At 34.6% G+C, this 53546-nt stretch overlaps 4 protein-coding genes across 56 annotated transcripts; 2 read left to right on the top strand and 2 right to left on the bottom strand.

Moving 5' to 3' along the window:
* Positions 1 to 3756: 3756 nt before the first annotated feature.
* On the top strand, positions 3757 to 12945 carry G-TMT (gamma-tocopherol methyltransferase). The gene is made up of 6 exons (XM_088860810.1): positions 3757 to 4215; positions 4655 to 4824; positions 7209 to 7313; positions 11155 to 11358; positions 11498 to 11600; positions 12539 to 12945. Exons 1-6 carry the CDS (start codon positions 3915 to 3917, stop codon positions 12640 to 12642), a joined length of 987 nt encoding a protein of 328 aa, XP_088716936.1. The 5' UTR covers positions 3757 to 3914; the 3' UTR covers positions 12643 to 12945.
* Positions 12946 to 15878: 2933 nt separating this feature from the next.
* LOC18443980 (uncharacterized) lies at positions 15879 to 24236 on the bottom strand. 3 transcript variants are annotated; one of them, XM_020673244.2, is made up of 5 exons: positions 24083 to 24236; positions 20359 to 20493; positions 18064 to 18283; positions 17872 to 17979; positions 15879 to 16959 (listed from the first exon to the last, which is right to left on the bottom strand). In XM_020673244.2, the coding sequence occupies exons 3-5, from the start codon at positions 18266 to 18268 to the stop codon at positions 16199 to 16201; spliced, it is 1074 nt and encodes a 357-aa protein (XP_020528903.2). In that variant the 5' UTR covers positions 18269 to 18283; positions 20359 to 20493; positions 24083 to 24236; the 3' UTR covers positions 15879 to 16198. The 3 variants fall into 3 exon arrangements, with proteins under 3 accessions (XP_020528903.2, XP_011626977.2, XP_020528904.2); XM_011628675.3 differs by lacking the exon at positions 20359 to 20493; XM_020673245.2 differs by lacking the exons at positions 20359 to 20493; positions 24083 to 24236 and adding an exon at positions 18474 to 18692.
* A 3752-nt stretch (positions 24237 to 27988) lies between these two features.
* LOC18443981 (LOW PSII ACCUMULATION protein (DUF1995)) lies at positions 27989 to 43378 on the bottom strand. 50 transcript variants are annotated; one of them, XR_016051209.1, is made up of 14 exons: positions 43317 to 43378; positions 41904 to 42089; positions 41147 to 41194; positions 41006 to 41045; positions 40817 to 40917; positions 31908 to 32100; positions 31677 to 31775; positions 31317 to 31434; positions 30531 to 30667; positions 30270 to 30328; positions 29462 to 29585; positions 29195 to 29300; positions 29015 to 29079; positions 27989 to 28342 (listed from the first exon to the last, which is right to left on the bottom strand). XR_016051209.1 is itself a non-coding variant. In XM_088860805.1 (10 exons), the coding sequence occupies exons 3-9, from the start codon at positions 41174 to 41176 to the stop codon at positions 30547 to 30549; spliced, it is 702 nt and encodes a 233-aa protein (XP_088716931.1). In that variant the 5' UTR covers positions 41177 to 41194; positions 41904 to 42089; positions 43187 to 43378; the 3' UTR covers positions 28901 to 29585; positions 30531 to 30546. The 50 variants fall into 50 exon arrangements, 10 of the variants coding, with proteins under 10 accessions (XP_088716931.1, XP_088716933.1, XP_088716928.1 ...); XR_002282565.2 differs by lacking the exon at positions 29462 to 29585 and having other exon boundaries at positions 29208 to 29328; XR_016051207.1 differs by lacking the exon at positions 29462 to 29585.
* A 2998-nt stretch (positions 43379 to 46376) lies between these two features.
* On the top strand, positions 46377 to 52184 carry TL29 (ascorbate peroxidase 4). 2 transcript variants are annotated; one of them, XR_966990.3, is made up of 11 exons: positions 46377 to 46580; positions 47024 to 47125; positions 48638 to 48722; positions 48882 to 48916; positions 49297 to 49362; positions 49756 to 49796; positions 49959 to 50089; positions 50887 to 50993; positions 51469 to 51606; positions 51713 to 51816; positions 51945 to 52184. XR_966990.3 is itself a non-coding variant. In XM_011628677.3 (11 exons), exons 1-11 carry the CDS (start codon positions 46458 to 46460, stop codon positions 52053 to 52055), a joined length of 1074 nt encoding a protein of 357 aa, XP_011626979.2. In that variant the 5' UTR covers positions 46377 to 46457; the 3' UTR covers positions 52056 to 52184. The 2 variants fall into 2 exon arrangements, 1 of the variants encoding a protein (XP_011626979.2); XM_011628677.3 differs by having other exon boundaries at positions 51682 to 51816.
* Positions 52185 to 53546: the final 1362 nt, after the last annotated feature.

Genomic DNA, 53546 nt, shown 5'->3' with positions numbered 1-53546 from the left:
TTTAAAGAAAAAAATATCCAAATTGACCATTTACTTTTAAAAACAAGAAGATCACAATAGTTTGTGTCCATTAGATTTCAAATCGGTTGCTTGTGAGTTTGTCATTGACTATATATTCAAAGTTTTTTAAAAAAGAAAAAAGTCATATATAGCTTAGGCTCTAAACAATCGAATCAGAGCCCACCTAAAAAATTTCACTAGAATAAGTGTTTTGATGCCTAAATATCCTCAAAATTGATCATCTCGATATCAACATGTTCATAAACATGAGAAAAAATAGATTTCAAGTTTTGGAAATAATGCATCTTATAACATATTTTTGGACTGTCAATTTTTAAGATGTTAAAGTTCTCATAGATTTGCTCGATCTATACTACTTTTGAATATTTAAAATTTATAATTAAGGATGAAAAAATATTTTAATGCTATCACAAAGATTTTCAATATTGAAACCACATTTCTCGACGCTATTTGAAGGTGTGCTTTACTTTAATTGTTTAGAGCCTCGGCTCTATAAAAACCGCACCCTTTAAAAAATACCTATCAAAAGATACATCTTCATCATCATCTAAGCTTTATCCCAATTATTTGCTGTTGGTTATATGAATCATATTTATCTATTATTCTCTTTAGGATTCACGATAAGATGTGCCAAAGTTTTATGCTTTTCTTTTCTTTAGGATTCGCGATAAGATGTGCCAAAGTTTTATGCTAACTGCCTATGTAATGCAACCTACCACTTTTACTTAGACTCGAGACGGGTTAAGAAAAAGTTTAAGGTCATCACCCTTATTAAACCCATAAGCAACAAATATTAAAGCCCTAAAAACATGTTGATCGGTACTACAACTAGAATGCTCAACCAATTAGTTGCTCCATGGATACTCAACCATGGTCAATCTTTAGCCTCACCTTCTTAAGTATATAAACAAAGTAGCTTTGGCATACAATGTCTTGAACACTTACAATGATAAATAGTTTCATATGCTTTGAAGCAATGGTTTAAAAAACGGATCGGTGACCCAGATCGGGTTTCCAAAAAACCGATCTGGATCGGCGAATCGGCGATCCGGATCGGGAATCGGGTGAATCGGTCAGAATAAAGCTTAAAAAAAATCTGAAAAATTTATTAAAATTCATTATAAATATTGTTTTTTAAGAATTCAATAAGAAATGAGGGTACTCCATTAAGAATTTTCATTTTTGAATGAATATGCGAATATTGATATGTTTTTTCCTTGCATGAACCGTCATTCAGCATTTAATTTATATCACACAAAAGGATAAACATATAATTATCATGGAATAAGTATATCAACATACATGGACTACAATAAAGCATAAAATTAGTAACATATGATCTAAAAATAAAATGATAGACGACGTTATTGTTCTTCTTGGTCACGTTGGTGCCATTGATTGAATTCGTTTAACAATTCATTGATTCGATCTAAAAACGAATCATCGATATTAGCAGGCGTCTGACTATTCCCAAATCCCTGAGTGTTAGTGTTTTGTTGTGTTCCCAATCTAAAATCCCCGAAGATTGTCCATCCTTCATGCTCACATGCACTGTCGTGCTCATCCTTACACTGTTGCTGTTGGGACTCAATATGTGAATAATATGGCTGGGATAGGGTGGCCTCAGAATCATCATCTCTCTCATTTTCTCTTTGAATAATATGGATTAAAAAAAAAAAACAACAAATTTTCAAAAAAATCGATCATGGATTAAAAAAAAAAATCACAAATTTTCAAAAAATTCTATCATGGATTACAAAAAAAAATTCGATCATGGATTAAAAAAAAAAAATCACAAATTTTCAAAAAATTCAATCATGGATTACAAAAAATTTGATCATGGATTACATAAAATTCGATCATGGATTACATAAAATTCGATCATGGATTACAAAAAAAAACAAATAATTCAATCGTGGATTACAAAAAAAGAAAAAAACAATTCGATCATGGATTACAAAAAATTCAATCATGGATTACAAAAAACTCTATCATGGGTTACAAGAAAAGCAAAAAAAAAAAATTTCGATCATGGATTACAAAAAAAACAAACAAACATTGCGATCATGGATTACAAAAAAAAAACAAACATTTCGATCATTTATTACAAAACATTCGATCATGGATTACAAAAAATTCTATCATGGGTTACAAAAAAAAAAAAAAAAACACAAAATTCGATCATGGATTACAAAAAATTCTATCATGGGTTACAAAAAAAAAAAAAAAAACACAAAATTCGATCATGGATTACAAGAAAAAAAAACAAACATTTCGATCATGGATTACAAAAAATTCGATTATAGATTACAAAAAATTCTATCATGGGTTACAAAAAAAAAAAAAACAAAAAATTCGATCATGGATTACAAAAAAAAAAAACTATTCGATCATGGATTACAAAAAAGTCGATCAAGTATTACAAAAAATCTATCATGGATTACAAAAAAAAAAAAAAAAAAAAAAAAAAAAAAAAAAAAAAAAAAAAAAAAAAAAAAATCCGTATGGACTTGTAGATGCACTGTACGGACTCGCCGATCCCGTACAGTGAATCAGCGAGTCACTGTACAGAATCGTCTGGTTCTAGAGAGAACCGGACGATTCCCGTTTTTTTCGCCTATTCGATCCGTCCATGACGATTCCCGAGTTGAACCGGGCGAGTCCGGTTCGACTCGACGTTTTTTAAACACTGCTTTGAAGTATAGTGATACATAGAGGAGCATACCATAAGCAATAATACAAACTCTTTGAACTTTTTTAGCTCTTAGAAGGTAATAAAGACAGCATGTTTTACTCTTCATCATGCTACTCAGACCACTAACAAATTAGAGAAAGGTATTAAATTGAAATGCGTACCATCGCATAAACCACAAACTTAAGTTTCTCTATGTTTTCTTATATTTTTATAATTTTAAAAAGTTATTTAAAATTTATTGACTGCAGTAGAGATGAAAAGCCTGTATTGAGACCGATTCGTCAATGCATAGTGCATTACACCCCTCACCACATCGATCCCGCATTACCGGACACTAAACAAACTACGAATTAATTATAAACAGAACATCAGAGTTCTAATGAACTGCCTGATGCTTGGTACATGATGAACAGTCTGTCTGATGCAAGGTATACAAACGCCCTTTCACTTCCATGTTAAATGACTTTACAAATGGGCAAAATTTTTAAGATTTCAACTCTTATGGATATTTTTGATAAAGAGTAATGATCCTATGTATATTTTGATAAAGAGAATATCCAGATTTCTCTAAAAATGAAGTCCTCATGCTCCATTGTTTTTGTCTCGAGATAGAGATCGGTGGGGTGGATTGCCCAAGCACCGATTCTAATATGGATAGCCAATTCTGTCAATCAGATTGGGCATAAAAAGAAAGAAAAAAAAATTCATATATTTTTTGATAGTTTAAGATATTTCAAATTAAAAAACATAGGTGTAAAAAATAAGTTTTATCCATTTCACATGTAAATGACGTGTATAAAGCCAACCTGGCAATTCAATTCAAGAATTGAACTGTTGGCCAATGATTCCCAATCTAGATGAGCGATTTTTCACGTATCAAAAACAAGATGAGTGATTTTTTAAAAAGTAGTGTAGGTATTAGAGGGAGAGAAAAAGAGTTTATGTGGGGTAGAGAGAGAGAGACACAGCATTTATCTCCCCTCCCGGGTAGAAAGAAATTATATCACAACGAGGAAAACCAAATAATGGATCCCTAAAAATGTGAAGGTCATAACGGACATTTGCCATGCAACGGAGGTCCAAAAAGTAACAAGGACACAACCGCTATTTACTTGAAAGCTAGGGTCATTTCCATCTCTGCGACACCATAAAAACCCACTCTTCTCTCCCTTCTTCTCTCGACCCCTCCAACACCGCCATGTTTACTCTCTCCTCTTCCCCATTGGCCCCTGTAACACGAACCACGCATCCGTTGCAGACACGTGTGAACCAGCAACGATATGTGCCGATAGCACGAGCGATGAGCGTCAGGAGCGAGCCGAGTCTGAAGAAGGGGATAGCCGAGTTGTACGACGAGTCATCACTCGTGTGGGAGGATTTATGGGGGGATCATATGCACCATGGCTTCTACGACGCACGTGCCGACGTCTCATTCGCCGAGCACCGGCTCGCTCAAATTAGGATGATAGAGGCGGCTCTCGCTTTTGCTGGGATAACAGGTAAATATAAAAAAAAAAAAAAAAAAATAAAAAAAAAAAACTTATTTTCCATTTTTTTTTTTTGAGAGGGGCAAGAGCTCCATTTTCTTATTGTTTTTCTGGATGTTATTCAAGGATTTATTTAACGATGATTGCGAGAGTAAGAATGAGAGCTTACATCTCCCATCCATTGATTTGGAGTGCAGGCCATCTGTGCCGTTGATTGCTCGGTCTTCTTATCTTTAGCTCTCCTCTTCTTGAACTCAAATTTTGGCTCAAAGCATGATGTGTATTTCGTTATGTATAAATGTGTAATGCGGGGTTTTGGGCACTTTTATGTTTTAATGTGAGATTAAAGTGGTTTAATGTGGGTTTTTGGGCACTTTTAAGTTTTAATGTGAGATTAAAGTTGGATAGCAGTTGCTGCTAGTTATTTGTTTGTTGGCATTTGCGAGTACAGATGATGAGTCAAAGTGGCCCAGGAATGTTGTAGATGTTGGGTGTGGGATTGGGGGCAGTTCAAGATATTTGGCAAAAAAATTGGGGGCGAAATGTGAAGGCATCACTCTTAGCCCAATTCAGTCTAAGAGGGCTAATGACCTTGCCCTTGCTGAAGGCCTGGCAGACAAGGTATGGGACCAATCAAATTCACTTCAAACCCTTTTTGGGTTATAAACAATTTGATGTTTCAACCCATTTATAGGAAGATTTAAGTAAGGAAAAGGTTTTTATAAGGTCGCATCCTTAAAAATGTGGAATTAAAGATGCACCTCAAAAATTCAGCGAGAAAGGTTGATTTAATGTTGGAAAACACCTTAATTGATCATCGAGAAGTAAATATGAAAAACAAAAAGATTTTAAGTCTTAAAAATAGTTCATCTTGCAACACATTATCTAAACCTTCCATTTTCGAGATTTCTATTTGTTTATAAATCTACTTAGATTTTAATATTTTTAGAGTTTAAAATTTTGTAATTACATATAAAAGTAGATTCTTAGATAATCTTAAAAAAAATTTAGACCAAAATTACATGATACGATAATATTTGGAGGTGTGTTTTAACTGGATTGTTTAAGGTCGTGATTTTATAGAAACCACACCGTTTAAGTAAAAAACATATAAAAATAAATTAAAAAAATAATTACAGTTAAAAAGATTTAAAAAGTTTACAATGTGAAGTCGAATCTGAGATAAACAATGAGAACATGATAACATTGAGATCCGTTTACACTGTATTCTTTTTGTACTTCCATCTCTCTTCCTACCAAAAAAAAAAAAAAAAACATTGAGATCCGTTTACACTGTACTCTTTTTGTACTTCCATCTCTCTTTCCACCAAAAAAAAAAAAAAACTCTTTCCACCAAAAAAAAAAAAAAAAAAAGAGTTTGGGAGGAGAGATTGTCGTGGAAAAAGTTTCGAAAAAATTGCTAAACCCCTTAATATGTACTTTATACTCACTTTCCTAGCAACTCTTCTTAAAAAGTGATGTTTTCTAACTACTACCCCTGTATAAAAAGTTGATTTTTTTTTTTTATGAAAATACTGTCTCCTCACATAACTAATCATCTTAGAATCCCAATAAAAGAAAATGCGGACCGCGTTTGTACTTTGTACAGCGTCGGATTGCTCAACCCGATGTATTTTAAAACGTCGGATTGCTTAGTTCGGCATACTTCAAAACACCGGACATCTTCCTACAAGATGTCGGACCGTCATATCAAAATGCCGGACTGCCTTTTCAAAATGCTAGACCATAAACCGCCCATCTCAGCACAAAAAAAAAAAAAAAAAAAAAAAAAAAAAAAAAAAAAAATCATCGGACCACCTGTTCAAAATACCAGACCGTCCTCTCCAACGAAAATAATGAGAGAAAGGTATTTTTGTCAAAAAAAAACAAGAAAAAAAAAAAAAAAAGCCTTTGGATAGTGTGTAAAGTAGGTGAAATGTTCCTCTTCGGGGGTTTATCAATTTTCCCAAAAGTTTATATAGAGCCCACACTCTAAACAATCAAATTAACGCCCACATCAAAAATTTCATTAGAAGAAGTTGTTTTGATTATCAAATATTTTCAAATTGATCATCTCGACATCATGGTATATGCACATAAGAAAAAAATAGATTTCAAGTTTTGGAAATAGTGCATCTTGTAGCACGTTTTTTGGATGGTTAGTTTTCAACATTTTCAAGTTGTCGTAGATATGTTTGATCTACACTATTTTTGAAACTTTAAATTTTATAATTAAATATAAAAATATATTTTAAAGCTATCAAAAAGATTTGGAATATTGAAATTACTTTTCTCCACACTATTTGAAGATAGGTTCTAATTTAGTTGTGTTTAGAGCCTCAGCCCTATACAAACTACACCCTTCATTTATTTCTAGTAGTTTCCAAGAAAGAGTCTTTTTGTAGTAAGTGCATGTCTACTGCTGATTGGGCTAAGGACAAGCTTTCTATTCTTCGGGATAAAATTTATGGTTCCCTCATTAAAAGTCCATTCAGAATAGACTGGTTGGGATGATCCCAATGTCATGTTTCTTACACTATTTAATTTTAAATTTTTATGCACTATTTTAATGTTTTTTATAACGGTCTGGCACCGACGTTCAGTCATCTCTTAAAATTGCACCGATAAAAAATATAAAATAAATATTTTCAATAAAAAAAATGATCAAATTGCTTTTGGTAATTTGATTATTTTATTTTATCAAAAATACATTTTTAATATTTTTTATGTGTAAAATAATTATAATTTATTAAAAAAATAAAAAATAAAACAGTCTAAAGCGTGCGTTAGATCTAGATGAAACGCGATTCACTTGATCAATTGGACTGCTGGATAGAGGGAAGAGCATAGAAACTTTTCCTATTTGGTAATAGTAAAGAGAGAAAGAGAGAGTCTGAAGGCAAATTGACGCTGTTGAATTTAATGTTCATGACATGGGCTTCTTGTTTCTTATCTTTAAATGACACTGCGTTTTGGACTCTTTTGTGAACCTCAATAATTGACAGGCCACATTTCACGTTGCTGACGCATTGCAACAACCTTTTGCCGATGGCCAATTCAACTTGGTTTGGTCTATGGAGAGTGGTGAGCACATGCCTGATAAGAAAAAGGTCATTTCCTTAACACTATTCTTTCATTTTCTTATTCTTTCTTTATTGTCCCTTTCTGTGATTTGTCCCTTTCTGCGATTTGCAGTACCACAGTTGTGTTTTTTATTTTGGTTTTGGCTTCTGTTCTTTATTTGTGAATGACCAAATTCATTGAATCTGTTTCCTGCATTAAAATTTGAATGCTTTTGCATTTCTTTTCGAGCAGTTTCACTGGCATTTGAAGTAAGTTTGAGATCAAAATCCAAGGTCTTAATTCAAACTATGGTGGATAAATTTTGTTTAATGTTTTGGGTTACTATCATGGCCACTTCTTTGTTGATCAATGGTTGCGCACCTCTTTGTACGCCAATGATTGCTGACCTATTTATTGTCAAATAGAAAATTCCATCTTTGTTTCTAGCCATTGGATGTCCCCATTCAAGTTTGATTCGAGTTTCTATAGAGGAGAAATCGGTGTAGGGTTTTTGTCTCTCACCTTTAGAGTGTAAACCAAAGAGAGATGCAATGCTTCACAGGGTTAGGTTGTATCCTGGTGGTATCCTTGCCAAAGCCCCATTGCACATTGAGAAATAAGTTGGGAATTCAATGCCTTGAATACATCAAGAGATCTCGTACCCTCCTAGTTCAAATCAAGCAAGGTCTGTGTTAGGTTTTTGCTTGTTCAGCTTTAGAGTTTGTTTCGATCAAAGAGTTAATGTTTTTCTACCTTGTTGGAATTCTCGCCGCAGTAACGCAGTTGACTATGTTCTAGCTGCTTTTGACATGAGAGTTTCATGCTATGTGAGCTTTATGCTCAGTCTTATTGCTTCATGAAACCATACTGCAGCCAGCTGTTTTTCCTGTGGTTGAAAACGTAAACTGAGCATTTATTGTGCTTAAATGGTCATGCTATAGTTCGCTATTAACATTATCATTATCATTGGAGCCTTATCCCAACTATTTGGGGATGGCATAACGTAGACTGAGGATTCATGGAAAGTTGTGTAGATGCTGACTACCTACCTAACATAACTCTACTCCTTTACCCGGGCTTGAGACTGACTGGGGCCAGCCAAGCTGGAGTTCTACAGTTCACTTTTAACGCTGCAGTTAAACACTTGAAATGATGTTTTCACTGCAGTTAACAATTCATTCTGTAGCTGGCATTTTCACCATAGTTAAAACAATTTATCTAAGTTTCACTGCGATTAACACTTCTAACTAGAAAGATAAGTTTTTTTTTTACTGTAATTGATAGCTAAACTAAGATCTCACTACATTGAACTTCTTTCAACACAGTTAACAGTCCCTACTATGGTTAAGTAAAATTCCCACCATGTTAATGATTTTTTGCACAACTAAATATGTCCATTACGGTAATTTAAGAGCTCAAACGCTCTTCCTTTGATCTGTTGGTGCTCAGTTCCATTGATTCTGTTATGCAACCCTTTATTATGAAGCTAAAAATCCCAAATCTGAATTTTGAGGACCCCAAAAACGACATTTTCTACCATAGTGTATCTCAATTAACAACCTTGTTATTTCTTTTCATTTCACATGTCCATTTGAGATATTATTTGGCAAGAAACCACCGTCCAAATTATAATTTCATAATTATTTCCACTCTACTTTAGAGGAATAACGTTGTACTAAAATAGCATGATTCTTCCGTAGTGGAGAAGGTTTTATCATTGGCATAATGCAAGGCCGTCTCCCATGAAAAATGAATACGATTCTTCACATGAATGTAACAAACAAAACCCCGGATCGTTCTTCTTCATTTTTGAATACTTGAGTGGTAGGAATCAAACTTGAAATGTAGTATTGCAACAATCGATAACTGACCAAGCAAACCCAAGCTTGAATACTCAAAACTCAGGATCTCATGTCCTCTGCAAGATAGGACTCTGTTTTGAACCAAGCTCATCTAGGAGGTGCTTGCTAAACAATGCTATATGCCAACATATTGTCCTTAAGCAGGCACCTCAAACTTGTTTTGAGAAATTTAGTAATTTCCTGGGGGTTTGAGCTAAAGGATGCTGCAGTGAATTTGAGGACTACTTTTGGGATAGAGATTAACAGATGAAGATGGCCATGCATCTCAAATAGGTATTGATTAGCACCACTTTGCGAGCAAATTTATAAAACTGCAAATACCCGTAGCACTAACAAATTGTAGCTTGAGGATCTTGTAAATACATACAAGCACCTAACAACCTTGTAAGTTCGTGGGTTTTCTCATGGGTGTGCTACATGAATTGGTTGGTTTGTGTTCTAGATGCCCACGATGCCTATTGGGTTCATGTTCTATATGGTAAATGGTCCTATATTGACTCATTGTGTTCCACTAAGAGTCTCAACTCTTATTATGGCCTATGGAGAGAGGAAAAAGCCTTGTTAGCATTGGAAACAAGAGAGTGTTGAGACATGAGCACCTACAAAGAATCACGAGACAAATGAGGCTTACCAATTGGAGATATATTCTCTTTTTAGGTAGTTTAGTGGAAATGAGGGCCTTACCTGTGGTAGGAATAGAATTCAAGATTTCATGTTGTGGCGACCCACCACGCTGACCACCTAGTCTTGAGCCCATTTTAGGAGATATATTTTATGATGTGATAAACAAGGTTCAAAATACCGGAGCTGCAGAGGTCCTAGTCCATATAGCATAGTAGTGGCCAATATATCGGAGTCCAAAACAGAAAAATAAATTGATAACTAATTTTTACATATAACAGTTTAACAGTCAATACTTGAAAATATTTATATATAACAGACTTCTGATAGATATAATGGTGTTTTTTTCTTCACTAATATATCTAAGAAATAATGAGCTTATAACATATATGACACATTCTTGTTTGAAGAAAAAAAAATATAAGGGCGTGTATCACAATCTTTATTCAAATTTCAAGAAAGGAAAATATCGGCCATCTTGTTTGTATATAATGTTGCTATTAACCTCAAATGCTGATGTTTACCACAATGTTGAAAAAGGCGGAGGCAACTGCCTAGGCGGGCACCTAGATACCTGGGCAGGCTTAAGGAAAAGGGGTTGGGGTGGGGGCCATGTATTGTTTTGTGAAAATGTATATATGTGTTAAGTGTGTGTGCGTGCATACCCGCATATGTGTGTGTGTGAGGTCTCACATGAAATTCTTGAAGATCATCCTCTTTTTTCTTTTGGATTTATATTTGTGAGAGAGAGATCTCAAAAACTTGGAGGATATGGAGAGAGAGAGAAAGAGAGAGATTGTGAGAGAGAGGGACCGCGCGTCGAACACTTGAAGGTCATCTTTTTCTTTTTCTTCTTCTTACATGTAAAGAGGGAGCATATGGATCCCATGTGTATCTGTGTGTGTGTGTGAGAGAGAGAGGCCGTGCATTGAACACTTAGAGTCCATCTTCTTCTTCTTCTTCTCATATACAAAGAGAGCTGGGGATAGTAGTAAGTTTTAGTCAAGCTAGGATCACTGTCTTGTATGCTCAACTTGGGGAAAAAGCTCTAGTATATAAGAGTTGCATTATGGTGGTGGTGGTTTTTTTGTTGGGGGGATGGGGTGAAGAGAGACTGCTTAAATACCCATATAGAAGATAAAATTGTTTATTTAGAGAGTCCCCTATAATGTGTGAGAGTTTTGTGCTTTACTACCTCTTTGAAGTTTATTGAATTGATTTTTTTTCCTTCCAGTATCTTCATTATTTCTTTCTATTCTTGTTACCAATTTCTTAAAAAGGTTAAAGTGGTCTTTGAGTGCTCTTAAAAAATACTTGAGAGAGAGAGAGAGCAATTTGATGCATTTGCTTGTACAAGGCTTCATAGAGAGTGAAAACCTTCTCTTCATTTGGTTTCAATTTACAGTTTGTGAGTGAGTTGGTTAGAGTGGCGGCCCCTGGAGCCACCATTATCATTGTGACTTGGTGTCACAGGGATCTGTCTCCTTATGAAGAGTCGTTGCGTCCTGAAGAGATATATCTCTTGAATCGAATATGCGATGCTTATTACCTTCCTGCCTGGTGTTCAATGGCTGATTACGTCAACTTGGCCCAGTCCTTTTCTCTCCAGGTACATACATACGCCATGCTACTCACTCAAATATATAAGGTTGCATAGGCGTATTTGCCCTGCTACTTTCTTTTCTCAGTAGAAAAACCAAATTTATACCTCTCTTTCTCTCTCTCTCTCTCTCACTCTCTCGTTGCAGGATATCAAAGCAGCCGACTGGTCCGAGAATGTGGCCCCATTCTGGCCAGCAGTTATACGCTCCGCCTTGACTTTTAAAGGCCTCATGTCGCTCTTTAAAGCTGGTAAGATTCTCATTTCTAAATTCTTCTTGTTTCCCTAGGAATCATTTCTTCAACTAGTTTGTAACGTGTTGCATGTGGTACTTTACATACTGTTGTCGGTAGTATTTTTTTTGGTAAAGTCAGTGGGGAGAAGGCCCCCTACCCGATTTTTCATTAATAATAATAATAAAAATACGGCTCAAAAAGTTACAACCATAAAATGGGATATTTGTGCCATATTATGAAGCAGTGCAAGATAAATAAAATCTGGTGGTCTTGATCGCCAAACTTGTATGTTGTCAATAGTTAATTTTTCATTTATATATGAACTGGTTTATCCTCAACAGTGGTCTTTTAAACAATGGGAAAGTATTTTGTAGGGCGATGGTTTTATAGAACTGCATCACAAATCTACCCAAAAAATACAGTTCCAATGGTAGATAACGTGCAAACCTATCCTCAGCCTCAAACAATCTTGGATATGGGAAAAGTAATGAATCCCAAGTCCTCAAAACAGTCTTTTGTATTCTGAACTGTTTATTTCAAGTGTAAGGCACCATGGCCAAAGCCCTACAAAATCTACACCCAGTAATAATGAAATTGCACTATGATTTTATTATTTATTAATGAGATTGTATACAATGAGACCATTTATTTTTTGTATAAAGAGTTAATAATTATTTACAACCTTCTGATGTAAAATCTGATAGTTTGGGTGTGTCACAAAGTTTGAGATTTTTTTTTTTTAACTTTGAGTTTGGTAAATGACATAAATGTATCTACCCAATTTTAGTCAAATTAATTTTTACCATCTTATATCAAAGATAAATAGTTTCATCGTATACTTTCTTTTTATTCATTATATAATATGAGTATGAATCATGAATCAAGAAATTTGTCACTTGTACTTAATCCCCCCTTCTTTTTTTTTTCTTTCTTTTTTCTTATTTTGCAAATAGGATGGAAAACCTTTAAAGGGGCCCTTGCCATGCCTTTGATGGTAGAGGGGTACAACAAGAAGCTAATCAAATTCGGCATTATCACATGTCGAAAACCCGAGTGAACAACCAACAACAGCTCACCACGTGTCCAATAAGATGTCCAATAAGATTGGAAAAGACGCATCTAACTCTGGGTTTCCGCTTTCGCTTCAAGCTGTACTACAATAAACCGTACGCAATTGATTATGGGAATTCCCATTTTTTATTTTTTTTTATTAAAAATATTTGCACTTTTTCCATTCAAATTGAATTAATATAGAGCACGTGGAGAGCAGATGGGGCAATTGCTATAGGACACGGTTTTGGTGAGTCCGCTAGCTCACCTAATTTTTACTATAATAACACTTTTTACTGTATTAAATCAAGGCAGGCTTTTTATGTTTTTTCTAAGGCATAGAAGTTTTATTTCTATCCAAGTGTCTATTTTGAATGGAGAGTTAAGATCGTCCCAATCACAATGACATATCTGTACTCTATTTTATTTTTAATTTTTTTTTATAAATTATTTTGATGTCAAATTTTGGACGTCCATTATTCTATTAAACTTGCACGAGCAAAAAATATATATATAAAAAATTTCAATAAAATAAATAACCAAAATACCCTTAAAAGATTCAAAGGGTATTTTGGTTATTATATTTTATCAAAAAATTAAGTTTAATATTTTTTATTGGTGCCCCCAATCGGAAGATGACACATACTAAATTTCATATTCATACAATTTATATATAAAAAAAACTAAAAATAAAAGAGTTTGAGACGTTGAATTTAAGATCAAATGATGAGTGGCTCTCTTGATCAAAATTGGATGGCTGGATGGTAAGGGGAAGATAGAACTTGTATCTTGTAGAGGAAGCATATAAGCCTTTTCCATAATGAGAAGGGAAACCTCGAATTTTATTCTAAGTCTAATACTCTAGTATATAGAGATCTAAAATTACTAAAAAAATCTACATGTAAAAAGTAAAAAGTAAAAAGTAAAAAGTAAAAAGTAATTTCTCTATCGATTATTAGCTACATTTATCTAATTATTCATGTTATCCAATAAAAAGGAAAAAACATAGTGATCCCTTTGTTTTTTTAAAGGTGCGGTTTGTATAGAGTTCAAGTTCTAAACAATCAAATTGAACTTACCTTTAAATAATGTCGAGAAATGTGGTTTCAATATTGGAAATCTTTGTGATAGCCTTAAAATATATTTTTATTTTTATTTATAAAGTTTAAAGCTTAAAAAATACTGTAAATCGGCAGATTTATGGAAACTTGAAAATCTTGAAAATTGACTAAAAAAATGCGTTACAAAATACCCTATTTCCAAAATTTGAAATCAATTTTTTTCTCATGTCCATGCATCTTGATGTCGAGATGACAAATTGGAGGATATTTGGGCATCAAAACAACCTCTTCTAGTGAAATTTTTGATGTAGGCTTTAATTTGATTGTTTAGAGCCTTGACTTTATATAAACTTTTCCCTTTTTTAAAATAAAAGGTCAATGTTATAAATTATTCAAGCTCAACAATATACTTCTTCATCTTGAATCACATAAAAAATAAATTTATTAATTCAATAAATAAAAGTACTATTAGGTTAAATGCAAAATGACAAATAAATGCAGTACCTAAATCTTGGTGAAAATAATTCGGTGAAATCAAATTAAGAAAAAATCATAAAGAAACTATGGAGAGAGAGAGAGGAATTTTAAAAGCGGAAAATGATATTTTAAATAAAAAAGATGAGACATTTTGAGAGAGGGATGCAGTTTGTGTGGAAGAGGAAGAGAGAAATAGGTGGGAGAGAAAGTGAGAGGAGAGGGAAAAAAAAGAAAAGAAAATAAGTTTACGAAGGAAGAGTTAAAAAAGAGATGATTTGTAAGATCTTTTAAACGCAGGAGGTTAGATTTAAGGGGTAAGAGAGATTTTAGCGATGGGAGAAAAGATGGTGTAGTGATAGCAGTAGTTTTGGGACGTCCAAATTTTAAAAACTGCTCTCCATAAACCCGCACATTTTTTTTATCTAGTGTATCTTTTTAGTAGCTTGGAATCATGTTAAGCGACACACCTTTTCAAAAGATGTCTCTATGTCCATCTCTCTTTAACTTATCAAAAATCTCTCCATTCTTTCCTATTTTATTTGAAGTAAAAAGATACGGTAGAGACTTTTTTAAAATCTCTGGAGATGAGGAAAGATGATATATAAATATAAAAATTTCCTCACATACTTTTCTCTTCCTAAAATCTTAATATCTTTCTTAAAATCCTAAAAAACATTCCTCCCTTAAATTTATTTTCTAAATTCCTACTCGTACGTGCTTTTTTTGTTCTCTATAAAGGTTACATATCTCCCCCTGATTTTTAAAGAGAGAGAAAAACAAGGTATTTATGAAAAGGGGATTTTTAAGGAGAGAGAAGCAACATATTTAGGAAAAGGGATGAGAGAGTTACTAGGAGTTTGAAATTCTAGGAGATACTTAAGAGATAATCATGAGATAATTTAATAATTAAAAATAGGCAAAATGGACAACACATAAAACGTGTAAAAAAAAATAGAGGGTAAGCTCATCTCGCTTAATATATAATGGATATATATATATATATATATATATATACAAAAAAAAGTTTATATAAAGGCAAAGCCCTCAATAATCAAATTAAAGAGCACCTCATAATTCATTAGAAGTGAATTATGAGGTGGTTTTGATGCTTAAATCATTCATCTTGAGCTCAAAATTATGAACATGAGAAAAAATGTACTTCCAAGTTCATCTTGAGCTCAAGATTATGAACATGAGAAAAAATGTACTTCCAAGTACCTTGTAATACATTTTTTGAACCATCAAGTGTTTGATCTACATCATTTTTTAGGCTTTAATTTTATAATTAGAGACAAATTTTATAATTTTATAATACTAAACATCTTTTTCTTTTTTGATATGTTAAAAGTACTTAAAACATCTTTCTATATATATATATCTATGAAAAAACCTAAAAAACGCCTAGGTTAAATGCTTCAGTGTTTCACATCTGTCATGGAATTGCTATGTCCATGGCAGTTTATTAAACGGACTTGCAACGGACGGCGTTGTCTGTTGCAGTTCCGTGTGAATTTTTGAAATTTTTGAACTGCCACGGACATGCTAAGTCTGTGGTAGTCAAAAAATGCATACCGACCGATTATTTCGGACAGCGAATGGCCTTGTGTAGATGCTTCATATATATATATATATATATATATATATATATATATATATATATATATATATATATATATATAGAGAGAGAGAGAGAGAGAGAGAGAGATTTTATATAATTAAGCGGATTCCTCGCAATCAAATCTGATTCTAAGAACTGCACCACTTACAACTTTCAGCAGCACAAGATATCTAGATCATACCAAGAAAGCCACAAAGTAATTGAAGAAAATATTCAGAACAAAAACAGGAAGAGCCAGGGCCTTCGTAGAAAATGCACACCTGACCATGGGCCTTCCTAGAGATGGAACAGCAGAAGAGAACTCGAAACCTCACTTTTGTGTGTATATCCTGAGAGAGAGAGGAACCCCTAATCTAAAGACCAAAGCAAAGGGAAAAGGAGAAAATTTAAAACCGCGACACACCATATCACAATATATTTGGAATCTGAGAAGCGACCCTCAACTGCAACTCCTTTACCTTGGTAGCCAGCTCCATCTTCTGCTCCCTATAACTCTCCAACAAGAAATCTTTCCCATCAATCATCTCCCTCAATTCCCCAGCCTCTCTCTTTAAAATTTCAACCTTCTCTCCCTCATCCCCCCACCCTAAATCCACCAAATCCTTCTCCTCCTCCTTCCCTCCAACAAACCCATTTTGAACCCCTCCTCCGCATTGGATTCTGGCAACATCGCCTGATTCTGGCCACACCATTCCAGCACTCCCACAACTGTCAGGTGATCCTCTATTTGCACAATGATCAGCTATAACTTTTCTAAGCTTTTGTATCTCTCTCTCCGCTCTAAAAAGCTCACGATTCGAAGATTCAAGTTGAAGTTGAATATGGGCTACTAAAGCTAAGCGTTCTTCAAGGGCCTTGTTTTGGTCAGAGATTTGAGCGTGCATTTCGAGTATCATATCATCTCGTCTCTTGAGTTGGAGCCTAAGCCTATGGATAACATCTCGTCTTCCAAAGGGGTCGGAGGAGCCAGACTCTGACACGCAAGGGGAACCAGAGCTGTTGGAGTGCTGGAAGGGGAGGCCAACTTCTCGATGGTTGGGGTCGATCGAGGCAGCAGTGGGATCATGGACTGTTACTAGGGGACCAAGGGATGGGTCCACATCTTTTAGGACAGAGGGCACAGAGGTTTGGGATGGGTTTTTTGTGTCGGTTGTGCCATTTGGATTACCTGAAAGGGTTGATGGATGTCAGACACGGATTCTCTCTCTCTGTCTCTCTCTCTCTCTATATATATATATATCAAACACACACACACACTGACACACAGTGACGTCCAAATATTTGTCTTTGCATAGCACATTGAATGCTTTTGAGCAATTCCCTAGTCTAAAAGCTGCATCACTTCAACAAGCTTTTGGGAGAGGAAATATCGCTATTTAGGCTTAGACATGCTCCAACAACAAACTTTGCCATAGACCACCATCATTTCTTGGTAAGGATGCTGTACTTTAGGTAAATCAGATTGAAGGCTTTCTTAATCTCTCGAAAAGTTTCTTTAGACACACGAGAAATAAATCATCTCTACCTATCACAGCTCCAAAACCTGCCCTTTCCTAGATTAGTAAGAGATTCCCTTAATTAGATTGAAGCCACCAAGTGAAGTTGGTATTAATCCTGATCTAGCACAACCAAAATTACAGATTCTGCACTTCCTATTTCTTATATATAGAATATATCAGGTACTTGTAAACTCTCAATTACTGGAGAAAGATATCCTCAAAGAAATAAAAAACAGCAAGAAAAATTCAAGCAATCTTTCTCTGGTCCCTTCACTTATTATTTTTTTCGGAAAGTTTAACTACTTATAAATGAAGCTCTCTACTATCACAAATAAAAAAAAAAAGCAAGTAAACACAACTGACATAAAATCTAGAAGAGTCATATGAACAATCCAATAGCCAATTGCAACAATTTGGCATCCCTCATTTTTGTGAGATTTTGTACTTGTGTGTTTGTGTCTGTGCATGCACATGCTAATGATATTTTTCTTACTCATCAAACAAAAGCTGTCATAAACACAGAAAAAGTGAGAAGACAACATGGTGTAAAAATGAAAGTATAAGATTAGTAACCGACAAACCTGAGAGACAATGGCAGCAGCTGTCATCATCCTGTCTAAAAGAATATAAATTGGAATGCAAAGGGCAGACAACTGACCGCTTTTTGACAGCAGGCTTCCCATGTTCTCCTAAATGGCAACAACTTTTGAGTATCAAATTTTCAATGAGCTGCTCAAAAGGTGGTAAAAAACAGATAAATCAATATCCCATACCTTTGGACTTGTTACTTGTATCAGTTGTTTGCTTTGGTTCAAGGGCCAGCTTTAACTTGTGTCCAAGTTTAATTGATAGGCTGCCTAACAAAGCGCCACCAGCAATGAGAACCCAATTTGGCCCCATACATGGGCCATGCATTTGGTTCTGTGTTCTTGATATTCTACCATCAGGCTTAGTTCTCATTTTAGTTCCACTTTCCATACATTGAAGCACAATCTGCAGTGAAAGAAAAAGAAATGATGAGGAACTATAAATGCATAATGCACAGCATTAAACCAAATGCAAGCAAAGAAAGTTGATGAAAATAAATAACAATGTGCACAATGTCCATAAGAAGCTGGTGCTTTCTGATAGCTCCCGCATATCTAGATCTCTTTCTTATTAAAGTTGACACCATCCATACTACCTTCTCACGGACAAACAACTGATAAGTGCTTTGCTAGAGATTCTTATGCCCCCTAAATGATCAAAAAGAGAGGAAGAAATGGGAAAAATATCGTGACGGTAGCTGGAATGCCTGCATAAATCGGTACTTGACGAATTCTGGGATGACCATTTTACCCCCACTTTATGTAAAATGCTGGACATGGCAAAAAAACAAAAAAATAAAATGACCAAAGGTAAACTAGTCCTTTTTATGTTTAAAATTTCTCTACCATCTTCTCTCTCTCAATAAAAAAACACAAAAAAAAGGTCTATGAAGAAGAGAAATGGAAGGACGAGAGCGGATTTAATGACCAATGGAGCCCAACCTTTTGAAATTCAAGCAACAAATTTGTGACAAATCTCTTTCTTATTAAAGTTGACACCATCCTTACTACCTTCTCATGGACAAACAACTGATAAATGCTTTGCTAGAGATTCTTATGCCCCCTATATGATCAAAAAGAGAGGAAGAAACGGGAAAAATATCGTGACGTTAGCTGGAATGCCTGCATAAATCGGCACTTGACGAACTCTGGGATGACTATTTTGCCCCCACTTTATGTAAAATGCTGGACAAGGCAAAAAAACAAAAAAATAAAATGACCAAAGGTAAGGTAGTCCTTTTTATGTTTCAAATTTCTCTACCACCTTCTCTCTCTCTCTCTCTCTCAAACAAAAAAAAACAAAAAAAAAAAGGTCTATGAAGAAGAGAAAATGGAAGGAAGAGAGAGGGATTTAATGACCAATGAAGCCCAACCTTTTGAAATTCAAGCAACAAATTTCTGATAAATAGCTAAATGACTGATGGCTACGTACTCTAATATATTCCTGTAACAAAATATTCTGCATCCTCTTTTTTTCAGAAAAAAATAAAAAATAAATAAATCTTCCTGCTCCTAATGAAATAGATATAAATATTTGCGATTCTTGATTTTAATGATGGTAGTAACACTTGTTCTATGCTCCAGTCATAGGATAAAGGAACCTTGACTTCCATTATTAGTTTATTTTACAGTTGTTTCACTTATCTGCAGCAATATATTATGAAAGAGATGAAAACACAAAAGGAGAGATCGACTTGTATAGCATAAAAATCCCTAATATGAGCCCCAAAACACCCTATGCATCTCCCTGTGAGGCCAACGTAACTTAGATGTCCACGTTTCTCACAAAAGTCTCCACCCCCCTCCAGAGAAAAGAAAAAAAAAAAAAATAAATCCTTGAACGATTTACTATGTGTTTATTTGGCCTGCAGTTTTCTTTCTCTTTGAACAGAAAAAAGCCCCACCGCCCATGATCTAAACTCTTCTTTTTTCGTCTTTTTTTTTTTAATAGCTACCCATGGTGTAATGCATCCTCACAAAGCATAAGGGCTCTCTTTTCACCACACCAATATCTTCTATTTCTACATTAGTCTCTTCTTAAAGTGCAATAACAATAAGGATTCAATCCAAAATCTCCTTCAAGAGAGATTTAGACACCTAAGATCATCACAATTGTAACATGGGATAATAGGTTATACATCACTAATCAGAGACACAAAGATAAAAGATTAAACACATACATCATAATGAGCCTATGTAAATGATCATTTTATTGATACGGAGCTGAATAGTTTTGAAATTGCAACAGGGTAAGATGCTAATGATGCAAAAATTATTTTACGTAAGAGTAAACCATCAAAGACTCAAAACCTTGAATTTGAATTCACTGATAGTGCAAATCTAGGATAATATATTTTCCAACTGATTGCCCAACTGAGTTAAAGGGATCGGACAATTAATAGCATACTAAGAAAGTAATAAATAGTAAGACTGCTTAAACTATAGAAATAGGAAGTAACAGAACGAATATCATAAGCTCACTTTTAAAAAAGAAGCTCTTTGAGTCCGACCACATTAAAATACATGAAGCTTCTTGCTTTTTGCCAAGAAGTCTAGACAACTTGAACTACTATTAAGAAGATGATACATTAGCGCCTAGCAAGAAAACCAAGCTACCTGCCAATAGGAACACTTGTCACATTTATGTAAAGGTCCACCATTACAAAGTCAAAAGCGTATCTAATTTGGCTAGTTCACAATCTAAAGCAGAAAACAGGAGCAGAATAAATACAGCCAGCAAGTTGGTCTTCATATAGATACTGGGCCATCATGTTCAAGATGCTGCACGAACTTGTACAGTTTTTGTTTGAGGTCACCCCAAACCAAGTCGTACAAATTTGGTACATTTGATTATACAAAAATTGATCACATAAATACAAAAAGTTATTAATTGAAAAGAAAAAGAAAACCATAGGCTAAGATGCTTAATGGTTTAAATTGGTGACATCTTCAAACTTTGCCTGGGGATTTTAGAAGGTTTTTCTCAGATTTGACTCATAAATACAAAAAGTTATTAATTGAAAAGAAAAAGAAAACCATAGGCTAAGATGCTTAATGGTTTAAATTGGTGACATCTTCAAACTTTGCCTGGGGATTTTAGAAGGTTTTTCTCATATTTGACTCATATGATGTAAATCCAAAGAATTTGAAATCACATCTAGTAAGCAAAAGGCAACACATCACCCTTCTCTATGCGTAATAACATCGAATCACCGATGCAACACATGCACCTGAACAAGGAAGATCGTGTTTTTAATGGAATAAGATCTTGTTTTCATGGACTTTCTCATGCACATGATGTGGATTGGAGGATGTAAAATATCCACATTAACATGGATTATCTTTTTTTTCATGAAATTTCTCATGCATATCTCCTTCAGACACACATGACTCATTTGTACACTATCAGTTTCCATCTCACATGCAGACTGCATTTGTACATTCACTAACTGCCAAAATATATCAGCTAGCCTTATTTTATTTTCTATAATCTCTACTTACTTTTTGTACCTCTCAATGCAGGAAATACCCACTTTGATCAGGAATTCTTTAGTAAGTGTTCAAACTAAATCTTCTTGGCTTTACTCATACACAACTGTTTTTGCATCTAATTCAGAAATCAGAAATTTCAATCAATTTGACCGAATGTCATTTTAGCAGGGCACCTTCACCAAATGAGGCCACGTAGATTATTAGGATAGAAACAAGTCTGTAGTACAACAGTTAACACTTTCAAACAAAAAAAATGAAAGTCTGTAGTACAAGTCAGAAGATGGAAGCGCCTATGTATATATTAATTCTACCCTCATCACGGGGCTTTCTTGTATAAAATCCACGTTCAAAAAAAATGAAAGTCTGTAGTACAAGTCAGAAGATGGAAGCGCCTATGTATATATTAATTCTACCCTCATCACGGGGCTTTCTTGTATAAAATCCACGTTTATCAGTTTATGGTTCCGTATTTCCATATTTCATATTATGCTAGGAGCTACCATGTCACTAAAGGAACAAATACGTGTGGGAATCAGCATGGCATTTGACCCCCATTATGTATTTCACTAAGCTGAAACAGAATTTAATCTGCCTGCCCTCAAAACTCACATTGATTGGCACATTTATGCAATGTGGACAGCTGAGCTTGAACTCAGAATGCAAGTAAAAACATATATATTTTGATCCTGATCACTAATCCATGTTCCGAGTCCAATAGGCTTTAACACGGAAATTAGACTTTTCATGAAGTCATGGTTAATTAAATGCTACAAATTTAGGATATAATGGCCATTTTTATCAGGTAGGGCCTTGCCTGCTCCAATATATATGTGATTTGTGGCTGAGTACCCTATAAAATCAAAATCACGCGATAATGATCAACTATTGACGATTTTGAGGGTTACAATGGCCGCTATTTATTGGAATGATGGACAATATTTCACTTTCTTGAAATTTGAAAAAAGAGGGCATAAACTCATCATTTCTTGTACATATTAATGAACAAAATATGGAGCCACCATTTATGTTATAAAGTCCATTATAGTGAATATTTCTCAAATATTTCCGGTTAAATTCTGTATTTAAAAAATCAAATATTATTTCTTGTCCAATTTAAATGCATTATATCAGCCATATAGTGGGCCTCAGCCACCCAAAACTTACAAAGCAATACAAAAAATCACTAACACAAGAGAGAAGGTTCATAGAAATTAAAATCTAAACTAACAAATTAGAGAACATACGTCAAAATCAAAATATTCTAGTCATACTTTGGAGGGAATGCTTGCACATGTGACACTATTCTAATGGTTTGAACAAAATATTTGCTTGATTTTGGGAGGGCTATAATGAGAAGCAAATTTAGAACAACTCAATAACTTAAAAAACAAATTAGAATATGTAAATTGCAAAGGTTGCATTTTTAGTGCAAGTCATTTTTAGGTTTCTTCAAAAGTATAAAGCATCAATTAAAGAGAAAAGGAAGATGGCATAGACTACGAAGTATAACCCAAGCTAATCCACAAAAACATGCAATAAAAAAAATAAAATACATAAAATGCAATCCATTATACAAAAGACAATCCCCACATACATGTGCAAGGAAGGTATGCCCTCCTAAGAAGTTTACTAAGCACTTAAAATCAAAGCACACCAAATATCCAGTGCATGGTTGTACCAATATCTAAGTTAGATACCCATTGTAAAAGGAAAGTCAGACACTATGCTCAATTACGAGAACAATGCACCAAAAACGATCGGATAAAATAATTAGTCAAAGTTCCTAATACAAAGCTACTCAGAAATAAATCCACCAAAACAATGAAAGAACACATAAACAAAACAAGATGGCATTTCCTAGAATTGATTTAGAATATTTATGTAAAGGAAAAAATGGCAAGCCATAAAAGCTAGAGAAAAAAAATTACTGATGGCTTGAAAAATAAAAACAAAACTTCTTTACAAAATCAAATTTTAAAAAACTCATACAAAAAAATCACAAAAAAAATCCTCTTAAACAGGTTCTATAGAAGTTAACCCTAGAACATATCTCACTGTCCTCCAAAAACATATCCTAGAAACCTAGATGCACTAGTTCTAGTATAAAATGTTACCTGGAGTTCTAAAACACAATAACCCTAACAAAAATGCATATGGAAGCGTAGAAAAATAGGAAAAACTTCAGTAGATATATTTATGGTTGAGGAATGACAAAAAAATCAACTAAAATTAGAAAGCCATCAGGCATTTACAAAAAGACAATTAAAATGGCTGGTACTCATATAGTCCACAGGAGGAAAAACTGGCACGCGAGAAAAAAAAAAAAATCATGTTCCAAATAAAATTGAAACAAACAAAACAAATAGCATGTAGTGATGTAACCAGTTTAACTTTCAATACCCATGTAAACAACAATTCGAGCGTGTTAGAAATGATCAACAAAAGAAAAAGATCAGAAAACATACATAACTCCTTACAAACCTCTATAAAAGGGAGGAACTAAGAAAACCACAAAGCACTTCGACAATCACAAAAAAAAATGCAATAATCGCAAATAAATCCGAATATGTATAAGAATTTGCTTATGAAACCCACAACAATTCCTAAAAATAATCACAAATCATAACAGAGGAACAGTCAATATTCAAACACAGCCCAACAAAAAAAAGAAGAAGAGGAAATTCAGAAAAATATGTGGGAAAGAATGTCTCACCTCATGAATCCATCTGCAACATGTGAAAATTTTCTCGCATGGATTAAAGGGAGAAAAGCTGGTCAATAACAAAGGAAGAGAGGGAGAAAAGTGTAATCCAAGCAGCTGATATTAGTTGCTGTGTTGTCTAGTGAGTGTAATGAGAAATGAATGTATTTTCATGTAGTTATATTTATGGAGTTTTAGGGTGCGGGGCTTTCGAAACGACCGCCACGTTGTCAGCGTGGGCGTTGGGAGTTTATGCCCTAGAATTTGGATCTCTCGGTTCTCTCCATAGAAAATAATGATTTTCTCTCTCTAAAAATAATTGATTTTGTTGCAGTATGAAAAAATAATGATTTTCTTGCTTTAGAAATAATGATTTTTGTTGCAGTATGGAAAAAAAAGGATGAGGTTTTTATAAGCCTAAGCTTTATGAAAACAAAATAAAGCCTCACCTCAATCTTCATCCATAGAGCATTTTTGGTATTGGAAATATCCGTGATGACGATAAAATTAATTTTCAACATTAGCGAAAAAATTTGAAACTCGTTAAAGATAAAATTTTCAACATTGATGATAAAATTAATTTTCGACATTGATGATAATATTTGAAACTCAATTTCAACATTGATGATAAAATTAATTTTAAGCATTACGGATTTGCAAAGATTTGTTTTCGTTTTAGAATGAAATGGATGGTTTAGATAGTTTGTTATAATATACATTATTTTTAAAATTTAAAATTCTACTTTATTTGCACAATCATAACTTTCAACGGTGATCGATTTAAAGGTTTTTCAACCTTTAAATTGCAATTTTTGATGAGTTCGAGGTGAGGGTTTAAATTGTAATTTTTATGAGTTGCGAGGTGAGGGTTTACTTATTTTGATAGGGCTGCCGCCCTATCAAACAATTTTCAATGAAAAAATAATAATATAACGGAATAACAAAGGTATGAACCAAATGTGCCCTAAAACTATCTACAAAAGACATCATGCCTACGGCAGAACCCTTGGTGTCCCGTGCGCGCACGCTTTTTACTTAAAAGGCTGTCTCCCTCTTCTTCTTCTCCTTCTTTTCTTTCTTTCTTTTTCTTTTTTTATTTTTTTTCTGTAATTTTATAATTGTAATGGAGCTCATGCGTCCTTAAATAGATTAATCTATCTAATAGATTAAATAGATTAAGAAAAGTATATCTCTTTTATTTGATAATTTAAAAAAAAGGAAAAAGTTCATAAAGAGACGAGGCTTTAAGCAATCAAATTAGGGCCTACCTCAAAAATTTTATTAGAAGAGGTTGTTTTGATGCCCAAATATCCTCAAATAGATCATCTTGGCAAGATGCATGGACATGAAAAGAAAATGAATTTCAAATTTTGTATAGATAAGCTCTAAACAATCAAATTGGAGCCTACCTTCAAATAGTATCGAGAAATGTGGTTTCAATACTGAAAATCATTGTGATAGCATTAAAATATATTTTCATATTTATTTATAAAGTTCAATGCTTCAAAAATAGTGTAGATTGACAGTTCTATGAAAATCTTAAAAATTGATAGTCCAAAAAATACATTACAAAATATGCTATTTTCATAACTTGAAATCCATTTTTTTCTCATGTCCATGCATCTTGATGTTGAGATGATCTATTTATGGATATTTAGGCATCAAAACAACCTCTTCTAATGAAATTATTTGAGATAAGCTTTAATTTAATTGTTTAGAGCCTCGGCTCTATATAAACTTTTTCCTTAATAAAAAAAAAAAAAAAGGCTCTCTCTCTCTGACTTTAACAGACGTCAGGTTATTTACAATTTACAAGTTGATCTCCGAGGATTATTGCCAGTTGCATCTCTCTGTAAACCCCCTACAGGTATTCCCGTAGTTAAAAATCTCTCTCTCTCTAAATCAAAAATAACTTTTTTTTTGTAGTTAAAAATCTCTCTCTAAATCAAAAATAACTTTTTTGTTGATAGTTCAGTGGTAGGAATCAAACTTGAGATATACCAGATGTCAACCTCCAACTTATTCCTATATAAGTCTTTTTTTGCAATTCATTATCTCGTGCATGCGCTTTTTAATGGCATTTATTTTGCAAGTCATTATCTCATGCATGCACTTTTTAAAGGCATTTAAGTACATGTAAGTTTTTTATGTTTTTCCTACAGCATAAAACTTATATATTTCCTCTTATCCAACCGTCCATTCGGAATTGAAGGTTAATATTGCCCTAATCATAATGTCATGTCTCTACACTATTTTATTTTTTATTTTTTATTTTTTTCTATAAACTATTTTGACACAAAATTTTGTAAGTCCAATCCTCTATTAAACTTGTACTAGAAAAATATATCTTAAAGCTTCAATAGGTATTTTGGTCATTACATTTTATCAAAAAATCATTTTTAATATTTTTATAAGTGCGTCCCAATGAGAATATGACACATTAAATTTCATATTCATACAATTTGCATAAAAAAAAACTAAAAATAAAATACTTTGAGACATCAGATCTAAAATCAAACGATCTCTTGATCAAAATTGAACAGCTTGATGGTAGGGGGGAAGCATTGATATTATGTGCCGTAGAGAAGTATAAAAACCTTTTCCTTTAAGTACATCTCACTCTCTCTCTGAGTCGCACAGTACGGTTTGAAAATAAAAAATTCATGCACATCCCTGCCTCTCGTTGAGACGAGTATGTTCCAAAGAAGATAAAAATGCATTAGGCGTTCTCCCTTAGTTCCTTGAAAGGAAAGGTGTGCTTTGTTTTGTATAGACTCGATACGCACTTTCCACATGCGGCGAGCCTTAGCCTGCCCACGTTCTCTTTCCTAAAAAGAAAGAAAAAAAAGAGGATGTTTGCGCAAAGGAGTTCAAGCCTTCTTTCACCCAAAAAGAGGACATGGGTTCGATCCTGGGAAGACCGGTTGAGAAATTTATCAAAATGTACCTAAGATATGAATTATTTAAAATTTACTTAATTTTTATTTAATTTGAAAAAACTAACAAAATATACATGACATTGAAATCTTCTCTTTCAGTCTCTCCATCTCTCCAAGTGCAAGTAGCTATGTAATACTCTAATACCATGCGCAATAATAGCCATAGGTTTTTTTTCCTTCCAAATGAAGAGAAATTAAGGGATCACAAAGAATGTTTGATGTGTGTGGCAGATCTCAACCTTGTATTGCAATGATTCGTTAAAAAGAAAAAATTTCAAAAAAAAATAAAAATAATGTTTGATGTGAAAATGCCCATGTGAATCTCACAAGCAGTTCTTGCTTGTTATTTAAATTTCTATGTAGCTCATGATTCTTAATTTGCATTAACTATTAATTAGTGTAACCTTCAATTAGTTGAAAAAAAGCTCTGACTATGATGACGACAACTGGATATCAACATTTTTTTCGAATGCTTACTAGATATCACCATTGAGATCGTGGAACTTTACTTTGCCCTGAAAGGAAGGATAGACTGAAAGGAAGGATGGACTGATTTGTAAAGACCATCACAATCCCCATCTCTTAACCACGACCTATTTGTAAAGACCATCACATGTGAATACTAATATAATCCTTTTTTGAGAGTCAATTATTTTATTATTATTTGCAAGCTTGTTTCAACAGAGATAAATATGGGATTGTATACAATGACAAATATAGGATTGTATATAATGAGACCATTTACCTTTGATATAAGGATGTCACAATTACTTATAACCATCCGATATAAAATCTATAACTTGGGTGTAAAGTTCAAGAAAATTTCTTTTGAACTTTGAGCTTGGTCAATGAAATAAATGCAGCCACCCAATTTCATATCCAATGGTCAAGATTAATTGTGATCAACTTGTATCAAAGATAAATGATTTTATTATATACATTCCCGATAAATATTACTCCAGTTGCTTTGAGAAAAGAGTACCAAAATGCCAATGCTTTAAGAGTACGCCCCTATGAGCACCAAAAGAATCATATAACGGAAAGTATACCATACACCACTGGCCTATGGGTTGGATACACAACATGGAATCTACCATCTATTTGTGATGATGAATGGTGGAGATTAATCATAGTTCCAAAGGCAGATATTCGTCATGTGCAGTTGAACTCCACCGACCTGATTGTCATGGGAAATCAAAGTTGTGTCATACATACACCATACACCACTGGAGCATAGTAGACTCTGCCATCTGCCTCTTGCGGTTCAGGTTTGATAGGCTCACACATTGAGAAGTGGAGAGCCCAAAACTCCGACCAAGTGAAAGGAATGTGACTGGTGAATAGTTATTCATCGAATTAGAAAAAGCGAATTATCTCCCAAAGGCCCATCTTTCAACTAAATTGACTATCTATTCCCTCTTTTATTCTTCTTTTTCTTTTTCTTTTTCTTTTTCTTTTTCTTTTTCTTTTTCTCTTTTTCATTCCTCTCCCTCTCTCTCTCTTTTGTTCCATACAAACACCTATAACATCTGCATGTGCCACCAAGGGCTTTCCTGCTTGGAATATTAGCAGTTTAGTGGTTGGAGCTCAAAAAGAAAGAAAGGGCAGGAAGGCTATTAACTTGATCCGTATTATATGTATATCTTTCTCATTGAGAGAGAAGAAAATAGGTGGGTCTAGTTGTCTCATGACTGGTGAGGAAATATCAGACCTGAGCTTTATCACATTTATCTCATTTAATGACAGTGTCCACTTATAGTCTAGATCCCCGTACATAAGATTTATTTAGGAGTTTCATCCTTAGATGTTCTCCTCCGCACAAATACATTACAGAGAGAGAGAGAGAGAGAGAGAGAGAGAGAGAGAGAGAGAGAGAGAGAGAGAGTGAATAGAAATAATGAGTACAATTCTGCATTTGGAAATATGTAAGCATTACATGATTAGTATTGAGACTAAAAAGAACATATCTATACAGTTATGTTACAGCTAAAGAAGAGCAAGTTACCTCATGGCATCACGTACAAGATAAATTAACAATCTAGAATCCATATTCCAGAGGGGCCAAGGATCCTGGCACAAAAAAGTCATAATAAATTGAAGTACACTATTTGAAGTTGCGTCTTCTTTCAAGAATATACAATGGTACGAATTCATTTGACAAGTAAATTAATAGTGGAATCCATACATTGAACACACACCATCTGAATAGATGGCCATGACTGAGGTTGTTTGTGAAAAGCTGAAACATACTCCCTCCATAATCTCCACTTCTAAATATTGTAAAAAAGGAACTAAAGAAAAACCATACGAATAAGAACTCTGAAAGAAAAACAATTTGAATAACTGAGAGATGGCTGGTCTCGATATACTAAATGCAAAGGCAATAATACAATGAAAAAAATAACAAACCAAAAATTTATCTGAAGAGTCAAGATAAGAGTAAAAAACGTACAAAAGCGTGTGCATGCACACACAAAGATTCTCTACCAATGAAGAGATTCTAGGTTTTCTCTTCAGCGATCATGAGCTCAGTCTCCATATGCTGGAAGTAATTGTTAACGTGAAGATACGAACCACTACATTCCAGCATGAAGAAGTGTCTCAATCACCAGAAATCATAAATGCTGTAACCATGATTTTTTAAGCAAACTCTATGTTTCTAAAGGAAAACGTTTTGATAGGGCTGCAGCCCTATCAAAATAAGTAAAGCCTCACTTCAAAACTCACCAAAAATTGTAGGTCCGTTCTCGGAAAACCTTCAACTTAATCATCTTGGCCTTGACCATTATGATTGTGAAAAAAAATTAGGACTTCATGTCCTAAAAAGTGTATATTGTAATACATTATCTAGAGCATCCATTTCGCCCCAAAAATAAGCGTTCACGGATCCGCAAGATCTGTACTATTTTTTGAGCTTCAAATTTCATAGTCATTGTTGGAAGTTGATTTTAGAGCCATCACGGAGATTTCCGATGCCAAAAGTGCTTTCAGGACTATGGTTCAAGGTGAGGCTTTACTTTGTTTTCATAAAGCCTAGGCCTTACAGAAATTGTATCCTTTTAATAAATATACAATTTAGAGGATTCATTTTCCAAGAGTAACAAGTTTTTCAATATTTTGTAAATTTTTGGTGGCATTTGACTCATCATATAAGATAAATGTTAAGTTTTTTTTAACAGATGGGGACACTTGAGTCACTCCTAGAAAAAACAGCATAATCTTAGTTTCCCTCTAACCAATACAATCTGGTGACATTGTACCTCATTTAAGTAACACAATATGATATGATATTGATGCTCGGACTCAGCTAACTGGAATGCTGAAATGAAGAGTTATAAATAGAAAAGTCACTATTGTGAGAAAATTGTGAAGTTGTAATGATATTATATCAGGCGCTGAAGTTGTAATGATGTTTAAGATGGAAACATAAATTATGCATAAAATTCATACACTACGTATGGCATTCAATATGCTATTGCATTTTACACCTTTGAATAAATAATTTGTGTTCAATAGTTTACCAAATTTTCTCACTAATCAAGCTGATGGAAGAATTTCCAGAGCAACTTCCTTAAGTGATGGCATCACTTCCTGTTGATGCACACATATGTGCTTATTATCCACTTTTCTCAGCACCATCCAAGGGCCTGGATAACACCTATATAGCAGTCCAATCGTCATTTCCAAAAGTGCAATTTGAAAGGGGAAATATGTAAGCAGCTCTGGTTTATAATGTGTGGGTGCATGTGATGTGAGAGAGGGAGGGAGAGAAGCAACTGTTTCATTACAAACAAATGTACTCGGGGCACTACAAAGATGGCAAGAATATGAAAGAAGATGAATCCATGTTCATATTATCAACAGAACTAGTTGTGAACTCTCATTCTCTCTCTCTCTCTCTCTTCCCTTGTGTGTACACGTGTAGATGACTGTTGTGGTGTGTATGTTGCAGAATGAAAGGTTGCTGGAAGTGGAAATTCACAGGGGAGCGAGAGAGAGAGAGAGAGAGAGAGGCAACATCCATGCCACTATTGCCTCACCTGCCATCAATCTACTGTGTGGTAGGGGTTGATGAGAATGTGATGGAGAAACATGGCGAGATTTGATATTTATAGAAAACGGTATATTTTCCATTTCTTAAACATTTAGGATGATTTTATCATTTTTTGTAGGCATTGCTACTTGAGTAAACCTTTTGAAGTGCAAGTCACATAATTATTTCCAAATAAAATTCCCTTCATATTAAAACATGAGTATTGCCATCATTTAAACAATGGAACATAAAACAAGAAACTTAACAAACTTACCTAAACAGCATGCCACCATTGCGACCTTTAAAATTGTGGATGTAATAGACAGTCTCAAGCTTGGGCAAGAAGGTCTTCGAAAGCTTTGCAAGCTTCGGATAGAAGAAAGGTGGATAATCTTCACCAAATCAAGGAATGGCTAAAGCTCAATAATCAAACTATAAAGATGACCTTGAGTGAATAACTTAGATCCGGAAGCTGGCAAATGAAAATCTATGGTGTGAATTAAGATATAATGGAAAGACCATAACAGTGTACCATTGTGGTTTACAAGCATGAAAAGTATCTTTTGTAAAATCCTTGCAACCTATCTTAAGCCAATGAAGACTGACATGGAAATGCAATATATAAAAGGGATACATCCACTTCTTATCCGATCAAGTTCTCCATTAAATATAATCAATTTTCTGTCTGTGTTCACAACAGCTTCATTGTACAGTTCTTCCACCACAAGCATCTCTGATCAAGGGTTAAACTCAGGTCAATACCACACTAAAAAGGGTTGGATATCAGTCGAGGGATGAGACTTGTCAAAAAGTGAAAACAAGTAAGGAAAAAGTCAATTCATGAATTGAGAAATCAGGAAAGTACCATTGACATTAAAATAAGGATAGGCAACCAAGAATATTTCATCTTCAGGCTTTACACGGTCATCCATTTTGACCTTTGTACTAAAACCAAAATCTTCAAATAATGATGGTTTCGTTAAGTAGTCCAACTTGAAAGATGCTCCTTCAAAGGCTGATTTTCTTGCAAATGTGACTTCATTCGCTTCAGGGAAGAACTGTCAATATAACAGTCAATGTAAATAAGTAGCTGGTAAAGTAATTGAACAAAAACATCACTGCTATAAAAATTTGTGCGAAATAGAAAATCACAAGAAAATGAAATGAAACAAAAAGGAAAATATAAAGGAAATCTAAAATACATGCAGCAGATACCACTTAAGATGTTTATCCTACATTCTATTACAAATGACAAAATTCTATCCCCCTAAATAACCCTTTCCACGTAGCATGTTGGGTACTTTGGATTATTTTTCTTCTTTCTGAAATAGGTAAATGAAGAGAGCCTTATTACATGCAAAATGGCAAAAGCCTTCATACATGCAAAATAAAAGAGTCTTCGTATAAGCAAAAGAAGAAATATTCCCTAAATGTCCCTGAATGTTTTGTAACAAAGATGTTTGACAGCCATATTTTTCAAAGGCATATGATAACCATCCTATACTTGTTATGCATAAGTTATCATCCCTCTTCTTTCTCAATCTTAGCATGGTATCAAAGCAGAGCGTGAAACCCTAGGATATCCAAGATTTATGGTGAGCCTGGAATCATGATTTTTCTTCCTTTTTGGGCTTGAAAATGGTGTATAGGAAAATCATCTTGCTTTTCTTTTACCAACAAGTAACTTTTATCCTAAACTCTTTTCATTTCCAGCAAAAACCCCAGCCTCGTATCGTTTTTTGCCTTACCTCACACAAAAATCGCACCAATATATTCCATATCCTTCGTACGCAATTCCGGAAATTATATTCAACACCTTTCCCACCCAAACAAACAAAAAAAGGGGATCTTTGCAGGCTTTGAAACTAATGAAATAGAATCTTGAGGAAAGGCTTAGGGTTTCGAGTTAGAGAGAGAAAAACAATGTCATAAATCAAGTAGAACATTTCCTTGGGAAGCAGTCAACCTGACCACCCAGGATTGATGATCTTTACAGTTAAGCTAGATGGGACAAACTACTTAGAATAGTCCCAATCTTCCAAGATGTCCATAGGAAAATTGGGTATATCACAAGAAAGGTGAAAGATCCTCCTAAAGATGATCCATCCCATGATGAATGGGAAAGTGAGAATTTGACAGTAATGGCATGGCTTCTTCATTAAATGCAGCCACTTATTAGTAGGGGATTGTTGTTCTTAGAACTGCAGAAGATATATTGGAGGCAATAGCAAAGACATACTCGCAACGAGATGATATGGCTAGAATTTACCAATTGTATTGCAAGATATCAAGTTTGCAACAAGGGGAAATGACTATGGAAGAATACTTTGGGATGCTAAGGCGTACATGGGAAGAACTAGATCACTATCAGCCTATTAATCTCACTGTTTATGACATTAAGCAGTAGGCAGAGCAACGACAAATCTTTGAGTTCTTAGCAGTCCTTCATCCTGACTTTGAACTTTAGAGAGTACAAGCTCTAGGAAAGGAAAAATTGCCCTCTCTTGAAACAATACATAATTATGTAAAAGGGGGACCAATAGAAAGGCTATTGCAGAGGGACAAAGCTCAAGTATCCACCTTGAATGATCAGCCTTTGCAACAAGTTTTCAAGCAAGGAAAAGTGGGTATGAAAGGACAAAATCATGCCCAACTTTCTCTCACTGAAATGGAGAAACTCAGATACTCCCGATGTGGGAAGAGGAGACACACCCAATAGCACTATTGGGACTCACATCCAAACTCAAGACTGAAGTCAAGGAATGCAAATCATTTTCTTAAGTGAGGGGAGGAAACTTTAGCCACACAAGCCAATGTATTCTACCCAAGAGGTCAGGCCATCAAAGATTTACAGCATCAGTTGACTGCTCTTACGGGTTTGCTCAGCTCTAAAACACCGGTAGAGTATGCATCTGCAAACCATGCCTCCAAAATTGGTACATATTGGGTCTCCAAAGGTGCATGGATTCTTGCTCAATGTGCATCATTACCACATGGAGATTTTCGTATTGGGCATGAGGCCCATAATAGTTATTGCAGGTTTCCTTAATAGGTGTCATGCCCAAAATAGTCACTATACTCTCCCCCTCAAGCTGGAGCATAAATATCATAGATTCCCAGCTTCCTCAAAGTATCTTTTAGTCAAACTTAATTAGAAGCCTTGATAAGACTCTCTGCCAACTGATTCTCAGAACGAACAAATGGAGTACATATTGTCTTTGAAACAACCTTTTCTATGATCAAGTGACAGTCGACCTCACTATGCTCGGTTCTTTCATGAAATATAGGGCTTGAGGCAATATAAATTGCGGCTTGATTACTACAATGTAAAGGAATAAGAGCTAATACATTAACACCTATATCTTGAAGAAGAGAATAAAGCCAAATTATTTTACATGTAGCAGTTTCCATTGCTCGATACTCGGCTTATGTTTATGATCGAATTACAACACTCTGCTTCTCACTCTTCTAGGTGTCTAGATTACCACCCACTGTCATAAAGTAGCCACTAGTAGATCATCGATCAAGAGAACACCCGGCCCAATCTCCATCACAGAAACCTTATATATCTAGGTGAACATGACTGGTATAAAGTAGCCCTATCCATAGAGCAGATTATAAATATCATAATACACTATAATCAACCTCCAAGTGTGGGGGCATGGTACGTGCATAAACGGACTCACCACGATTATAGCATGCAATGCCTAGTCGTGTGACAGTCAAATAAATAACTCTACCCATGAATATTTGATGTACACCATGGTTACTCAGAGACTCTTATTGCATACAGTTTGTTATTAACCTCTATGGAAGATTATGCTAGTTTGGCTCCCAGCCTTTCGGCATCATTGAGGAGATCACGAGTATAGACAAAAATAATCCATGTTTAGACCTTGCCACATCTACTCCAAAGAAGTGACTAAGAGTCTCGATGTCAAGAAACTCCCCAAGACATAGTTGCTGGAACTGTGTAGAAAACGTCACGGACCTGCTCTGAAACCTTGATCCCACTATTCCAACTAGGGATTTTGGATGGAACGCAGATCCCTATATTGTGATCCTCATTTCTAGTGGGTTTGAACCACATTCTCAAGTGCATGATGTAGTCAATATGATGTTTCCTCTATTCGACAATGATTCATGTGCACTGATTCAAGTTTGTGCCCAATGGTACTATGAACCCACGCATCATTCGTGGTCCTTTATAAATTACCATTGCGATTCCTTCCTCATGGAATTGCGCTTCCCTGTGACAAGGATCCCGCTCCCTTGATATAGGATTGTATGGATGACGATCCTAACCACAACGGGCTTCCAACAATCCATGGTTTTGCAGATCCAAGCCAGCTCCCACTCCCGGGAACCCACACTCGACAACTATTCCCAAAGAAATCTTTCATTTTTTGAGTTTTGTGATTATTATTTCCTATGAGCGCAATATTATCCACGTACACTATCAATATTGTGGTAGAAAAAAGAATCTCTTTTAACAAATATAGAATGATAAAAAACACTTCTCTGAAATCTGAACTGGCATATTGCCATAGGAAATTTTTTGATCCGAAACCAAGGTCACTGTTTCAGTCCATACATAGCTTTCCTTAACTTGCAAACCTTCCCTTTCTTCCCCTGAGGATAAAACCGATATGTTAATGCCATATACACTTCCTCTTGTCGATCTCCATGGATAAAGGCATTCTTCACGTCTAATTGGTAGAGTGGCCATTTTTTGTTTACCGCAACAAATAAAAGTGCCTGTACTGATTTCAATTTTGCTATAGGAGCAAAAATCTCCTTATAGTCAATTGTCAACCACATATAACATTCTAAATCCCTTAACTACCATACAAGCTTTGTATTTCACAATTGAACCATTTGGTTTGTGCTTCAAGGTGTACAGCCACCTGCATCCTACCACATGCTATCCTTTGGCCGAGCAATTACATCTCAAGTTCATTGTTTCTTTAAGGTAATCATTTTCTCAATCATGGCTGCTTTCCATTGTGGATGAACCAATGCATCTGCAACTTTGGTGGAAATACGAACAGAGAAAATAAAGCAAAGATATGCATGAAAGGAGGGTGAAACTGAAGCACAAGAAACAAACTTATGGATTGGATGAGTACACGTCCTTTTTTCTCTTCTTACGATAATAGGTACAGTAATAGGTAAATCGAGTTGAGAAGGTATAGGGGTAGAAAGACAAGAAGTAGCTGACGAGTAAACATGGTGGGATTGATCGTTTACATCAGACTTTCCCTTGTTCCTTTTTTGTGTGTATACGTTCAACTATTTCTTAGTAGATTCCACCGGTTTCTTGGTTGGATTACTGGAACTATTTGTGATCATTAGAAGAGTGAATAGAATTGTTAGGTGGCACAGTGGATATCGAATCACTTTGAGAAGGAAAATAAGACATATTCTCAAATAAGGTAACATCTTTTGAGACATGTTCCATTTAGTTACTAGACAATAGCATTTCTATCCTTTCTGAGTTCGAGTATCCTAATAACACGCATGCAGTAGATTAAGGTCCTAATTTATTCCTAGTTTGTCCAAGAGTATGCACAAAATAGACACAACCAAAGGTTTTTGCAGGAAGAGAAAACAAAGGAAGTACATGGTGGAGAAGTTTGCAAGGGTCAGAACCATCGAGAACAGATGTAGGCATCCTATTCATCATATAGGCAACAGTAAGAACTGCTTCATCCCAATATCTCTTAAGAACCTTGATTCTTATTAAGATGGCTCTTATAGCTTCTAACAAGCATCTATTTTTCCATTATGCCACACCATTTGGTTGTGGTGTATGGGAATATGATGTTTAAGTTTCAATACCATGAAAGAAGCGGCCACGTGGAATTCCAGAGACTAAAATAATAAAATTTCCATGTTTCTTCTATTAATATATCTGAATTCCACTTACAAGTGCCACAAAACAATGTTGTAAATAAGAAACAAACGGAATACAACCTAAGATCTTTCTTTTTACTGCCAAATAAATATGACTCAATCTCGAGGCTGAACACAAGCTTTTACTATGAATTCTAAACCATATAATATTCCTGGAAATTGAAACAAATTGAGCAAAACTAACTAAAAACAGTAGGAAAGACTTTATTGATTTTGCCTAGGGTCCCCCTTAGGACTTGGCACACCACAAACCCGATTACTTGACCGATGCCACACACTCTGACCTTATTAGCCCTGCTGAATTCTCTGAGTTGGGAAGCTCCTTAGGCAATACTTTTTCAGATCTAGGGCTTGAGAGCATATAAAAGAATAGGGCTTCTCTAGACCCTTTTTGGACCTTTCTGGGGTATGCTACAAGTGGCACCTCTCTTGGTCTATTACGGTTGGGCGTGCCCCTCTATATTATTTGTGGGCCACTTGCCACCCAAGTTTCCTATGGAGGTGCATGCCACCCCTTAGAGACTAGAGAGGAAAGAGAGAGACAGGGAGAGAATGGCACGGAGGAGAGAGAGGCTAGAAATGCATATGGTAGAATGAGGGGGGCGGTACCCTTTATTTATAGCCTTCAACAAGGTCTAGGTATGCCTATTTGATTTAGAATTCATCTTAGCCATATGAATCCTAGGTAATCAATGAGGTGAGAAAGAAACAAATCTGAGTCATCCATCACATGAATCAGCAATCATAATTTAGGGAGGAATTTAAGATTTGCTTCTTCCCCGGAGAAAGACGATCAAACAATTCCAAATCATGGTCCTTGTGGATCGGATCATTCGTATCCGCATAGGATACAAAACGAAACTCCAGATATTTGATATCTTTCGCTTTGAATGAGATCTCAATTCCAACTATTGTTTCATTAGATATCTTACAACTTGAATCCCTCTTTTTTCCGATCCGGTTCCTCCACCACCGCGAACCCCAGTTAGATTCAGCCATGATACACTGTTTAGTTATTGGGAGAAGCCAAGTACTCTCTTTCGGATCCATGAAACAACTCTCAGAGATCTTTTCCTTTTTGGAAGATACAAGAGCGAAACAATCAACCTATTGATATTGGAAGACAAAAACCTTATCCCTTGAACCTTTGATCCATATCCACTTCAACATGGGATAAGACCAATCAAAATACATCTTCTATTTTGACTAGGACTTCCTTTTCTCTCTCAAAAGATTGTAGGAATTCAGAGTCAAAAAGATTTGGTCAAAACCAAAGATTGAAACAATGTTTTCCAAACACAAAATATTCTCTACTCCCACAAAATACGGTCACTAAATCTTTTTCAAAGACCTCACAAGATTTTCTTCCAAAAAATAAACTTGTTTTATTTTAATAGAAAATCAAGAAGAGAGGAAGGGGGGCATCCTGCCACTTATGTGATGTGTGTGCCCTATGGGCCCCTTTCCTACGCATGTGGGGGTGGTGCATGTATGGGGTTGGATCCGAAAAGCCCCCCACATTTTCTCTTACCCTTCCATGATTCCCAGAAACGCCTTGTAAGGGGTTTTCACTGCTGAATATAATTTAAAAAATTTTAAAAACATTTCTAAGCTAAAAGAAAATTTGTAAAAGCTGGTATCAATGGGTCAAAAAAAGTGACTATTAATGCATTCCAACCAACCTAATAATCGCAATCCTCGACTATCTTCTCAAACCAATTCTACGAGACCCATGACCCACAATCTCATGCATGGGCGTATGATTGGCTTGTCAAAGCTAGCCAATAAATAGTGAAAGCATGGTCACAAAATGTGGACTACAGGTCCCCCACGCTTGCCCCCAAAGAGCAAGTCACATGCATATATCACTATAGGTATAAGGGGAACTTTCTTTGTGCACATGTACAGAGATCCCCATGCAGGGTTGCTTCGTGGCATATGCGAATGCATATGCGAAAGGGAAGGCATAATTGAAGATGTAAAAAAATTTAATAGCTTCCACAAAGTACAAACTTACATTTACACAAAAAAAAAACCTTGTTTAAGATGTACCTCTTGAAAAGGAAGTGAGATTTTTTTCTTTTTCTTTTTCTTTTTTTAAGTAAGGAAAATTTTAAATAATATTCAGCAATGAAGACAATTGATATTCACAATAGAAATACAAGCTGGAAATTCACTGATTTGGCAGCTCTAGGCACTTAGATATAGAGCCATGTAGCTGTCATTTGCAAACAAGTAGAAACTAAATACATGTCATCTTTCTTTTAATAGGTAAATGTAAATATTTGGAGGCTAAGTCACATGCCAGTTTTCATTAAGTATATGTCAGTAAATCTAAACAATGCTCTGGATATTTTCATGAAAGGATTAGCATAGCATTGATATTACTACACCTCAATGTTCAATGGTTTGAACCACCTATTTAATATGTTTCTGTCGAACAACCAGATCACTTCGTGGATGCCATAATCCATTTTAAATAAGATGTGCTTGGAAGCATCATTGTGAAGCCTATCCTAATCCTAACCCAGTTATCCTTCCTTACGATGACAATATATTGATAAGATTGAAATCCTTAAAAAAACTGTCCAACATATTTGTCTTCGAGTGTCTGGCACCAAAAGTCAAGATGATGGACATGTGTCATTCAGCTAATTTTGGAGTCCCTTGTTTTGTTCAAGGTTAACATAATGATTAACTGCTAATGTTGTTCAACCATCAGTTGGGGGAGTGGGGGGAGGGCATTGTGGTCATGTTAGACGAATATCAAGGCCAATATGGAGGAAAAACTAAGGCTACCAACCAACATGGTACATGAGCAAAAGAAATTGACGATGACACCGTTTTAATGGTAATTAGGGAATGACTGTCATGCGTTAGAAGTCATTTAGCTAAAGCAAGTGAGGACATGTTTTCATTGTAAAAACATACACACACACACAGATTTTTCAACCATGAGCATTTGATAGTCTAAGACTAAATTTCAAAAAATGATATAGTTGATATGCTTAAAGATTAATTGGTCAGATAAGATAAAAATCAACCAAAACATAGGGAAAGTTCTATACAACTGCTTTGTCTGCAAATCAAAGTACAAGAATAGTTGTTAGTTGTAGGGAACAGCAAAAGAGCCACCTCCTACTCAACATGTGTATTCCTTGCATCTTTTGAGTCGAATCTCTTCTTGCTAGAATGTTTTTGGATAGTTCTATGGTATATCATGTCACTCAAATATATATGAACTAACATTCTATTTTTAGTTGACTTATTTCAGATGCATTCACTTTTTGCCTTTTCCTTATTTACAAAGATCCATACATGCACAAATCCTTTCTTTTATGCATCCCAGTAACTCCATCATGTCCCTAGTTACCCATACTCACTGACCATTGTGCTCATCTCTCAAGGAACGTGAAAGAAACTCACAATACAAAAATGTCAACTAACCAATGATATCAACTAAACAGAACCACACTAGTCCGCAAGTCAGATTTCCAACTCCTAGAGTGTAGTTCAGTAACCATGATGAAGATACAAAACCATGGTAGGTCATTAATGTCCAATGAGGAAAAGCCAAAACTAAACGTAATTGCAGAATGAATAGAATTAATAGGAAAGTATTTTTATTGTCAATTTAAATCATTTCTTTAAATTATAAGTTCCTCTAGCATATCTCAACAAGGTTAACACTAAACAATATTGTACGTAAGAAATGTAAACAAGATATTCCAATTTTAACACACATTCCACATTTCATAGGGTTTCCAAGTCATTCGGATAATCTTCCTTGGCACAAATGTAAGTATCACTATAAAGGATTCTGGAACAAGAGGGAAATTTTTTTAAAAAATCACATACTATTCTGGTGCGAGTCACTTTCTCAGCCTTTAGAAAGCGATCACAATATTGTCGTATTAACTGCATAGAGTCTGTCATCTCATTTCCTCCCTCACCATCACCTGCCATCAATGCTGATTATCACACTAGATGCTCACTAGTGTATTGTCCAATTTCATTCTGAAAATAAGAGAATGTAAAAGAAAGCACCTGGCACAGATGCAAGTCCAGCAGTTGGAAATTCAATTTCCTGTAGCAAATATGTCATTCCAATGTCACATAAATTCATAAGTCTCATGGTCAAAGATGCACTTCCATTGCCCACCATATGTATAGCTACAAACTATTTACCAACAAATGCTTTTGATCCTTGAAAGCCATTTCGGTTGCTGTTTTCACCTGTGGATTGTTATTGGAAGTAAGATTGCTTTCTGTGTATCGATTGCAGACAGGAAGCACTTCAAATAAAGTAACATGAACCAAAAAATGCCACACAAAGCTTTTTACTAGGGTTAACCAGCGGGGCATAGAGCAGTGGTTAATAATATAAATCCTTACTTGCGCTGATTTATCAGATACAAGTAATTTAATTAACTAATTTTTTATTGCTTTCTCTGCCTTTATGAAGTTAATGCACATAATAGTTATTAAATAATCAATTTCAAAGAAAAGGGTATTCATGTGGCTGAGCAGGAGAGGTCCCCCTTATGCATGTGAACATATGTTGCTCAAATTCAAGCAGTTTTTAAATTTCAAAAGATGACCCATATTTCCATGAAATACAAAACACACTCATCTTTTGCTGATTATCAGAAATACCACACTTTTATATAAACACAGGTACATTAAACCGAAAGTCTTCACAGGCCTAACTAGTCATGATCATTTGAGCATGGATATTTCTATTTTCTATATAACTTTTAGAATTTCAACGATGTTCAAACCTTGAAATAACTAAAGCACCCAATGTTGAACCCGACATTTTTCAACATTTCAAAATACCCAACATTTCAATATGTAAGACTTCCATTTTGTGCGAACCCATATTTAGGACCAAATCATGAGTCATCTGAAAATCAGTAGGCGACTAAATACATGAGATGGTTACTTGTTCAATGAGCTCTGTGTAATCCACTGGAAACTGTATATCAAGTTGAACAGGAATATTTGCATCTCCTCTAGAAACTGCATATGTTATTGAATTACAGAATGTAGATAGATCAAATCCAACAGATCTCCTCTGCTGCCCATCAATTTGGGTAACTTTCTGGGCCTTTAATATTGAACTTGAAAACTGCTCACACAGAACATAGAGAAATAAAAGAAATGCACCAAAAATTTCTAATCAAACGTAAACTGAACTTTGTAAGGATAGACATCATGTAAGGTTTAAAAATTTAGCAACTTTAACGGAAAATCAAGGGGTAATGACAACTAACAACTTATTCTTACAAAAATTCAGTAAACAACAAAGACACCTGTAATCACACTCACATTCAATTAGATATCCTTATCAATAACAAGTAACACTGCATGGATCATCAGTTTTATTCCCAAAAAAAATAAAAAGAAAAAATCATATGCACCGCATATAGAAAAATCGTCTCCATCGAAGACAACTGAATACCAATTTCTTTTAAGTCGATCTAGAATGCAGTAATGAGATACACAGGATTAAGACCAACACAATCTTCTGAGCATAATACCAAAGAGAATGTGGTTCTCTCTATTAACAAGCCATCAAGTTATTCGGTCTATGTACATGATCTTGGGTGAATGACTCCAATGATGTCAAAACAGTGTTGACGAGAAGAAATCAAGAAACTACAGGCCCTCCTGGATCCAAATGCAGAATCCTTAGCCTTCAACTAAACTGAGTCCACACCATGTTATAAAAAAATATAAAACATTTATCCTTCAACTAAATTGGGTCCACACAATGTTATAGAAGGATATAAAACATTTATAAACATAGAGTTTCCTTTGAGAAAGATATAGCTGTAAATCCTAGAATTCAATAATACTGCCAATCAACTTTTTTTTTTTTTTGTGAATTCATCCTCAAAATAGCACTATCCAAGACTTACTGTACGCAAAAGAAAAAAGAAAAAAAAAAACTCTATTATTTAGGATTTTGATCTCCTTTCGATCGAATTCTAAGCTGGTTTACTAACAAATTTTACTGATAATACAAACAGTAATCGTATTGTACAATTTGTTAAGGAAAAACATAATCTTAAATTAAAGTTTTTGTCTTTAAAAAATCTAAGATACTTTTGAGTAAATGAAAGAAAAACACTGAAAAGGAGATGGAAGGATTTCAAGAGAAATAAAATGTAATTCTCTAATCAAATAAATGGTGATGAGAAGTTAGCACTGCCAATAAATTACCCCATTATCGAGCGTGATTACAGTAAAATGCGGCCATCGGAAATCATCAAAGGACGTTAAAAAAAATCATCCAAATATAGAAATCAGAGAGAAATTTTTTAGCGAATGTGACGAGAATAGTTGCTCTAACCCTGAAAGCAGTGAATTGGCTGGCAAGCAACATTTCTTCTGTAATTTGAGTGACTTATCCTTACGAGGAGGAGAGACGCGAAATGCTTATATACGACGCCACTACGAAAGAGACTGTAGAATGAGACCGTTTACTTTTTACATAGGGAAGTAACGACCATTGGTAGCTCTCGGATGTAATAAAAGAGTAACGACCCTCCGACACCCGAGTCTACCAACAAAATAAAATAAGATGAGAATGTTTTTCCATTGAATTGAAAAAAACTTGTATTGTTTTTCTCAATGAATATTTTTTTCTTTGACATACAAACTGACCCCAAATAATATACAATCCCATTAAGAAGGTACCCCTTGATCATTTGTGGAAACCGGTAAAAAGTCACCATTTCTTGTACAAATCGCCTTTTTCACAAAAAAAAAAAAAAAAAAGACAGATGTAATTTCTATAAGGCCTCACCTTTATGAAAAGGAAAAGTGTTTCATGCGGGTTGCACCACAAATATATTATCCGGAAGAAATATGGAAAACACATTACCAATATTTTACTAGCATTTGCTTAAAAATTATCATTTTTTTCTTTTTTATTACAAAGTTCTACTGAAATGTGGAATTAAAATCATCATCATACTATTTCATAAAGACTCTCTAATAATGACATCATCACTATTCTAGAGAGAGAAATGAAGGTATTGATAATCACCCTTCCAAAAATAGAGAGAGTACAAAGTATCGATCTTAAGTATCACCATTTTAAAGAGAGAATGAGAACGTGAAATAAAATTATCATTGTTCAAATAAGATTTACTAATGTTATCATCGATATAAAAATTGATAGAGAAGTTCATTATCATCCACCAAAAAAGAGAGAGATAATGTATGTGTGTGTATTAAAGAGTAAGTATAGCAATTTGATTACAAAAATTTCCAAGTCCAAAAACCATCTCGGTCAAATAAAGAGAGAGAGAGGAACCAAAATAAAAAAGTGTGGATTTCACTCCACTTTACATGTTACCACCTTCTTGAAAATACTTCAAGTTAATCCAAAACACTCGGTCTTCTTCAATCATTTCTAAGAATCACTCACTAATATTTATGTCTGTCATCATTTCATTATATGCTTGCATGAAAACGAGTTGAGTAAGGCCGTGGACCTGAGCTCTGTAAAATTCTCGTATATGTGGGTTTGCTGCTTACTTCCTCAACTCTAAAATTACGGCCTACACTTATTGACTCCACAATATCAACCATGGTTGTTTTGTTTCTTCCTCGATGGCATAACCAATGTTGATTTCTCAAATGGATTGGTGGTCATTCCATTTGTCCTTGATTGGGTATCACCTATTTGCTCAACACCAACATCATCATCTAAGCCTACAATTGTGTCTCAAACATCATCATCAATGTCCCTCTCTAGTTATGCTACCGTCTTGGCACCAGCACCCTCGGCACAATCATTGCCGACAATTATGCTGATTTTATGAAAACTAGAGTAACAATTAACGAACCACTTACCTGCTCAAATGTTATAAGAATTTTTTACCCACCAAACCCTACTTTTACAGGGCATTAAAAAAAATGAAAACCATAAATCTTTTAAGGCAGATTTATGTCATAGAAAAATAGGTAAAACCCTAACTTTTTAACAGAGATAGAGAAATTGCTCTTACTTGGACACGGTAAAAGAGACAGATGCTAACTTCAAATAGGGTAAGAGATTGCTCCAAGAGAGAGAGAAAGGCAGCAGTTTTACTCGAGGTTGCTCTAAGTTTGTTGTTCCGAGAAAGAGAGCATAGAGAAGGGACGCTCGAAGAGGGACGGAGAAGAAAGGTTGAGTTAACAACGAATGGATTTGGGGAAATGGCGCGTAAACGATTAGCCGTCGCCCCCGGTAATTGATTTATTAACTTTCCCACGCGTAATAGTTTTCACGATATATGGGGAAATGATCGTGTAATCTATTTTCATTTCCTTACTCTTTAGGTATACACAAATATTGAAAATGCTAGATTTCTTTATAATTTGTTACGTTTTAATGGTTTCCAAGTATCCAAACGACCCCCTAATTGTCCAAATGTTTTTTCACTAGAATTATTATTTCTAGTTTTTTAAATTATTTATTTTTTCATATTCATGATCACAATATTAGAGATTACATGTCCTTAAAATTTAAGCCTTAAAATCCATCTAAAAAATAGATTTATCAAGAGTCCCCCATTTCTACATATGTGGGCTTGGCCACATAGAAACCCAGTCCTTATGAAAATGAAATAAAGAGTCACCTAGAATCTTCATTCCAAAAGTATTTTGGGCATTTGATGGCTTTAAAATTAAGGATTGTATATAATGAGACCACTTACTTTTGGTACATGGAGTTCACGATTACTTATAACCATCCAATGTGAAATCTAATAGCTTGGGTGTGTCACAAAATTTGAGAAAATTTCTTTTAAACTTTGAGCTTCGTCAATAAAATAAATGCAGCCACTCAATTTGACATCCATCGGTCAAGATTAATTGTGACTATCTTGTAGCATAAGCAAATTGTCTCTTGATATACTTTCTCTTAAAAATTAATTTATAACAAAGACTATAAAATTCAAAGCTCTAAAAAAGTATAAATCTTGTGGATCCTTGAACACTTATTTTTAAGATGAAATAAATGATTTAGATAATGTGTTACAATATAGTGGTCAAGATTGAGATGATTGATTTCAAGGTTTTTCGACACCAAAATTGTTTTCCTTGATATTATAATCACGAATTAGCGGACTCACCTATAGATCTAGAGCTCCTTTTGAAATTATGTTAACGAAAAACTTTGGAATTTGATAATCTCAATTAGTGGTTCTGTAAAAAAAAAAAATTTTGAGAAATAAAATTTTCCACCGTTCATTTTGAAGTACAATGGAATCACCATGTTTTTGCGTCATCTTAGAGATGGACGTCTGATGCAGGGGACGCACATATTTTATGGAGTCGGCTGACTCACCAAAACTCTGTCCACCATTACCTTGTCTAGGTTTGGATAACGGTTTTCTATATGTTGCGCTCTGAAATTGTTGATTGAGAGAGAGTGTGGAGAGGGACAGTTTCAGTAGGGAGAGAGAGAATTCAATACTGTGGTTAGAGAGAGAGAGAGAGAATGGGTGCCACCGCCACACCCCAACTACTGCATATCTCTCTCTCTTTCAAATCAGCAGTCACAACCTTGGTTCCTGTTACAACTCAAGTGCATTCTTCTCATTCAGTTCCCATGCATTTCAATGTAAATACTCCTAATTCTCATGCACTTTCGTTTTATTCTGGTTTCTTTGATTTTTCTTTAAATTCCAAGTTTTATCTGGTTTTTTTTATATTTCTTTCATTTCCAAGTTTTGTTTTGGCGACTGAGCCCTGTCTTTCTCGTGGTTTCATATGTATGTTGTTCAAAGGTTATTCTTTTTTTTCTTTTTCTTTTTTCATTTTCGTTTGATTTTCTTTTCTATTCCCTGTATTAAGGGGTTCGAGTTCTTTGTATGCACTTCTTTCATTTGTTATATGTTTTATTTGTCTTGGGCGATGATGCCGCATAGGTTCCAAGCCTTTTTTTTTGCCTCTCTGAATGTCTGAGAACTCTGATCATCCGTTTTCCTGTAAATGATCATAAAGCTAGTCATTGATAGAAAAATGCAATGCTGACTGTTGATTTTTTAACAATTAAATAAACAGGGTGGTATTCGTTGTCAGAAATTAAAAATTTTGAATTTTGCAAGTGATCATCAAATTCACAGAAGAGAGGTTCTGAAAGGCTTCGGCATTGCCATTGGCATGGTAAGCAACGCCATTATCTTCTTTTTTCTATTTTATTTTTGAGAAATTTATAAACAGGGCTCTTATAGTACCCAAATTGTGGGTGTTATTCCATTGTCCATACTCCTATTGATGCTTATTTTTTTATCTTCTGCTTCCCTTTTTCTAAATTACATTAAATACATAGAGCATATAACTGCATAATCCATTTAATGTCAGTGTTGTGTGTGGTTGCACATGGGCGTGTGTGTGTGTGTGAGAGAGAGAGAGAGAGAGAGAGAGAGAGAGAGAGAGAGAGAGAGAGAGAGAGAGAGAGACGAATGCTGCTGATGCCTCTTTTCATGGAATCTCAAAAAAAATTCATATTATTTGAGAAAGTATTAAACGAATAAATCAGCTATGGAGTGCGAAGAATGGGAGTTCTACTCAGCATTAATCACAAATAATTTCTAAAGTTTGTTTTATATGTTTCTTATAGCTATTACTAATCTGCAGTTACTTTTGGCAATTAACCTTTTTGGTTCATTGGTAAATTACTACTGTGAGTTAACTCTTGTGAGGCAATATATTGATTTCCTTTTGGCAATTGATGAGTTGTTGTAGCCAGTGTTTGAAACGACGACTCCGCCATGGGTTACTCTACCCGAGCAGGGCCAAGTCTGGCCAAGCCAAAAAATGTTAAAAAATAAAAAAGTAAAATTAAACAAAACTCAATGTGACAGAGGTGTTTTAGAAATAATCCAAAACGAAGGAAATATATAAAAATAAGTATTCATGGCCCAAACACTTTCCAATCTTTGCCAAAATAATAGACAACATAAAAAAGCATATTACAAATAAATTTATTATTTTTGGGTATATATATATATTATTATTATTATTATTATTATTATTATTTTTTTTTTTTTTTTTTTTTTTTTTTTTTTAAGATCCCTGAGTCTAGCCACCCAACTCTGGGATACTCGGATAGAGTGGTGAGTCCGATTTTGTTCGCCCCGAGTTTTCACACTCTTTGGAGCGACAAGATCAACATATCTTGAGCTGACATATAATTTAATTTATGTTATCTTTCAGAAAACTTCTTAACTAGCTAGAAAGCCAATTTATGCATTTCATAGTTGCATTCTGTGTTGATGCTTAACAAAACTTAGTGCTTTGCAAAAACGGTTTTTGAGATTGCTTTGCTTCTAAATCTTTCTTTTTGTTTGTTGATAGTTGAAGAAGGATTTTTTTTGTTGTTTATTTTTCTTTAACATCTCTTAAATTTCTTGCATTAAAAGTTACAGTGGTTTACTCTTGAAGGTCATAGGTTCGAATCTTATTCTCAAACCCCTTTCTTGCTCCACTATCTAATGAAAATTACTGTTAATCGTTCAAAAAAAAAGTTGCAGTTTTCTTCTCTTTGTTATTTTATTGTACTTAATATTGTCTCTTTACGGCTATTGGTCCATGATTAAAACAGTAAAAAAGGAAGAAATGTTCTTTACGCCAAATTGATATGCTAATGAGCTTCTACTGATAATGATTCCATAGGAGATTATATCAAGTTGCAATCAATTTACTGGAGTGGCTGAAGCTGCAGATCTTATCCAGCAAAGACAACGTTCCGAATTCTTGAGTAATGTTACCTTAAGAGCGACCTTTTTACTAATATTGTGATTCTGATTAGAAAAAAATTATTGCAGATGAACTATGTGCACAAAGGATATTTTGTTATCTAAAGGAAAACCCAAAATATGTTATCTATTAATTGACTGTTTTCTGATATTTTCTACAGACAATGCCAAGGGTACCTTGAGCACAGTTATTGCAGTAAGTTTTATTAGAATAAATGGATATCATATGCTATCACGGATTTAATATAATATCAGAATGTAGACCATTGTTTAACAGGGTATGGAATACAGTACTCCATAGAGGCATCCACTGTCTGTTCCCATAAATGTGGGGTTGATTATGAGGATGAGTGTTCCAGTGGACCTCACTAAGGTCAACCTCCACTCTCCATCATCACTAATGGTAGGGGGGTGCCCCATGTAGTACCATACATCAAACACTTTGATTATGGTATAATTTTCCAAATTAAATATAGACCTGGTTCTCAAATTTAGAATTAGACTACACTTCTAAGCATTTATTTCTGTGCCTTTCGCTTCTTGGTTATGCCATAATCTTTTCATTGTGATACCTAGGGCCAACCAGAAGCGATTTCATCTATTCTGAAGCTGGCCTTGAATGACTCCATTACTTATGACAAGGTTAGAACAATTATCTGGAGACCCCCTTTTATTTTTATCTAGTAAATAGGACTCCAACTCTATCTCATGCAGAGTAAAACTTAATTTCAAACTTTTGCCTACCCACGCACTCACATGCTTGCCAACGAAATTTCTTGAGTGTTTTTTCTTTTCTTTTTTCTGGGTTATTAAGTGGGGAGATGGAAGTCATGATGTACCTTGCAGTTTCACTGCCCTGACCACCAAGCCGCTATCCCCTGCTCCCTAGGGCACAAAACTGATACTTAGCATATTCATAAATTCTCACTTTGTAGATCAATTTCTTCAAGTCAGGAACCTTATTTCTATGAAATACACCCGGATGCACATTAATGGAATAAGTTCTTATTAAGTTCATATGCATGCTTGATGTAGTCTACAAAGTCTGGGGGCCCAAATGGATCAATTCGGTTCAGGTATCTTCAAAGTTTTCTCTAATAACAAGTCGATATTGATTGTTATGAATATTTGTGTAAATATGAGAATTATATTTCTGCAGCACTCTAGCATGACATTTTTGCGTATTATTTTTTACGAAATAATTTATAAAAAATTGGTATTGTTGTTTATGCATGCAGCTCAGAAATAAATAGAGCTGAAAACAGTGGGCTTCAATCTGCATTGAATCTTTTGGAGCAAGCTAAAAAGGAAATAGATTCCAATTCCAAGGGGGGGCCCATTTCATTTTCAGACCTCATCCAATATGCTGGTGATATATTGCATCTTATATCAAATTAGTCGGCATGTTAAGATAGTGGGGTTAAATATTTAGATAGTGGCAGATATTTATTTGCTGTTATTGTGCAAACACTCACCACTTTGTTAGCATTCTTGATGCTTCAACCTATCTGACTTAAAAGAGTTGCGACCTTACCCCAACATGGGTGTTAAATGTTCTAATGGAGATTACATATCAATGAAAATGGCAGACACTCTTTGGGTAAATATAATATTTGGCTAGTTAGACCCCATTTTCTTCAAGGTACTTTTTTCTATTTAACATTCTTAACCAAAAGATTGGCAAGCTGTAAAAGATCCAACTTACTAAACCACCTCTCTATATCTGTATTCATATAAACCTAAATATTACAATATGATATTTAGTACCGCTCAACAGGAATCCAAAATCCCAAAGAGAGCTTGATTGTGCATCTCAATAATATTGAATCCAAATCTTAATTTATGAAATTTTTGTTTTATTAACAGATTTCATGATTGTCTTGAACTGAGATGGTTTTAAGGTATTTCTCTCTGGAAAGCCTTGGTAGGAGTTTGCTTATAGCTGTAACTAAGCAGTGTCTGGGTTATGTTAATCATTATCTGGTGAGATAGAGATGCAACAGTTTTAACTTTAATTCCACAAAGATGGTTGCACTTGGGCCATTGGTTTTTTCATGCATACACATTTTACTAGGAAGAAGAAAAATTGGAAGAAGAAAAAAAGAGGAAAACTGAAGCATTAAGGCCTCCTTACAGTTGTATTGGCTTTGCTACTTATGACTGCAGCACAGGCAGCTGTGAAGAAGACCTTCCTCGATGCTGCAATTCGCAAATGCGGTGGAAATGAAGAGAAGGGAAGACTATTATACACTGCATATGGTTCAAGTGGCCAGGTATCATTTCTAATCTTTCCTTATAGTACATGTAATATATAACTAGCCAACCTAGTTTAACTTCTGAATTCTGGTCATGCACCTTTTCGCGGTGAGGACAGTAATTCTGTTAATGGTAGTAAAAGAAAGAAAGTCGTTCATCAAACACCTTTCATGGTTGAACTGACCGAACAAAACAAATATCAAAAGCATGCGGCCCACAAGTTTGTGCCTACTATTGGCCCAGTGCATATGATGGCAGTAGTATGGATTCATAAACCTATGTGTTGTATGAATACTGATGACGTATTGAACTTGACTCCCATTAGACTTGTTTGGCAATATCTGCTTGGATTGTTGTTGCATACTAGCCTGTGTATGCCTATGCATGTGTAGAAACTCTTATCACCCATGGAAACTAATCAGTTTTTCTCTTAATTAAGATTACAAATCATGCCAAACATCATTGTGGTTATTTGTTACTTTGATTCTCTAGTGGGGCTTGTTCGATAGACAATTTGGGCGAACTGATTCTGATGCACCAGACCCTGAAGGTAGGATTCCTCAATGGGACAAAGTATCTGTTCAAGAAATGAAGGATAAATTTGCGGCTGTTGGCTTTGGCCCTCGTCAGGTACTTATTTATTTCTTTTTTTATTAATGTTCATTTAAATAAATATATTTATAGGTTTGCTTTTTAATGCTCCAGCTTGCTGTCATGTCTGCATTTATTGGGCCAGATCAATTAGCAACTGAGGCATATCTGGCCTCTGATCCGGATGTAGCCCCATGGGTTAAGAAATACCAAAATAGCCGGGAAACAGTGTCACAAACTGATTATGAGGTAAAGTCCAAGTAATATCTTGAAAAGCAAACAAGAATTAATTGATATGATAAGTAGCAAAAAAGAAACATTTCCTCTTTCTTTTAAATTTGTTTTGTTGCAAACAGTTGAGATCTTCTGGTATTCAGGTGGATCTTATTACTACACTCACAAAACTCGGTTGCCTTGGCCAAAAAATCAATTATGAGGCCTACACATATCCTGTGAAAAAGGTCGATTTAAGCAAGCTGAAATTATAGAAGATTTCACCCTTACCTCAACCGGTGTCCATTTTTGCATTGGACGCAGTCATTGTTTTATTTGTAATTATTGTCAATTTTTTGTTTTTCTTGATGAAAATCAGTGAAGAGAGAGATCATCATTGGTTATTGTTGTTGTTGTTATTGCGGGTGTCGTCGTTATTGTTGTTGTTACTACTAATCATCATCATCATTGTTACTATCATTATTATCAAGGTTAAAAAAATGTTGAGCGACACCTAGGCACCTGGGCCAGCCTAGGACGTCCAGCGCCTAGGTGGCCGCTCAAAACCTCAGGCGCCCTAAGATTCTAGATTTGCACATGCGTATATATGTGCGGTAAAAACACACATATATACAAATGTGTCAAAAATGGATATTTATGAATTTACATGTATTCTAACGAACATTTTAATTTCAAAATATCTACATGAATTTTGAAATATATTCAAATTATTTGAAAATTAATTAAAACATTGAGAAACAAAAACAAGTCCACAATATTTTAGTGATTTAATGTCCATACCATATTCCATAGTCCATACTTCATAAAATCATACACTTGGACTCTAAAAGTGATTCTAATAAGATATGGTAAGGTTTGGAGTGATTCTACAAACTTACCAAATTTTCTCAATTCAAAAAAAAAATCACAAAATTAATCGCTTTTGAATGTTTTAGGTATGGGAAGAGTATTTTTCAATTATTAACCAAATATGTATATTCCTTTTGGGTAGTAGGTTCAACCAAAGCTTATATCTTACTCATAACAACTGCTATATGTTTGTGTGCAAAAAAAAAAACGAAAAAAATGAGATGGCTTTCATTGGATAGTGATCAGTGTTGACGGTTCGATTTGCAGCATGAATTCTATGCGTTGCTTACTGTAATTTAAAATGGTATTTTCTTTGTGAAACAAGGATACAAGGTGTATGACTTCCACAAGTTGCCCTCTTTGTTTACAAATCATGCCTAAAAAGCAAACTAAGTACGACATCTTTTGCTACAAGAAACATATTGGGCTAAGTTTAAAGCAAATAACAGAAAGAGATCGACACATTCTACAATGACATGTAAAGGGAGGAAAACTGTAAATATATTTTAACGCGTAATATTTATTGCAGATTTTTTGTGGCTCAACCCTCTAAATTAACGACAGTAATAAATATAACATACCATAATGTTCATTGTTTACCCAAAGTGTCAAATCCCTACATTAGTTAATTATATTTATAAAAGAAAAAGGATAAAAATTAAGGGAATTTTAAGACAAAAAACATTTGAGATGTTTTTCTATGCATCAATATCTGAGAGTTTAGAATTAGATTAGTAAGGTTGCAACATTAAACAATCCAATTAAGGCGCACTTCCAAATTTATCATAATATGTAATTTTGGTGTAAAAAATTCTTAGGATTATCTGAAAGTCTATGTTTACATCTAATTATAAAATTTTAAAGTCCAAAAATGTTAAAAATCAAATAGGTATATA

Source organism: Amborella trichopoda, chromosome 3, assembly GCF_054954075.1.
Source record: "Amborella trichopoda isolate Santa Cruz 75 chromosome 3, AtrichopodaSantaCruz75HAP2 v2.0, whole genome shotgun sequence".
Classification (NCBI taxonomy): domain Eukaryota; kingdom Viridiplantae; phylum Streptophyta; class Magnoliopsida; order Amborellales; family Amborellaceae; genus Amborella; species Amborella trichopoda.
Note: the sequence above shows the minus strand (reverse complement) of the source record. Positions and strands in the feature narration are given on the sequence as shown.

Coding starts and splice junctions, on each gene's coding strand:
- G-TMT (XM_088860810.1), top strand. CDS start 3,915: ATGTTTACTCTCTCCTCTTCCCCATTGGCCCCTGTAACACGAACCACG. Junction 4,216..4,654: donor CGCTTTTGCTGGGATAACAG/GTAAATATAAAA, acceptor TTGCGAGTACAG/ATGATGAGTCAAAGTGGCCC. Junction 11,359..11,497: donor CCCAGTCCTTTTCTCTCCAG/GTACATACATAC, acceptor CTCTCGTTGCAG/GATATCAAAGCAGCCGACTG.
- TL29 (XM_011628677.3), top strand. CDS start 46,458: ATGGGTGCCACCGCCACACCCCAACTACTGCATATCTCTCTCTCTTTC. Junction 47,126..48,637: donor TCGGCATTGCCATTGGCATG/GTAAGCAACGCC, acceptor ATGATTCCATAG/GAGATTATATCAAGTTGCAA. Junction 50,090..50,886: donor AGACCTCATCCAATATGCTG/GTGATATATTGC, acceptor TTATGACTGCAG/CACAGGCAGCTGTGAAGAAG.
- LOC18443980 (XM_020673244.2), bottom strand. CDS start 18,268: ATGGAAAGTGGAACTAAAATGAGAACTAAGCCTGATGGTAGAATATCA. Junction 17,980..18,063: donor TACAAGTAACAAGTCCAAAG/GTATGGGATATT, acceptor GTTGCCATTTAG/GAGAACATGGGAAGCCTGCT. Junction 16,960..17,871: donor CTGCTGCCATTGTCTCTCAG/GTTTGTCGGTTA, acceptor CAACCCTTTCAG/GTAATCCAAATGGCACAACC.
- LOC18443981 (XM_088860802.1), bottom strand. CDS start 43,349: ATGTTGCTTGCCAGCCAATTCACTGCTTTCAGG. Junction 42,090..43,316: donor GCCAATTCACTGCTTTCAGG/GTTAGAGCAACT, acceptor CTGTGTGAGCAG/TTTTCAAGTTCAATATTAAA. Junction 41,046..41,146: donor AGGATCAAAAGCATTTGTTG/GTAAATAGTTTG, acceptor TATTTGCTACAG/GAAATTGAATTTCCAACTGC.